Here is a 72,089-nt window from a genome sequence, read left to right as displayed (position 1 = left end):
CTGTCGAAATCTTGAATCCAAATTATTTCGTGATAACATTTCTTTCAATTCCTTACAGTAGGCACTAGAAGTACGTTCTGCAAAAAGGTTTAACTTAAAACTAATACGTTCCTTTATCTTCGAAGTTTCTAATGAACATTTCGGTCTACTAAACGAATATTTCTTTACACCTTACTTTCCCCACACCCAGTTTTCCGTACACCAAAATTTCCGTGCACCGAATTTTCTTACACCAAGTTTTCGTACACCGAATTTTCCTGCTCTCGTTGCCAGAGTACCTTAGGATTCTGAAACACGTATTTTTGGATAGTGCACATAGCCTATTAGTTCCTAAGTGAAGTCTTGACCCGACTACTGTAGGTCCCATAGTTTTGGAGCTATGGACCTTTAAAGTTCATTTTTGAATCAAAAGGTCCAATATATCTCAGGCAAAAATTTTCTTGTAGGCCTTATGTCTCGAAAACTACATATAGTGTAGCCAAACCAAAACTAACAATTTTCTCAGTATGATGTGCTTATTAAGTAAAAAAAAAAAAAAAAAAAAAAAAAAAAAAAAAAAAAAAAAAAAAAAACGAAAACTCGATTTAGTGGCCGTTCAAAAATTTTATGGCCCCTGATTTAAAAAATTCAATATATTTCATTCAATCAAACATTTTCTTGTACGCCCCATATTTTGAGAACTACATATAGTGTAGCCAGTGGCGTATTTACGATTTTGTTTCGGGAGGGGCTTTGTTAACTTTCGGGGGGGGCTTTGCTTGGAAATGTGAAAAGTCTGCAAGATATTTAATTTACTTTACTATACTAAGTAAGATTTCGGGGGGGGATTAAGCCCGGAAGCCACCCCTCTAAATACGCCACTGAGTGTAGCCAAACTAAAATTAACAATTTACTCAGCATAATGTGCTAATTCTGTATATATATATATATATATATATATATATATATATATATATATATAAGAAAAAAAATTAGGTGCCGTTCAAAAATTTTGTGGCCCCTGATTCAAAAAATTCAATATATTCATTCAATCAAAGATTTTCTTGTACGCCCCATATTTTGAGAACTACAAATAGTGTATCCCAACCAAAAACAAACAATTTACTCAGTATAATGTGCTTATTCCGTTAAAAAAAAATCAATTTAGGAGCCGTTCAAAAATTTTGTGGCCCATTTCTTTTGTGGTTCATTCCTAAAGTTCTTGGACAGGATCGCAATCTTTTGAGCCATTTTTTGGATCATTCCTAAAATTCTTGTTTCACATTTTCAGCAGCCTATAACTCCGAAGGGAGACATCATAATATTATTCTGAAATCACAATAAATGCATTCTTAATTTTGGCCTCCAAAGGCTCAGTACTTTGTAGACAACCTGATATGGCTACTAAATTCTTTCAATCTCTTTATGAAAAATTATTCCAAGAACCAAAACAGTTTTCAGGAGATCATAGATTACATACCTGTAAAAGGTTAACGAGTTATGTAGTGGTATCCGTCTTTATATTATCCTCCGAACAGCAGTGGCTCTCGAGGGAACTCATCTCAATTTAAAATATATATATATATACGAGGGCTATCCAGAAAGTAGATTACGTTTTGGAATAAAAAATCAACAAAGTATAGGAAACAAATTTTATTATATACAGATGAAAGCCACACACAAATACTACTTTTCGACATAGTCACCATTCAAATTAAGGCATTTATCGTAGCGATGTACGAGCTTGGAAATTCCTTCGTCGAAAAATTCGACCGCCTGCGACTTCAACCACTTCGTTACCTCTTCTTGCAGCTGTTCGTCGTCATCAAAACGCTGCATAGCCAGCCACTTCTTCATTGCTGGGAATAGGTGGAAGTCGCTCGGTGCCAGGTCGGGACTGTACGGCGGATGAGGAAACAACTCCCACTGAAAAGATTCAAGAACTTCACGCGTGACATTTGCCGTGTGGGGCCGGGCGTTGTCGTGAATCAACAAGATCTTAGAGCTCAACATTCCTCTGCGCTTGTTTTGAATTGCTCTTCTGAGGTTTTGCAGAGTTTGGCAATACCTTTGAGCGTTTATTGTAGTGCCTCTTTCCAGGAAGTCCACCAAAATCACACCTTTTCTGTCCCAAAAAACAGTCGCCATCATCTTCCTTGCCGACATTGTTTGCATGCATTTCTTGGGTTTTTGGGGAGAACCTGTGTGCCCCCACTGCATTGATTGCAATTTCGCTTCACAGTTCACGTGTTTCACCCATGTTTCGTCACCAGTAACGATGCGATCGAGTAAAGAGTCACCATCCTTATTGTAGGCGTCCAAAAAGTGCAACGCTGCAGCCATTCGCTGATTTTTGTGGTCCTCTGTCAAGATTTTTGGAATCCATCTTGCACAAAACTTGTGGTAACCAAGCTTTTCGCTGATGATTTCGTGCAACAAACTTCGCGAAATTTGTGGAAAACTCAAAGAAAGTTCCGTTATTGTGAACTTTCGATTTTCACGGACTTTAACATCGACTTTTTCGACAAGTTCGGCAGTCACTTTGCTGGGTCTCCCACTTCGATCTTCGTCGTGAACATTGGTTCGGCCATTTTTAAATCTTATGACCCACTGTCGCACTCCACCTTCAGTGATAATGTTGTCCCCATACACTTCACACAGCTGCCGATAGATTTCTATCGGTTTACAGTTTTTTGCTGTCAGAAACCTTATTACTGCACGCACCTCGCAGCTCGCGGGATTTTCAATTAACGCAGACATTTCAAACCGTCACAGTATCTTAACGGAGCACAGCACGAACCTCTCACTAGCACGGCTAGATGCCGACTGAGCTGCGCAACGCTCTGACCCCAAGATGGCCGCGCTAGCCCCGCCCCTAGCGGACACAGACGAAAACGTAATCTACTTTCTGGATAGCCCTCGTATATATATATATATATATATATATATATATATATATATATATATATATATATATATATATATATACTTTTACTGCTTCTATCTAAGGGAAGAAAACATACCTACAAGAATTAGAACGGCTTTTCCTGCTAACCTAGTGGCTACTGTATGTGACATTGGTGCGTGTGATCCCGGCTTTGATTCCTGATGGGAAAACATTGAAAAAATTAAAGGCAATACGGTGATTCTGATTTCACCTTAAACTGTAAAGTCACATTCTGTATTGCCTTCCTAAAAAGGGGCGCTGAAGTCAACAAAGAATTAGAACATTAAATAATTTTTCCCTTAATTTGAAGTGATAAAACGTTTAATTTTAATCGTTATGCTTTCCCTTAATAGCCGCCACTGCATACCAGAATCCAAAAGTATGGTTAAATACAATCATTTAATATCGACGTTAAGGTGCCATAAGTGGTTATCGGTAGCTATTCCAACAATAAAATAATTTACTTTGAAGCTACTATTAAATAATTAATTACTTATATGTAAAACAGTATAGAGACTAAGGGTAGATAAGCGCCAGAAAATCTATGCGTTTGATATATAATTATGCTATTGGCGTAAACTACCGCAATGAATATTGTATTGTCTACTTTAATTTCCCGCGAATTATCGCCCGGAAGAAGTAATATCCATTTCATTATAGTCGGCTGTATGCGCGATACATACATCCTACTAAATGAAATTATGCGGGAAATTCTAATGCGTGTCCTAGTTAATGATTAGGAAAACTCATGATTCTAACAGCAAAGGAATTCATTGCAATCAGTTATGTTTACTACTGCATATTGTTCTCAAAGTAAGCTCTTTATTCAAATGTTAAGAAGCTTTCTGCCGAAAAGAAGTCTTGCAGGTGTTTATAAAACACACACACATACATACATACATAAACCAGTTCGTGAATGAAGTGTTGGAAAACTGTACATCCGTGGAATTATCATTAGAAGCATAAAAACAAGGAAAGGAAGAAAAGAAAGGTTCTGTTTACCCTACATGTTCTCTCTGTATAGAAACAATAAAACAGCTGCAATTAAAACTACGCAGTGATTGGGTTTAAGTTGTAGAAGTCGATATTGCTAATACCAAGAATATGGGAGAATATGCCTTAGGAAATAACATACCATGTAAAGGACAAAGTAATGCACAACGAAATGGCATTATTGATTTTAGTCTTTATGTCTGTCGATCCACACTATATGATATCATAAGCTAGAGCAACAGTGTTCAAACGAGAATATATGAGTGCATCTTAAATGGTACATAAAACATACCGTATGTTCAGCAAGTCCATTTTTCTTTCTAGTTTCTTATTAGCGTATCATATTATATTAATTGGTAATATTAGTAATATTAATGTTATTATTATTACCGTTTGTTAATTTTGATATTGATGTAACTGATACTGACATTGTTATTATTGTTATTATTGCTGTAGTTATTATTATTCCATTGTTGGTGCTGAATTGATTAGTTCTCCTCACTCAATCATTCTACGAGCTAAAATGGCAGACGAAAGTTCGTTTTCTGTTGTGAAGAGAGGTTAGTCACGACGAGTGTGAGGGTTCATGTACGTCTTCACACAGGAGAGACAATTACCATATTACGAGAACAGTTTCGCACCACGTAGAGGTCCATCAAGTTTGGACTATCTCCCCTCTAACTCGATATATATTTGTACAGTTTCTTAGTAAAACTAGACTTGTTTAGCAGAAGAATGATTGGTGCATCAGAAACATTTGACTTTTCACTTCATATGTATTCTTTCTTTTCTCACAAAACATTCTAGTGTCTTGTAGTATTGGACCTCCAAACTTTGGCCCAATCCCAACCAAAACTTCTGTATGCGAGCCTGTAGGAAAACACTTTAGGAAACGGTTTAACCCATTTGGTGCCATAATTTTTCTAGTGCATATTTTTGATTGAGTGCTACATATTTTCTCTTACATAGGACACATATACAAAAGAAAAATAGGTTTTGATTGTATGTACCGGGGTACGCCCGGTACAGCCCGTCATATATGTAGGACATTGGCCTTTTGGGTTGACAATTCTAAAAATGATAAACACAGTTATATCTTATTTTTACTAAGTTTTATTAAACAACGTTTGCAAGATTGCATACCCGTAAAATGTGTCTTAGTACCTTTACACAGCACTGTTACACTAACGATGGTAATTATCAAAGCACGGAACAGCACACAAGCCAACCTGGCATTTCTGACATGATGTTATCGGCTTTTTTGGACATCCTTGACATCTTTGCTTTCCTTTCTCATTTCGTATTAGAGTATGTTTGCTAGCTTTCCGTGCTTCTGAACACTTTCTGTACAGTACTTCTAGCCCCGGACGAAGTCTTGTCGATGCAGACTGTGAGAGCAATGCCATTGTAACCCTTCTGTGAAATTCTAGAAGATCCAAATTACCTAAGTCCAAGATCTGATAAAGGTTTCCATCCAGCAACTAAATCAGTTTCAACAATATTCGTAAATAAGTTCCAATACCACTTCTTGCCTTTGATCTTGATTGAGTATAAGCTCATCAATTTGTCAAATAAATCTACATCATTCTTGAATTTGTTATATAAAGCAATACATGAAGGCACTTTGATGTTTTCTTTACGCCCTTTGTTATTTTGTGTTACTGTTTCCACACAATCAACGGATTCACAATTCGTTACAACAGTCACAGCCTTGTTATTATTCCATTTAACCGTACTGACTTCTGAGTTACGATCAAACCATGTGTCCACAAATCCTCTTTCCTTTTTTGTTAGTTCTTTTGACGGCTTCAAAGGACATTTTCCGGTTCTATTTTCCCTGACTGATCCAGTCATGAAAATGTTTTTCTGTCTCAGATTGGAAGCAAGATTGTATGACGATAAGAAGTTGTCCATATATACCGAATGGCATTCTGGGTTTTCCACAACGGACAGGAAAGATTCCACAACATAATCGGATAATCTGGCATTCCCTTGAGATCCAGGTTGGTAGGAAATTATATGCAGTGGGTAACCATTGTGTGTGGCTAACATCCATAATTTGTACCCAACTTTCACCGTCTTACTCTTCATATACATTTTCAAACTATCTCTACCATAATATTACCATTCTCTCATCTATAGTTAGTTCATGGACAAATACCACAAACTGCTGAATAGCATCATTTATTAGATTATACAAGGGTCTGACTTGGAAGTAACGGTCAGATTTGTCTATAACGTCATTATTGTTGAAGTGAATGAACTTTTTTTGTCTGAATGTGTTGCGCGACATAGTTTGCACAATTACTGGAAAATTGCAGTCAGCTGATGTCTGCCAATACATCGACTGACGTGGAACAAAAACTTAACCACTATACAACAAAATTCCTTTAAAAAAAATGCCTGGTGTCATTTTCACATACGGAAAAGTCTGTATTATGTTGAGCAGCATATCGGTTTGTCTCAGTAACGATGTGTGCAATAATCTTTTCAATGAAAAGTTCAAATATCTGAATTAGCGTTCGGTTTGTTAATTCTGTTTTCAAATTTTCCGTAAATAAATGGCAAATCCGTTTCAAAGTTATGTGTACATAGAGTTTCGTTGCTATATTACCCGGAAATTGAAATTCCTTAAAACCAGAAGGCTAAATGGCCGATGTCCTATATATAGGACACTAAAGAATCATGGTATTTTTATCACATTATTTTATTTTCTAAGTTTAAACAACTAATGTATCAAAAAGAATTATATTTTAATAATATAAAACAAATGCTTACCTTTGATTTCTCGGCCTTTTACATTTTCTGTTCCGAAGACAAGAGAAACGTTCATCAACAATCCAAATTCCAGATACTTAACGATACCAGAATTCCCTCCAAAATGTACAAATCTTCCACAGACGAAGAACAAAGAAAGCATGTACTTGTCTGAGCATGCAAATAACCGAACAACATTCGATTGATTAATCAGTGTTGCAAACCGATATATTTTGTCACTGTCCTATATATAGGACATTGGCGTCAAATGGGTTAATAATCCTCTACCAACAAAGAGAACAATGATTTCCTGCCTTCGGTATGATTATATCTTCGGTCTTGGAAAAAAAAATGACCCAAAGGACTTGAAGATGAGTTCAATGATGTATCTACGTAATATGGAGGAAGGAGTACATACGAATTCCTTCGACAACTAACCGTAAGTTCATTACTAAATCATTTCAAGAAGAAACTAACTAGTAAGGTATAGGGTATATGGACTTCCCAGACATACTGTAGAAAAAAGCTACTTTGCAGATACAAAGTTGGATAGAAAAGAGTTTCTAAGACCAAAGGAGAATGATTTTATTTCCATTTTCGTATGGAAAACCCGCAGTCTTCTCCCAGTGAAAATACATGTTTGTTCATGTCTCACATTAAGCCCGCATATCCGCTCTCATATTACCTAGGTGCTCAAATAGGTACATTGAACTATAACAAATCAATCAACCAATCAAAAGTCCATTTTCTTTGCGATTTGGTCACATCACGAAAAATCCGAGAAGGACTCTTTTCTTATGACTTTCTCGAAGAAACTCCTGAACATCGTATTTGGATCACTGCTGTTGATGGAATAAAAGAAAAGGGTAGGTTAATCTTGAAATTAAATTCATTTCTATATTGATGTATTTCCGAAGTCACTCGTGTCATTCTCAGTTGGAAAATAACGTTAGTAACTCTGTTTTGATTCATTTTAAATATTAAATGGTAAGATTAAAATTTCGAATAAATGAATCAAGAGGAGTATTATTCATACCCTCTCTGTTAACTATAATATTGAACCTGCTTTTTCTTCTGCACTCAATTTATGTTCAGCCTTCAAGTTCGACGAGTCTCCAAGAGTAAATTGTGCCGAATGCTACTTGCATCTAATTTTCTGTCACTGAGTAAAGAGCAAACTTATATGAAAAAGGTCTAGTGAAATCCTTGCTCTAGCCACTAGAACTACGATACATCTATTGATTGAGGATACCAATATTTACTTCTTTCAAACTCGATTTCTTTTTGAGCACAAGTTCTTACGAAGTGAGTTGCATTCTTTAAGTATCTCTTTGGTTAAAACATTTTATATTTGACATATCAGAAAATGATACATCCAGGGTCGAATCCAGGATTTTCTGAGGGGATGCACTAATAACTACCAGTACATTTGAATTGAATTAGAATTTTTTAAAATGCCTTTAGGCGTCTGTGGTGTGAATGAGGAAATGCTCTGGAAATGCTAATTGTCTGTTCTCGGTTAATTCTTTTCTTTCAACTTTTAGAAAATTGACTTAAACTATCGATTTTGCAAAACTTCCCTTTGTTTTAAGCCCAAACGGAAAAATGACAGCAGAAATATTCGGAAAGTGTTCCTATTTTCACTGCTAGCTTCTCACTTTATGTAATGTATATTTAGAACGAAAGAGGGTGTACGTTCAGCTTTGCACCCCCCCCCCTAAATCCGACCCTGGATACATCCATTTCTGATGCAGCTGCAACAAAGTTTGAAACTTCTCTTTAAAATAATACATGTCTTTAACACTAATTCTGTAAACTTTCACTTAATTTATTATTTTTTTGTTTTTAAATTTTCACTTAATATCACTATCCTGTTCCATGCCCTTCAATTTACAAACAAAAAATAATAATAATAATCGGAATAACACTCTTTTCGAAAATTGAGCTTTCGTTTCTCTCTGAGAGGAATAACCTAATTTGTCAATATACATGGTAAGTTGTAAGTCCCAGGACACCTTTCTTTCTCCGATAGGAAGGAGGTGTTGGCATAGTGTGAGTTCGTAATTGTACATCTGGGTATGGGGCCCTATATTTTGATAGTTCCTTATGCATGTCCGCCATCTTAAAATATTTCACACTGGAACAAGTTCATTTAAAAACTGTTGCTATTTCGAAATAGCACAAATTGTTTATAATTTAATTTAGCATCTAATACAGAAACTGGATAGAAGGATTTCTTGTTTTAATAGTGTGAGCACCAAACTTTTTCAGATTATTTGGACTTACCAGAAAAATGGATGTACACCACATCCTTTTTTTAATGACTAACAAATGAATTGACCAATTACAATAGAAAAATTGTTCTCACTCCCTCCACTGAAAGAAAACTGCGGGATTCGTTCCAGTGTTGTCAACGCCAGTGGTTTACCGCTAAATCTGGAGGTTTGACACAGCATCTAGCATTGAAAATTAGTTGACGTTAAGCTTTTTGAAAGCAAGAGACATTTCAATTGCACATGTTTCCAGGCATCTCTTCCTCCGTCTAGAATTACTCGGGCGAGTTTAGTACCGATGTTTACCAATTGAGTATTAAAGAAATTACAACTTTGTTGTCATGTGTGGTAGTTGTCAATGCCACATGTTCTCCTTTTCTTTGTTCTTTCACTACGAACGTGTCACTCGCTATTTGTTCATTAATACCTTGTCTTTTGTTTTTTTTTCGTTATGATTTTTGTTCATGTTTTGGTTTTCATCGTATTTGTTTAAAATGAGAAAAAATACTAAAAGCAAGATGTTTACAGATATTTAGAAAAAATTGGTTAACTGGCCCAAATTTGGAGGACTGAGTGCAGGATTCAGACGATTAGAAGATTAAAGAAATGTTACACTAATTTCCATTTACCTATTAAGATATTACGAAGTATCGGTACAGTAATAAGAGAATTAACTTCAAGCTGAAGAAGTCAGCTTGAACGATAAGTGAACATCGATATTGCATTTATACAAACTACTTTTGATTTTTTAATATAATTTGTTAAATATATGAGGGCTCAGGCGGACATAATGGTAAGCGCAACTTCCGGTTAAATTGAGCTATTAGGTGGAATGTGTTGGGATTGAACCATAGAACTGTCTGTAGGCAGTTTAATAATTTCGTAAATATGCCTGCAGATAGCAAGGGAAGCTTGTTTGGTATGTGTCATTGTATTGAATTGCATGGGAATATTGAACCTTCTTTCCCATTGTATTCAAAAGATAGAAAATGTGACATATGAGGAAGGATCAATAAGTCTTCGGCCTAGAGAAGAAAGAAAAGAGACACGATCTTCATTGTTGTTTTTTTTCTCAACGTAGTCTCCTTGGACCTCAATCACTTCGCCAATTTATGTTCCATTTGCATTGCCCTTCAAAAATTACTTTTGTCGAGACTGTCAAAATACTCCTCTACAACACGCATGGCATCGTTATCACTGTCAATCTTCTCCCCCGCAGTTGCTCCTTCAAATTCGAAAATAGATATAAATCACTTGGAGCCAGGTCTAGTGAACAGGGTGGGTGCTCGATCAATTCGAAGCCAGCATCATGAAAGGCTGCCATTGCAACTGTTGACTTGTGGACTGTAGCATTGTCCTGATGGGAGAGCACTTTGGCTGACAACTTTCCTCTTCGTTTCTTCTTGATTGTTCGCGCAAACTTCGGCTCAAGTTGGTGTAATACTCACTCGTGACGGTCTTCTCACGTGGCAAGTAGTCAATGAATAAAATTCTTTTAGCATCCCAGTTGATTGATGCCATTATCTTCTCGGTGCTTTGTACGACGCCGAATTTACGGGTGCATGGGGAACCATGGTGTTTCCACTTCATAGATTGTTTCGTCTCCGGACCCAAGTCTCATCCATGATTACAAATTGCATGTAAAACTTTCCTGGATTACGTTTTATCCTGACTAAAAGTTCTTGGTAACAAACCATTCATTGCCTCTTCTGATCTATGGACAGCATTCTTGGCACCCGTCGAGAAGATAATTTTTTCAAGCGTAGAACATCAACCAATACTGACTGCACTGTACCATATGATATGTTAGTCTCCTCTACCATTTTGCATATAGTTACTCTTCAATCAGTCATGGATCTTGTTTACGTTTTCTTCATTCGTTACTGTGCATGGGCGACCGGCACGTGGGGTGTCCATACATGACTCTCTGCCAAGCTTGAATTCGTGACACCATCTCTTTACAGTTGAATATATGGGGTATAATAATGGAACGTACTCACCAATTTGTGGATTTGCTTTGTGTTTAGTTGTTTTTTCAATAGGAACTTTATCACTGCACGGTGCTCAATAGGCTCCATTTTCAGCAAATGTCACAAAATGATTCATTCCCATACCTGTAATTAGAAAAGAAAATGAGTTAGATACTTGAGATTTTACTTGTAAACCTATTAAAGACTACAACCCAACATATTAAATTTCCGAGGCTGGATCTTATTTCTAAGGGCATTCGGCCGAAGACTTATTGATCTTCACTCGTACCATTGTTTCGTCGAACCGCTCACATAGAGACTATAATTGTGGAACTTTCTTAGCAATAACGAGAGTCTGACGATATTAACCAAATCGTTTTCATTTTCTGGTGGGATTCTAACGGTTTTAATCACGAATCTTGGGGGATTTTGAGTGATCTTGTTGGCAACGCTGACTCATTCCGAAGTTACTGAAAATGTGTAGATGTATATACATATGCTTATTTTGAATGCACGTAAATTTCAGCTATAGACATTTTTGTTGGGCCTACCAGTAAACAAATTCTTGGTTAACTTAAATGCTTTTAAAACAAAATTCCAAATTTAATTATTAGGTGAATGAAAAATTTGTTCAGAATGGTTGAATCATAATATTAGAGTATACAATGATGAATTGCTTAATCTATCTTCTAAATAAATGAAAATGAAAGTGGCTATGTTTGCGACTTAATAACTCTTGAACCACCCAACCGATCTCGATCAAATTTTCAACATAGATGAGGTTCGAACCTGGGATGGTTTTTATCATTTCACTTAGACGGCACAACTTAAGAAAGGGGGAGGAGGAGATATTAAAAATGATCGAAAATGATCGATATTAGCATCGAATCCGTAATTTTCGGGTTCGCAGAGACAAACAGTGACATTGCCGTTTAAATCCAAATTCAGCCCACAATATAATGTTTAATTTTTATTTATATACATTACTCATTATTTTCTAATTTTTCATTATATTTTCTTTGTTTCTATCGATTTAAGAGCGGTTCAGTGATAGGAAAAAAGTGACTGACTAACAGAACACATTAATTTTTCTTATTTTAATCCAGGGAAGCGGCTAGTATATTATAAGAAAAGAAAGTTTCAATACAATGAGCTAAAATAAATGAAAACAAAAGTCTATCATTTAAACCAGATAAGAATACCCTCTGATTTATTTTTTTTTAAACGCTATTTTGAAAGGCGTGAATCTCTTTGTATCTTAGCAGTTTAAAAACTGTTTTAATTCGATTTATGATTGATGAGTATTCATGAAACGTTCTGTTCACTTTTTGACAATGGTAGAGTTCTCATTTAGGTCTATTCATATACATAGCAACAGTCATTCTATACCAACTCACACAATGAGGAACGAATGGAACTGTGTATGGACTAGAGTTAGATAGCAAAATGTCCCCTAGATAATCAAGTGAAGTTTCCAAAAGCATAATAATTCATTGTACGCTATGTTTTTTTTTTCTTTCTTTCTTCATAAGCACCGTAGTATTGGAATCCGATTCCAAACCACGAACTTGCTTCTTTCAATAACAGGTTTTTGAAATTGAGCACAAATCAGTTTATCGCTTTAATGCAGTATTTTGTTGAGGTCAGTCTGTATTAACGGCATAATCTTATTATTCACTTATTCATCTCGATATTACATTAGCTTCTTTTCTTGTGTAGGTTATATTTACTTTCCTGGTTTAGTTCTAAAGTACTTCTACCGGTGAATCATAATCTTCTTATAATTGATATTACAGTACTTATTTGAAACCATGTTTGCTCTTTAATGTTTATTTAGCATGAATTTTATTCTCAGTGTTTGGTGCATGATGAAAGGGCTTTCAATCATCTTTTGGTCGTTTTTAGTTTGTGATACATTGGTAACAAGAACACAATCTTTCGTCTTGTATTGTAGGGTTATCTCTGGATGTAATGATCAATGTGCCTTAATTCATATTTTATAACATATGGGCAGTATTAAACTAAGGTTAATGTTGACATATGTTGAAGCTTGTTCAGGCTGTCCTCATAAACTTTTTTTTTTTTTTTTACTTAAGCTTCTTTGACGGTGCATAGAAACCCTAGACGTCCCGATTTAGGCGCGAAAATCCTGGATTTACGCAATTCCCCTCCTCCCCGGCAAATTACTCAAACCTCCAAATGGTCCGGATTTTCTCGAAAACATAAGTTAATATAATTTGTGCTATATTTATATTTAAAAAAACACTTTCATTGATCATTAATACTAAACTAAAAATGTCGGTCTTTAGTCTGAAAATCTAGTAACTCTAACCGTGCACTAAACGGATATAAGCTAAATTTCATTTAATACTAGTATCAAAAATATACTTCAGTAGATGTACAAGTCACAGGTAATCAGATTTTTAAAAACAATTTACATATAATACTGAAAATCGTTTTATTTAATACATTCGAAGTACGTTGCTTAAATAGAATTTCGTCACTGGCGTCAACCAATGAGCGCGCGACACGCAATTGCCAAACTTCCAGTCTGGTAAGATATTTACTTTCGGTGGACGAATATTGCGACGTATTGATAAGATTCTCCTTTTGCTAGAAACATACAACAAGTCGGCTGAATCAAGATCCCACGTCATAGCGTTTGATAACATTGCTGTAAGCAAATTCGTCGACGTGAAAGTGACGTCCAAGGTCAAACGTCAATTCGGTTGGCGCCCTCAATATCATTGCAGAAATTTAGCGCTTGAATAGTAACGTCTCTGGTGTGCAAGATGCGTCGCTTGAATTGTAATTACGTCAGTAGTATAGTGAATACAATATTTGAGTAAGAAAAGATGTTCCTTGTATAGAGAATGATTCTAAAATAGCTAAATATAAAATATACAAATCTCATACAATTGTAAGGTTTCTTTCCGTTTTATACAATATATTGTACACTCATGTCCAAAATTATTCTCGCATGTATATAAAGATGTTGTTGTAGCAATATAATTTGGTAACGAATTCGCCCGGTATTGCCTACAATGTTAGTATGTGTATTATCGACAAAGACATGAATGTGGCAAATTTCATGCCAAAAGAGTAGTAAATAAAATCAATAAAACGAAAATAAAATTTTCTTGTCCATTTAGCAACATTTTGTTTTACTCATTCTAATTTTCGTATTTATAATTCTTTTCCTATGAATTTCACCACAAATACATATATATTTACCGATTATATACATAGTATCAGTATTAAAAGTACCCTGCAAAATCAATATCAAATTATATTCTTACAAGAAGGCAGTTATAGATATGCGACAATTATTTTGGACATGAGTGTACATAATTACTTTCCATACTTTCACGTTTCGCTCTATACAACTCGGAAAATGCTCTTTACTTTTTTTATATAGGCCTATATACTTGCACTAAACTTACAGAGACCCGTATCAAATGAGCTAATGAGGGTTTTTTGACTATCAAATGATATTTTATTTGTTTGATTCCTACCTGATTACAAAGTCCAAAAATAATATTTTTTAAAAAAATCGTTACCTCAACCATGGGCGGCGATTCGGAGACAGTTCCCCCCCCCCACTTTTTCGAAGTGACCAATTAATGTATATAGTTTCATTTGGAAATGTAAAGTTTTTGTATCTTATAACTGGTTCATAGAAAAAATGGTGCTATATAATATTTGCCTTGCGTGAGCTGTGGAGTTAAGAAAGCTACAAGAATTGGGTTTTAATTGCCACGCAAAATTGTCCAAAAATTAACCGATTGAAGTGCAACAATTCCAGCGTACTTTAATTTCTTCTTACAAGGGCTCGATATATTAAATATTTGAGTTTTACGTCCCACGATTATGCCGGTTAAAGGAGACGGTGATGATGAGTAATGAAGGAAATGGTGGAATAAAGAAAGTGGGAGGAAACGGGAGAACCCCGAGAAAACCCACGCACACGGTGTTTGTCCACCACAAGGTTCACTTGGCGGGGGAGGGGACCGAACCCGGAACCCCAAGCATCAGATGTGAATGCTCTACCACTGAGCCACCGCGCCCCCGGCTCGATATATTAGTCAAACGGTTTGAAACTAATTGAGAGAACATTTCGGGAAAAAAAAACTTTCACAAGTTATTTTTTAATTGCACAGAAGTCGACAGTTGCTAAAATGTCTTTTCTGCTTTCTAATAATAAGGAATATTGATTAAAAAGAGGGTAATAAGAGATAACTTCTACCTTTTCCATTGTTTTGCAGTGTAATATACGAGTAAGTGGTGTATTTATGGATGTATGAGTGTATACACAATTAAATTTACTGAATTTAACACAATTCTAGGTTTTAGGATTATTTTGTATAACTGGAGTGTGGAGTGATTCTAAGTATTGTTGTTTTGATGTGTTCCAAGAAAGTGAAAACTGTACATAATGACAACGAAAATGTTTCGCGAAGCTATAAAAGTAAATATTTCTCTAAATGTCGTAGCATATGCTTGTAGTGTTTACTGTCCTTCTAAGAGTAATAACGTACATTTAATGACATGTGTGGAATTAAAAATGTAACTTGTTCATTAATCTCCAGGTTCAATATAACTTTTGCAAAACAAATCTCATTATGCATTACTATGATTAATATTATCCTTTCCATTTATCTGTTTTACAAATTTGTTATTAAATAATCTGATCATACAATTTTCCAAGCAGAATTTTAAGATGTTCTTGAGCAAGGAATCAAATCTCTTCTTACACTTTCGTAGGGCTAGTACCTACTTGCATTGCTCTTGTCAATTTACTAATAAAATATGAAATACGATGTACGCTATTTTAACTGAAAAAGATAGTATCCTATTAATTATACAAGCTTTTGTCAAACAAAGTGTTAGAAACAACCAGGGAAGCTAACATTGATATACAAATATTCAGATCATGTCTTGCCCTCTCACTTTTAACGTCCAATCGCCGCCACTGTTCTCAACCCTGATAGCACATATTTTTGTTTGACAGCATCCACTGATTCTTGCGTTTGTAGGTGTAGAGACTTATATTACTCATAAATTGTGAACACTAGGTTGATGAAATAAAAGTGATTTTATTCAAGAAAGAACAGCATATCTTATGACCAGTGCATAAGTAATGGCGTTTGTATGCAAAACAATCCAAATTCACGTAAACAACTGACATCGAAATTGATAAATTTACAATGTTCGAAGGCATATCACCTCAAGAAGAAATATAATCTGAGGCCTAATTGCTTGAGTGTGTGTGTCCCGACCGATTTCGATCAACACAGATGAAGTTCGGACCCGGGATGTTTTTTTATTATTTCACTTTGACGTTGCAATTTAGGGGAGGGGAAGGGGAGATATTTAAAAATGATCGAAAATGACCGATATTAGTACTGAATCCACAGTTTTTGGGGTCGCTGGGATAAACAGTGATACTTATGATGTTTAAAAATCCAGATTCAGTCCTTTGTGTCCAAAATGAAAAGTATTCTCCCCGTGCGAAGAACGGGCATTTTGTTAGAGCACTATATAAAAACACAAAATATAAACAGCGAGGGCTGCATTCTTTACAAGTTACAATGTTTTAAAATCGGAAAAGTTTTACATCATGTATTTTTTTTGGGGGGGGGGGACAAATTTTGAAAACCTGAAATTTTAACAGATAAATACACTGTGTTATCCTGCTGTGCTAATATCATGTTCGAGATTTATCCATAAATCAAGCTACAGAACATTACAATTTCACAAAAGTATTAGAAAATATATATTATGTTTATCAGCAATAAATGATAATATGATATCGACTAATATGACGTACTACTTCTAAACGTACTTGTGTTAAGTGAAATAGCTGACATGAAATAAATGTTAAATGAACCTGAATACTTTGAAATTGTGGCTAATTAGAAAATTGTTCTTGGTCCCTTTCGGTTTGAATTAAAGTTCCACTTTATTAACAACTCAGGCCTATTTAATCACTATTTCATAACACACTTTGTATGTAGAATATAACAGATAAACACACGATTTGGTTCAAACAAAATTACTGCTGTATATTATACTAGTGTCCATTACACGCTTCGCTGGGTTGAAATAAAAAAAAATACTTATATATTCCCTTACAACGCTCCCTGATATCGGTCATTTTCGATTATTTTATATATCACTCACACCTCTCCCATGAAGCGGAGCATGGTATCAGAAGTGTCGCGATTCATCTCAGCGACCCCAAAAACTATGGATTCGATCCTAATATTGGTCATTTTTTAAAATAATTTTTACGTATCTCCCCCTCCCCCCAAGTTGAGGGGCTAAATTTGAATGTAAACGGGATCGGAAGTGTCACTTCTCACGTCAGTGACACCGAAAACTATAGATTCAACACTAATATCGGTCATTCACTTTCAAATACCTCCTCCCTCCCCTACATTGCACTGTCAAAGTGAAATGATGAAAACCATCCCACGTCCGAACATCTTCTATGTTGAAAGTTTGATCGAGATCGGTTGGATGGTTCAAGAGTTATTAAGTAACATAGTCACTTTCATTTTTATATATATATGTTGATTTTTGTCTACCTCCCCTCCTCCGCTACCCCTAAGTTATACTGTCAAAGGAAATTATAAAAACCATCCCAGGCCCGAACCTCGTATATGTTGAAAATTTATTGAGATCGGTCAGGTGGTTCACGAGATTAAGAGTCACAAACATGGTGACTTTCAATTTTGTTAGATTTTACATAAAGAGGTATTTGATTTAAATATAATATTTAAGATTAAAAAAAAAACAAGTCTTATAGCGACTGCTGTTTATGTGTAATTTATTTCCTGTTGATTGATTTGTATTACGTCCTTACAGGCCCGTATCCACGAGGGGGCAAGAGGGGGCCGGCCCCCCCCTAAATTTTGGCTGGTCCCCATAAAATTTCACTGTAGGCTTGCAAATTAACTATAATATGGTGATGAAGTGTAATATGATTGGGTCGGCCCCCCCTAACTTCTACCGGACCCCCCCTAAGTTTTGGGCTGGCTACGGGCCTGTGTCCTTATCTGTTTTTCTCACTTTGAAAGATTAATGTTTTCCAAAAGTAGGCTACCTTTTAACTTCCTACTTTTACATTTCAGTTCGTGTTTTGTTTTTCCACGGATGCAGTTCTTTTCTGTTAAAATTACTCACAGTATGAGTATTCTTTTTTTTATGAGTTGGCCTCCACTTCTGAGAGGTTTGGTCTGTATACTCTGAAAAAGCTCCGGTAAACGTGATAAGTGAAGAAACTGAAGTAGTGTTTCTTCCAGACGTGTTTTTTTTGGGGGGACACTGCCTCTCCCCCGGAACTCTGAGAGTGGCCCCCGGAGGAGACCATAATAATACTTCTATAATGTAAGAATAAATAGAATAGTACCAGCAGTGCCCCCCGGAATACTAAGTATGCCTCCGGAACATTGTTTTTGAAAGAAACACTGAACAGAAGCATCTACCTATCAAATTTTACAATAATATGTTCGCATAACAATTTAATTCTACACTTACGATTTTTTTTTTTTTTAAATGTTCACGTTACGGAGACAAACTACTGAAAATGGTACGAAAGCTAGCCATTTTTCTTTTCCCTGTGTTTCGTAAGTGAAAAGAGATGTAAGTGAAATGTAACTCACCACCAAAATAGATATTATTCTACACTCGAAAATATGAATCGGAAGAATTTTCAGTGTTGCCATCCATAAAAATTGCAGTGTGGCCAGAATATGAATTACCCAAAGTCTAGGTTAAGGCAGTGACCAGAAAAATAAACTCACCGGTAATTGATGACATCATGTTGTCTGGGTTCCTTGTTAGTTATTTTTTAAATAGCATTTGTAACTCTTTAAATTCTTTTAAAAAAATAGTGTCTGCTAGTTATCCGAAAGAGATAGGCAAAATATATCAATTGATAGATTTTATATTGAGCACAAGATTACATAAATTCTCATCTACATTTTTATTTAGAAAATGTACAAATGCGAAGTGTTACGATAATAAAAAATGTCATTCGTGGCCAACAATATTAGACTCAATAACATGGCATCTACATTAGAGTGAAACTGATTCTAAAATTTATCGCTCAAGTTTTTCGTTATTGCCTCTTTAAGGAGATTAAATAGGAATATTGCGAAAATTCGAAATTCTATTTCTAATAATGTGTCCCCATGAATTCAAATTGTATAAGTCATTGCCCCGGGCAAGGTTGATAACAACTATAGCAAGGTACTGACAATAACTATATGTGAAAGGGGTCGCTTCAAGTATAACTAACCGATCAGAGGGTGATGTGGGACGATCTCCAGTGAATTTTCTGATGGAAGTGGCAATAAGAAATGTGTGCTTCTGAAATGAGATTTAACCGTTTTTTTTTTGTTTTTTTTTTGTCTATCTTAGTTGAGTTGAGTTGATTTTGAGTTTAATGTCCCTTTCAGCAGCGAGGATATATGAGACGGGCTTACGGAATCCGAACCACATGAGCTCCCGCCGGGAATCGAACCCGGGTCTCCCACGTCAAAGGCGTGTATGCTAACCGCTTAGCCACGAAAGAGCTCGTCCTATATCTTAGGTTGTAGATAGATCTTAAACATGATATTTGCACAGGGGTGCTATATAATATCAATATATAGTATTTCCATGTTCGAAGTTGGAAACCCTATCACCCTCTGAAATCATCACTGACTCAAAATATGAAATAAACAGTTTTTGCATCATGAGCCAGAAAACTCAATTCTACTGTTAAAAATCTGTTACCTTCATTTTTTAAAAAAATGAAACGATGTTCAGACCGTGCACTCCTTCAAAAAAAAACTTTTGTTTTTGTGCGTAGTATGTTTCTGACGCAAATACAAATACAATTATTTACATAAGAAACGCACATATTTATTACTCAGTTTTTTTCTTTTTTCCTATTGTTACAGTAGCGATAAGAGAGCTTTTAAACTCGACTTCGCACAGAAAACATATAAAGGCAAATAACCTCTGTTGCCCTTTAGCATTTCAATTCACACAGCGTTTGGAATCTATTGAGGAAAAGATTTTGTGGCAGCTCTTTACAGGTAATACGATTCTCAGTGTACTGTTTATTACGGGCATTTAATTAAAAACAGCATTCAGCTACTACGAGTAGGGTTAATTTGTTTAATGAATTTCAGCAGTGTAAAACTAAGTGAAACAAAAATTTTCATTCTACATCCAATACATATGTATGTTTAGTACAATAATGAGGCCGTAGTTTATATATATATAGTCTATGGGGGCAGGTGGGACTATAGCCCCACCTGTGTACTCTAAAGGAATAAGCAAGTTCTTGAAAATGAAATTTGGCATTAATTCGAAAATTTTGTGCAGTCATTTAGGTTTGGGGACAACTCCTTCGGAGAAATAGAAATTTGCAGGTTGCAAACCGCACCACAGTGAAGAATCCAAAATATCGCAAATTTCTAATAAGGTAATGGGAAACGTACCATATTGACAATTTCTTTAGGATATAGTTTGTTTATGCTAGAGGGGCCGATTTCAACCTATGATATACACAAATCTCTTCTGCAAATAATAGTTACAAACTAGAATGGTGACCTCGTTTGTGTATAAATTACATTGTAAAAAATCGCAAATCGTGACACTTTCTTTGAGACTAATTTTCGATTGCCGAAATTGTTGCGGTGTTTTACGTTTACAGCAGGAAACTGATTCTAAGCAGGAAACTGAAAGGAAACTGGTTTACTATGGTGTACAATCATTGCTTCAGCGCCTTCACTCGAATCCTGTTTGGCTGAAATTAAATTATATAATTAATGACTATTAATCGATAAAATTGTTAAAGGATAAAAATAATTATAGAACTGACGAAATTAAGATTTGGTCCTAATAGCCTTATTAAAGACAGATTCGGTACCTTCACTGATTTCATTAATGTCAATGAAAAGATGGTTTAAATAAAACGAGAACAGTCACAATTCTAGTTTGTAAGTATTGTTTGTAAATGACATTAGAGTGCATCATACTTTGGATCGGTCCTCTAGAATGAACATAAAATACCTTTAAAAGATCGGCAATGAAGATCAGTCTCCTAGAAAGTGACGCATTCTGCAGCAGTTCATGCATTGCCATTTGTTAGCAAACGAGAACGATCACCATTCTACGTTGCAGTTATTATTTGCAGAAGACGTTAGTGTACACCGTAGGCTACTTTGCAATCAGTTCCTTGTTATGAACATAAGGTACCTAAAGAATTTCGGCAATGACTGGTGGTTTCCCATATACTCCATCTTAAAATTTGCAATGTTTTTGCTGTCTTCACTGTGATGCGTTTTGCAACTCGGGAATTCCTTTTTTTTTTTTTTCGAAGGAGTTGTCCCTAAACCCAACTGACTGCACCAAATTTTATTATTAATTACAAATCTCATTTTTCGCCTAAAACCGTTACAGGCTCCTTTACAGAACAAAATTATACTTATGCCATTTAATCGTTGTTTACCATTGACATTTCGTCACTGTACTATAGTCCAACTAGTACAAATCCTGGATTCGTATCTGTAAGTGCTCTATAAATGTAGAGCAGTGGCGTATCGACAAGGGGATTGTAAGAACGTCCCCCATTTAGTCTTTTACATACAAATACTGATAGGCTTCTATGCAATACGGCATAGGATAAGCGCAGAAATGAAAAAAATTACATTTATATCATTGATGCCTCCTGTGACATGTCTACTAGTAGAGTAGTCATGTAGTGCGAAGGTAAGTGTCTTCGAAAGTGAATCGATTCTGGGAAGGCTACATTGTAGAACTTTCCAATGTACACATCAATTATTTCAGCATATATGGTCTGTATAAAAAGTAATGAGACCATTTTTTTTTTTATGTAATTGTACGTCGCAGCGAGCTCGCTCCAGGTGGGTTCAATGTAGGGGAAGTAAGCTTCAAAACGCACCTAGTGCCAGTCGTCTACGAGCTTCCGTGCGATTCGTATCATGTTTTAAATGGATCCCTGCCAAGGCTGGTAGCCAGCCCAAAAATGTATGGGGGGCCCGGTAAAAGTTAGGGGGGCCCGATCCAACTATATTATATTTCGACACCATATTATAGTTCATTAGCAGGCCTTCTGTGAAAATTTTAGGGGCCAGTAAAAATTTAGGTGGACCGTCCCCCTAGACAGCCCTTGGATACGGGCCTGTCCCTGCCTACAGTCTCGGTCGAAGCTTAAAAATGCAACACTCTATCAGACAGTACTACGCCGTTGAATTCTGTGTGGGATTCGGAAAATCAGCTATGGAGACATTGGCCATGACCCAGCAGGTGTTCAGGTGTGAAAGTCTTTAAAAATTTGCCGTTTTGAGATGGCATAAGTGATTTAAAGACCGTCGAGAGAGTGAGGAAGACGATCCCTGCGCAGGACGCCCGTCCACGAGGAAAACCGAGGATAATGTGTAATAGCGTGAGTTTGATGTCTTGAACTTGGATTGGCTGTTAACTGTTCGAATTATCCCAGACGGAGTAGAAATTGATAAAATGACTATGCACACCATCATTACAGAGGATTTACAGATGAGAAAAATCTGTCCCAAGCTCGTCCAGAAAGTTTTGATAGACGACCAAAGGCAAAACCGTGTGTTTCTTTGTAAATTTTGCAGTAGGCTCAAACAGATCCTCGCTTTGAACAATGTGATAACTGGAGACAAAATGTGGATATTTGAATACGATCATCCAGAGACGAAACGACAAAGTGTTGAATGATACACAGCAGCAGCCTCGCCAAAAATACTCAAATGAGCAGGTTGAAGACCAGAGTCATGTCTTCTGTGAAGCCAAAGGTATGATCCACCACGACTTTGTACCTAAGGAATAGACTGTCATGGTTGCTCTCTACGTGGAAGTGCTTAAAATATTGAAGGGAGGTCAACCGAGTGAGGCCAGACTACATCTCAGCGCAGAAATGAAAAAATTACATTTATATCATTGATGCCTCCTGTGACATGTCTACTAGTAGAGTAGTCATGTAGTGCGAAGGTAAGTGTCTTCGAAAGTGAAAGTTGCATTATGATAATGCACCAAGCCACACCTGCTTCGTGGTCAAGGACTACCTGGCTCGGAACAGCATCGCAAGTCTTCTCTAGCTCCCCTGCAGTCCCGATCTAGCCCCGGTGGACATTTTCCTGTTCTCCGAGTGAAGACAGCCCTCAAAGAACACTGCCATATGATCGCGGCAGAGGTCAAAGCGGCTTTGACGCGCTGCTTGAAGAAAATTCTGGAAAAGAACAAGCGTGGAAAACTCGGCGGCAGAAATGTGTCGATGCCCAATGGTCCTATTTTAAAGCATTTTAATGATTTGTAGTGATATCTTCCATACATTTCCCTCCTCCCCCGCCCGAATTTGGTCTCATTACTTTTTATGCAAACCCTGCTGATAAACAGTACCACGAACACAAATTTGCTGCTCCTCTCCATTGGATCATTAATGTGGATACATCTGACCGAGTGTGGAAATACTCGAGCAGTTACGTGTATAGCAGTGTTAATATACACGTAACTGAAAATTACGCGTGTTATAGCACTGAAAATTATACACGCGGTCTTATTGTTGAGACTGGAATTTATTACTTGGAAGGATTAAAGATACATCGTGTTCCTATGAAAATCAATGGTATGTATTATCTAGAACATGTTTTAATGGATATTTAAAACAAAAAAAATCTTCACAGTATATAGAGAGGACACCAACCGCTTGGAATTGCAGCAAGAGAAAGCATCTTATCCCACAGCTAAATCATCACACACGGGTAGAAGATTGGAACTGAATTCGGGACTTTTCATTTGCATCCCAGTGAAGAGTCCCAATACCAGTCCATTTTTTTACTGTGCCTTCCAATTCACATGAGTACACGTTTTTCAACCATATCAAAAACTTAAAACCAACGGAATAGCACTAGAAAGGTATAACAACCACGAGAAATCCCACCAGATAAGAAACTGAGCAGAAAACAGGCACATTCCTCACACGGAATGGGCTCTAGTTTATTGGGATTTATTTTAAGTACACTACAAATAGTGTTAATATAATTGTAAGAATTGTCTAGTAAATTACTCCTAAAAATCGAGAAGTCGACAGATCGAATAACTGTGACGCAAAGATTCACTTATCTGACATTTTTCTTCCGAACAGTTTTTCTTTGAAGGATTTAAATTTAATTACCGTGTAACGTGGGTTCCTGTCACCACGGCATGGCGCTTCCTCAGATTGCAGATCGAGGAGAAGGCCTCTAGATATAGAAGTTAGCTGTGAATATACTGAATAAGCAGTTTCGGACAGACGACTGCGACTGGTTTTCCAGCTTGGGGGTTTGGGAAAGGCTAACAACCTCATCCGGTAAAAAAAAAAAAAAAAAGAAAAAAGAAAAAAGAAAGAAAGAAAGAAAAAAGCACTTGTTCAGAAATATTCACAAAAGCCTCGGACAAGGACTGATAACTTGGCACGACCTCAGCAAAAGAAAATGGACATGAGACTTGGAACATGGAATATTAGAAGTATTTATAGGGCAGGCGCGTTAAAATCCGTAACGAGTGAGTTAGAAAAATACAGGATGGACCTAGTAGGAGTTCAAGAAGTTAGGTAGGAAGGAAATGGATCTGTGAATTCCGGAAATGTTACGTTCTTTTACGGGGAAGGAAATAAAAATCACCACTTAGGAACAGGATTTTTCGTTCACAAACGAATATTACTAGCAATTAAACGGGTTGAATTTGTTACTGACAGACTTTCTTTTATTACTCTTAAGGGACGGTGGTGTGATATTGTTTTAAATGTACAGTACATGCCCCAACTGAAGATAAGGATGACGATATATAAAATAAAAAGACAGTTTTTACGAAGAAGTAGAACGGATATTTGACCAACTCCCGCGATACCATATGAAAATTCTATTAGGGGATTTCAATGCGAAGGTAGGACGAGAGGATATTTTCAAACCGATTATAGGGAACGAAAGTCTACATAAGGAAAGTAATGACAACGGTGTTAGACTCGTGAACTTCGCAACATCCAAAAACCTAATCGTGAAGAGTACAAAATTCCCACATCGCGACGTTCATACCCTTGGACATCACCAGACGGAAAAACACATAATCAAATTGATCATGGTTTAGTAGATAGAAGAAGGCAATCTAGCATAATTGATCTCCGATCGTTTAGAGGGGCTGATTGTGACACTGATCACTACCTAGTAGCAGCGATAATACGAGAGAGATTATCGTTGAACAAATGTAATATTCAATGTCCCTAAACGGAGAGATTTAATTTAAAGAAATTAGAAGAGAGCCAGGTATCTAAGAGAGGAATACCAGATTGAAGTTTCGAATAGATTCTCGGCTTTAGAAGATTCGTTGTGCAATAGTGTTCAGGATACCCGGATTGAAATTAGAGATAGCATTAAAAGTTCAGCAATAGAAAAATTGGGACACGCGGAAATACGTAACAACAAACCATGGTTCGACCAGAAATGCATTAAACTAGCAGAGAAGAGAAAACAGGCAAAATTACACTGGCTACAAATCTGAATGAAATAACTACACAAAATTTCGCAGATATCAGGCGGGAAACTTCCAAAACTTTTAGAACAAAGAAACGCGATTTTTTGAAAGCTTAAATTAAGGAACTTGAAGATAATAGTAAAAATAAAAACATTTGGGACATGTTTAAGGGGATCAACGAATTTAAGAAAGGCTATCAACCTCTGCTTATATATTAAAGAAAGCTGACGGTACAGTTCTCATTAATACGGATTGCATCTTAAATAGATGGAAAGATTTCTTTGATGATTTGCTTAACACGCAACCAAAAACTAATGTGCGTGGAGAAAAGGAGATATACACCGCAGAGCCGTATATTCCAGAACCCAACCGAATAGAAGTAGAAACAGCTATAAAAAAATTAAAGAAACACAAATCTCCGGATGTATATGAAATTCCAGCTGAGTTAATTTTAGCTGGAGACGAAAAATTGTGGAACAAGATACACAAACTCATTCTCCTTATCTGGAACAAGGAAGAATTGCCACAAGAGTAGAAAGAATCAATCATTGTTTCAATTCACAAGAAAGGCGACAAAACTGACTGTAATAATTATCGAGCCATTTCTCTTCTGTCAACATCCTATAAAATCCTTTCAAATATTCTATTAGCAAGATTGACCCCATACGCAGATGAAATTATTGGAGGTTATCAGTGCGGATTTAGACGAAATCGATCAACTATCGACCAAATATTTACCATTCGCCAAATACTCAAAAAAAAGTAGGAATATAATACCCCGGTACATTAACTATTTATTGATTTTAGAAAGGCGTACGACTCGGTTAGGAGAGAAATATTATACAACGTTCTTACAGAACTTGGAATACCGAAAAAGCTAATTAGATTAATTAAGATATGTTTAAATGAATCCAAAGTAAAGTGCGGGTAGGAAAATTTTCGTCCACGAGCTTTCACGTCGAAAATCGCCTGAAACAAGGAGATGCGTTGCCATTATTATTCAATTTTCTCCTGGAATACGCTAACAGGAAAATCAAGATAGCAATCAGGGCCTAAAGTTGAACGGTATTCACCAGGTTATAGCATATGCTGATTATGTAAATTTAATAGGGGGTGATAGGAGAAATGCAGAAAAAGAAAGAAATGCAGAGATCTTATTAAACGCTTGCAGTGACATGGGTTTAGAAGTAAATGCAGAGAAATCTAAATACATGGAAGTGCGTCGGGACCGTAATACGGCAAATTATGGATGCGTTAAAATATTAAATAGTACTTTTTATAAAGTGGATAGTTTCAAATATCTAGGATCAATATTAGTAGACGAAAATTATATTCACGAAGGAATTAATTGTCGACTAAAAGCAGAGAATTCGTGTTACTATTCGGTTCAAAATCTCTTGTTGTCGCGAATTATGTCGAGGAATTTGAAGCTTAAAATACACAAAACGATAATCATGCATGTTGTTCTGTATGGGTGCGAAACATGGTCGCTTACTCTGAGAGAAGAACATAGACTGGAAGTATTTGAGAACAAGATCCTGAGACGAATATTCGGACTCAAGAGGAACGGGAATGGGGAATGGCGGAAACTTAATAACGAGGAACCACATAATTTATACGGTTTACCCAACATTGTTAGGGTCGTCAAGTCTAGGAGGCTTAGGTGGGCAGGTCATGTTGCTAGAATGGAAGAAAGTAGAAACGCTATCAAAGTCTTGACTGGAAGACCAATCGGAAAACGACCATTAGGAAGACCTAGGCGCAGATGGGAGAACAATATTAAAATTGATCTCGCAGAGATTGGAATACAAAGTAGAAACTGGATCCAATTGGCTAAGGATAGAAATCAATGGACAGCTTTTGTGAACGCGGCATTGAACCTTCTTGTTCCATAGGCCATAGAGTTAGTTAGTTAATTACCAGATCGTGCAGTTAACTTCGCACATTGAACATATTGACACTTTCTTAAAAGCACGACTTCCTTTTATGCTGCACAGTATCAGAATAAACAGAGGTCACGCTAAGGTCAACTTTTCCTTTCTTTGTGTCAGGCGAGAAGATTGTTAAGAGGAACTCCTCGCCTTGCCTATATTAGCAACTAGGGATAAAAGTGGATCTGACAAGTTAGAGGGACGCATTACGTCACGCCACTCCAATGCCTATCTTTGCCCATTGTAATATTTTAGGAAGTGGAGGGACGTCATAGATGTTTTTGACAGTGCAGTAACTGCGTCCCCCGCGTTCCCTCTCAATTTTACTCCTGTTAGTAACTATAATATCTTGCCTATTTTAATATCTCTTGATATGGTGGTTTGAACTGTTCCGATTTGTCCACTTTGTCGAAAAGAGAACAGTCGGGATCGGTAGGAAGACTGCAGATATCATGCTATCAGTTCACTACAAGAAAAATACCCTGGATTCACACCAGAAGTGACATTAGATTTTCTTATTAACAACGAGACTAAAACCGTCTAGCAAATAAGCATTTAAAATCGCTAGCTTTAGTGAGAGCTTCACTAAATTAGCAACACTGGTGCCTTTGGAACTCTAGAACTCTGTCTATCTTTTCGTAAAGTACCCACAGTGTCTGGCCTCTGGAACTCGAGCGAAAGTGAGTCCAAGCTGGTTTTAGGCTCATTAATTTTACTGAGCACAAGCTCCACTGATACTTACATGCAGGGGCGTCATTTCAGACTTTGCTTGGGGGGGGCAAGAGCACCATCGACATAAGACTTTCACGTTTTGTACTAGTATATTAGTAGGCAATCTATTAAAGTATATGTATTCCTCAAACTCTTGGGGGGGGGCAATTGCCCCTCCTGCCCCCCTAAATGACGCCCCTGCTTACATGGAAAGGATATCAAGGTATGAGAGGAAAGCGTGTATTGGTATACAAGTGTTTTCTTCATATCTATTCCGTCTATCAATACAAAACTTGACATACGCATTTCCTATCCCCTATACTATTATTTGAGATACATTTGGATTATGTGCTTTTACCCGGGGCCTCTCCAGAGGGGTCCAAAGTAGATAGGAGGGATTTCAGGAAGGAATTTTTCCGACATTCTCCCAATTTTCCCTGTTCGAGTATGTTATGAGCTCCAATGCATAGCACATCTGGAAAGTTTGTTTCATGCTGAAGAGAATGAACTATAAACCATGACTTTCCAATGAACAGTGTTGATGTAATAGCTATTTCACTACGAGTCTACGATTTTCTATATACTGGCAGGATTAATGGGCCCAGGGACTTATTCCATTGTCCATGGCACCTAATTGTTTTGTTATGTTTATCGAAAGGACTAAGTTTGAGTTGGATGTCCGGATGACAGGTTCATTGTCCGTTCCTTGTTAGCTTGAAACCGCGCGAACAAAAGTTTAGAACAGCGAGCACGAGCTCTTAGTGAGCAGGGTTTATGAAGTTAATGAACAGAAATCTCATTGAGAATAACGAGCTCAACTCGAGGGAAGGTTAGTTTGAGTTCGCTTGAGCCTCATTGAGATTGCTAAGCACAAGCCCCATTTAGGATAGCGAGAAGCTATATTAGTGAGAGGAAACCCAATGACGTTAATAGGCATCTCATTGCAGATAGTGAGCTTGAGCTTCAGTAAATGTCAGGCTGAGTTGGCTTGAATCTCATTCAGATTACTGAGCACGAGCTGCATTAAGGATAGCGATTCCAAGCTATTAGTGAGAACGAATCCAAGAACGTTCATGAGCAGGAGTCTCATTGAGGATAACAAATGTGAGTTCGAGCGAATGAAAGTCTGAGTTGGCTTGAATCCCATTAAGATTATTAAGCCCAAGCCTCATTGCGGATAACGAACCCGAGTTTTTAGTTAGCGTAAACTCAATGATGTTAATGAAGGGAGGATACGAGCTCGAACGAATGTGAATCTGGGTTGGCTTGAGCCTTATTCAAATTACTAAGCACGAGTTGCATTGAAATGAAATGAAATTAAATCTTTAAATTTTACGTCCCATGGTTATGCCGACTAGGCTAAAGGAGGCGGTAATGATGAGAAATGAATGAAATGTTGGAATGAAGAAAGTGGGAGGAAACGGGAAAACTCCGAGAAAACCCACGCATATGGTATTTGTCCATGACAAACCTAACTTGGTGCGAAATGGAATTGAACCAAGGACCCCATGCATCAGAGGCAAACGCTCTATCTCTGAGCCACCGCGGCCCCGACGAGTTGCATTGAGGATAGCGATTCCGAACTATCAGTGAGAGCGAGCCCAATAACATTAATGAGCAGGAGTCTCATTGAGAATAGCAAGCTTGAGTTCGAGCGAATGTAAGTCTAAGTTAGCTTGAATCCCATTAAGATTATTGAGTACAAGCCTCATTGCGGATAACGAGCCCAAGTTATTAATTACCGTTAACCCAATGAGATTAATGAGCAAAAAGGATAGGGAGCTCGAGCGAATGTTAGTCTGAATCGGTCTGAGCCTTACTCAGATTATTGAGCACAAGCTGCATTGAGGATAGCAAGCCTGATATTAGTGAGCGCGAACCCAATGAGGTTAATGAGCAGAAAGGATATCGAGCTCGAGCGAATGTGAGTCTGAGTTCTCTCGAGCCTTATTGAGATTAATGAGTACGACTTCCATTAAAGATAATTAGCCTGAGCCAGCACAATTCACACTGAGGATAGTTAGCCTGAGTCCACGTGAGCTCCATTCAGGGTAGCGAGCCTGAGCTCTTAATGAATCCGAACCCAATAAGATTAATGAGCAGGAGTCTCATTGAGAATAACGAACTCGAGCTTGAGCGAGTGAGAGTTTGGAACTAGTGTGAGCCTCATTTAGAGTAGAAAACGTGAGCCTATTGAGAATAGTCTGAGCCCACGCGAGCCCCTATTGTAAAATGCCTATGCGCAACGCTGCGGTTCGATTCCCATATGAAATAGTGAATGTATAGGGGAGACCGGGGCTGGTTGACGAACTGCATATAACTCCTTCATTAATTAACATAATGAGCTGTTGCTGCTGTCATAAATGAGCGACCTATGGATGCAGCTGCCACCTTCATATGATTTGTAACTTGTGGATTATGGCAACTATTAGATAAAGAGTGTTTTTGCCAGTCTGAAGTATTTTTTTCAGTTCTCCGTTACAACATTACAGAATCGTCACTACTTGGAGTACAGAGGTAAGTAATATAGCATTAGTTAGATCTTAACTTTGTTTTTATGGATATTCAAACAATTAAACGAAAATATCAAACAATTGCTGAGTAATTACGACTTTGTTGCACAACATAGGCTTGGGGTTAGGTGGCGTATAGCATTTGGGGTTGGTTGGCAAGTGAGCCAAACAACCCCGTGTGGAATTTTATTTCATTTTACTTTTATTATTACATTGTTTTTTCATTGCTATGTTGTTTACAGCTCTACCAATCTTTTATTTCAATATTATAGAATAGCATGCACGTATTGGATTATTGTCAAAATTTAGAAATCGAGATAAGACTGTATGTCGGACTCTAAATTTTCTGAATAGGCCGAATTCTCAGGATCAAGAATATTTTGTATGTGCTCTGTCGTTACAAAAATAGAGGCCTAGCTATTGCTTTTCCTTTCTTTGTAGAAAGTAGGAAATAAACTACATTTCTCGATAATTCAGCTAAAACATATATTAGTTTCTCTTAGCTACTTTGTGAACAACGGGAAATAAACTACCTTTCTTGATAGTTCAGTTATTTTAATTACATTTTGAAATAATATGAAGAATTAACCTACACCAAATCATATTAAAACTGATGTAGTTTTATAATCTTGTAGCTTTCAATGTCATGACAACCAAGCTAGAATGAAAGAAAGAAGTTTTCATATTTCATAATGTTGATTCTTTTAAATGTTGTGAATAAAAGTCACTTCAAAGTTCAAATAGCCTACTTAATTGCAATATATACACTAGGTGATCAAAAGTATCCGGACACTCTCTAAAACCTTGTGCTGCCACCTACTGCCAGTAGTCATTAGACATCGTGAGAAAGCAGAATGGGGTGCTCCGCGGAACTCACGGACTTTGAACGTGGTCAGGTGATTGGGTGTCACTTGTGTCAGAAGTCTGTACACGATATTTCCATAATCCTAAACATTCCTAGGTCCATGTGTGTGATGTGGTAGTGAAGTGGAAACGTGAAGGGGTACGTACAGCACAAAAGCGTTCAGGCCGACCTCGTCTGTTTACTGACAGAGACCGCCGACAGTTGGAGAGGGTCATAAAGTGTAATAGGCAGACATCTATCCAGACCATCACACAGGAATTCCAAACTGCATCAAGATTCACTCCAAGTACTGTGACAATTAGGCGTGAGGTGAGAAAACTTGGATTTCATGGCGGAGCGGCTGCTCATAAGCGACACATCACGCAGGTAAATGTCAAACGATGCCTCGCTTGCTGTAAGGAGCGTAAACATTGGATGACTGAACAGTGGAAAAACGTTGTGTGGAGTGACGAATCACGGTACACAATGAGGCGATCCGATGGCAAGGTGTGGGTATGGCGAATGCCCGGTGAACGTCATCTGTCAGCGTGTGTAGTGCCAACAGTAAAATTCGGAGGTGGTGGTGTTATGGTGTGGTCGTGTTTTTTTTTGGAGGGGGTTTGCACCCCTTGTTGTTTTGCATGGCACTCTTACAGCGCAGGCTTATATTGATGTTTTAAGCACCTTCTTGCTTCCCACTGTTGAAGAGCAATTCGGGAATGGAGATTGCACCTTTCAACACGATCGAGCACCTGTTAATACTGCACGGCCTGTGGCGGAGTGGTTACACGACCATAATTTCCCTGTAATGAAGTGGCCTGCACAGAGTCCTAACTTGAATCCTATAGAACATCGTTAGGATGTTTTGGAACGCCGACTTCGTGCCAGGCCTCACCGACCTACATCGATACCTCTCCTCAGTTCAGCACTCCGTGAAGAATGGGCTACCATTCTCCAAGAAACTTTCCAGCACCTGATTGAAAGTATGCCTGCGAGAGTGGAAGGTGTCATCAAGGCTAAGGGTGGGCCAACACCAAATTGAATTCCAGCAGTACCGATGGAGGGCGCCACCAACTTGTAAGTCATTTTCAACCAAGTGTCCGGATACTTTTGATCACATAGTGTATAATAGAATTTAGAAAAATAACGTTTATTTGTAATAAATTCAATTTTTGTTTGTGTTTTGCTATAATTAAAAGGTATGCCAACTAGCCCCACAATATCAGGCAAATAAACCCTTACTAGGGGTCGGTCGGCATACTCCATTTTAAAAGAAAGAAAATTTTATTTCTCGAAAACTGCAAGCAACAAAACAAAAACAAAAATTGAATTTATTAGAGGAAACATTGATCTGTCCGTACACATCCATTACATTACAATACAGTGCACCATCTGTTCATAAAAAAAAAGAAAAATAAATAAATAAAGAATTAAAATTTCGCCAACCAGCCCCGGTCTCCCCTAATGAGAAATCAAAGATTATTGGAAGTTACGGACTCGTAGTTTCAAGGAAGAATCGAATAACGTAGACCACAGGTAAATGGGTAGTATTGAGGACGAGCACATATCTTTGTGTCGTTACTGCACGAGTAGATAACATTTGCGGTTCCTGTTTGCTTTCTGTGTGTTTACGGATCGAGTTTGTTACAATTATATGTAATAAACACAACAATTTGCATTTGACACGCTTTAATGGCCTAATCTTTTCAAGGACAGCTTTCAGATAACATAATGACTAATGGTATTCAAGTTACAACGAAGGAACATGTAGACTAGTGAGCAAATATAAGGTCAACAGGGTCGGGGTATTTCCCTGTTTGTATTATCAGTATCTACTTCGGTAATTAAAACAATTTTTGGTAATTTGCGCACATAAATTTTATGTTTTAATGATATAATCTACCGGACCGTGCATATATCTCTTAGCATTTGTATACGTAAACGAGCTGGCTTTTTTAATGCGTATATATTTCATCAATATAATGTCTCTGTTACCTACTACAACTAGCAAAATCAAGTAAAGCCTTACTTTCAAGTGTTCCACTACAACGTACGCAGTAAATATAATCCCGTAAGCATTGACTATAAAGTGTGTGTGCCTTTTTTAAAAAATGCTGGTATGAACCGCAACTGCAGTACGAAATATAACCATGAAGTTGAGCTAATGTTGACAAATGGTTGGGCAATTAAAACGGATGGCAGTCCCAAAAACGTTGAATCAGTGGTGCCTTAGTGGACCATTTTTCTCAACGAAAATATACAAAATACTGTACGATAGGTCAACATTGGTCCTGTCATACAAATTACGAAGCCCTTATTTTGCTCAAAATACAAGTTTCTATTTTGATATTTCTCTTTTCATATAGTGAAAGTAGGCAATTTTGCTAACCAGTAATGTTAAAGATTCCCAACCAAAGATTAGCCCATTTTCTGTTGACAAACTCATTTTGCTCCGACAATTTTTGCTACTACGAAAGTATCCATTTTCCTGGATAGTCTATAGAACTTACCTTAAATAGTGGTATCAATAGCTTTGTTATTTTAGTGCTCATTTGTCTTTTGTTTCTCTGGCAGCCAAAACATCAAGACAGGGGGAGATAGACACTCCCGTTTGTAATATTTTTTCAACTCTTCTCTACATCTATATTTCAATAACATATTGAGCTTTTCGTCGTTTTTCAGCAACGTAACTGTTTCTGATCTACAGAATACATCACTCTGCAAGAAACATCTGATGATCAACCTTCTTTCAGAAAACCAAAAGTAACGCTGTCGTCCACGAATATTTAATAGTTTTTCGGTCATTTTTAACAATTTCGGATTGAATTGTATAAATTATATCCGTCTAGCGACCTTAAAGAGGTAAAGAGAAAAGTGAAAATTGCTTGTACTAGGCTGCTTCTGATTTTTATTAAGGTAGATGAAGGGTGCAAAATCTTCCACGTCTCTGACAGAAAAAAAAGAAATGTGGACAACTCTACGTCTCTGGCGTAACAATATTCTAAGTTTAGTTCATAGCAGGTATTACGGTATTCAATTTATTTGTTTAGAAGCTCCAATTCAAGAAATTCTGCAATATTATTAGTATACAACGAAAAACTGTCCAACAATGAGACATATATCAATCGATGGATCTCATTGAGGTGAATAAAGTAAATTATCACATACTTAATTCGAGAAAACCGACAAAAACTAATTTTATTCTGTTAGAACCAACTATTAACGTATTTACGTATGTGTAAAAAATTCACTGTTAAGTAGCAGATTGCATCTACTGTAGCTTGTCTTCTAACTGTGACGTTCATAATCATAACAGTAACACACGTATTATTAACAGTAAGACGCATACTCCTAAAAGTGAGACATATACTCCTAGTAGTGAGACGCATACTCCTAAAAGTGACACACATACTTCTAATAGTGAGACACATCCTACTTCTAATAGTGAGACACATCCTACTCCTAATAGTGAGACACTCCTAATAGTGAGACATATCTAGGTATATTCGTAACAGTGAGACACATACTCCTAATAGTGAGACATACTCCTAACAGAGACACATTCTCCTAACAGTGAGACACATACTACTAATACTGAGACATATACACCTAATAATGACACATACTCCTAATAGTGAGACATACTCCTAACAGTGAGACACATACTCCTAATAGTGAGACATACTCCTAACAGTGAGACACATTCTCCTAACAGTGAGACACATACTACTAATAGTGAGACATATACACCTAATAATGACACACACACTCCTAGTGGAAACGCGCACATAACTAACAGTGAGACACATACACTTAACAGTGACATATACACTCCTAACTAGAGATGCAAAAAAGCCGGCTTTTTTGAATCGATGGTTTCTTTCACATAAAAAGCCGGCTTTTTTGGGAAAAAAACGAGAATTTTGGAAATTTTGGCTTTTTTCATTTTCATGATTTTTCTATCTAAATAGCTTTCTTATAGTATATTCTATACTTAGATAAGAATTCCATGACCTAAATGCCATATTTCGCTCTAAAATTCACCATCAAGATGGATGGAGCACATGTTTTACGAATTAAAGCTAACATGAAGAATGTAGTATTTGAGGGCAATTTTAGAGGCTATTTAACTTTATTTTAACTTTTGAGTTATCGATATTTTTTCTTCTCGATATCATTTCAGTTTGTCGTCTGTTTCATTTCTAAGAGCTTAGTACTCTAGCTTCTAACGCAGAAGTTAAACTTACGTTTTTCTATATATCCGTCAAAGCGTACGTTTTTCAATATATCCGTCTAACCGTACTTCCACATTTCTGTTATACTGTAGCTGTGCAACGATTTAGCAATAATTTTCCGGATAAAACCTTGAATACTAATTTATACAAATAATCAGTAGCGGATTTACAAACGTACTTTGGGACGGGTTACTCTGATTGTTTCATTTTCTAAAATCTCCTAATTTTATTTGGGAGGAGCTTGAAGTTTATGAGTACAGGCATAACTAATACTGTATTTCGTTTCGTTTATATATTTAGCGATAATCTTCCGGATACAACCTTGAAGATCATTTTATACTGAGAATCAGTGGCGGATTTAGAAGAGTATTTTGGGAGGGTTTTTTTCTTACTAATGTTTAGTTTTTCTAAGCATTCGTAATTTTTATTTGACGGCAGCTTAAAGTTTATGAGTAAAGGCATAACTAATAGATATTTCGTTTGTTTTAGACATTCCGTAATTTTGGAGAACAGGCTTCAGTCCGAAAGACCACCCCTCTAACCCTCGCAAAACCGTCACTGCTGGTAATTAGTAATAATAACGATTTAAAAACAATAAGAAATGAAGTCAGCCAACTCACAGTACACGCACTATTTCTACTTCATAGATGGAATGAAGAAAAGTTTTGTCAGAATGGTCGAATGCTGAGTTAAATTCCGAACTTCTCGATAGAAGCGCAAAAGCTCCAGTCAATCATGTTTGTTGTGCAGTTGTATTTATCTTAACTTAAATATATTCCGTAGTCCTTTTTTGTGTGTGTGTTGGTGGGGTGGGGAGAGTTCCATAATGATATGAAGGGTGTGAGCCAAGAACATGGTAACTAACAAATTTTCAATTGCTGAGTTACGCAGCATCAGATAGGCAGCAACGCATACCGCTTCGTTTAATCCCTTATGTATAGACTTATGTGAAAAATCAGCTTTCCGACTTTCAAAATCGATTGTGCAGCAGAAAATTTCTAATTTCTTAAAATAGTAAAATTATGGGTTACCATATTCTTATCTCACACCCTTCATGTTCAATCCCTCTTGTTAAAAATACAGAAAACTTGAGGACTGAATAAACCGTGATGGTGCTTATATAAAACTGTAGAATTTCAAGAATATACAAAACCAAAAGCTCTAGGTGTGCAGCCTTTAAGTGTATCATATAAATCTAAGTATTTTTCTTATGTTTTATTTTAATTTTATTTTGTTCCAAAAAGAGGGTATGGAATATTTTGAAGTAAAAATACTACATAGAATTTTGCTACTTATTTGAGTATTTTTTTAAAAGAAGTATTTACTTTTAGGGTTGGCTGGTTTACACCAGCTGTTTTTCTTCTTTTTTAAAAAATAAACAACTGGTTTAAACCGAAAAAAAATAAAAGGTACGAAAAATGCGAATCGTGTGAACTTCATGGTGACGTTTCCATACATCAAACCATCTGCATTAGTTTTATTTCCTTTTCACCTTTTAATCAAGGTGTCCCATGTTCAATTCTCGGTCGAACCACAACCCTTCTTTCATACGTAAACAAAGTAGCGGTTCGGATGTCACTTTAAGCGAAAGTCTTCTCCTTGATAACCTCGTTATTACGTTAGGATGTTAAGCCTGAACATACGAAACGAAACTAAATTGTATATTTCTGCATGCCTGAATGCCTGTTGTTTTATAAAGAAGCCAAGGTTGCTTAAATATACTGATATAAATTGACAAAATTTATCGATTGCCTACGTAGCTTCCAACATTAGCTTGGGTTGTACTTTCAATGATATGTACGCACTAAATTTGTAATTTAATACCTCAGTTTTAGCGTACTGATTATGATACGTTGACCTTTAAATTTTACATGCAAAGCAATAACAGGATTTTTTCCGTTATTGTTTTACATTTAGAGTAATGGCGGGATTTTCCCGATGGCTAGGGCGGGAGTTTCTCAATTTAAGAAATTTATTGACCGGACTTCTTTAAGCTTATGTGACCTCTTCCAGCATAACCCCGTTGTTGCATAATAACACCAAGGCGAAACAAACTTATTTCTGTCAATACGTAATATAAATACATAAAGCAAAATATCTAAACCCAAAAAAACTGGTTTAAACCAAAAAAGCCTAGTTTAAACTCCCCCCAAAAAACGGGTTTTTGGCATTTTCAAAAACAACCATGGCTCTTGCCAACCCTGCTTACTTTTGTATGTAGGAGGTTAAAAAAAATCATATTATATACATTGGTTAATCCTTTGGAATTCATAATGTAAATATGTTGAGAAGTAAAACTGTTTGAAATATCTTTTCGAAATTCATGGTTTATTTTCGAGGTTTTATATTATTATCGGCATCAACCACTAATTAAATGACTTTTTGTGTTGTAGAGAAGCGAAACAAAATTGGTTTATCAATTTAAAGCAGAATTTTCAAAAAAGCCCAAAATTTCCCAAGCAAAAAAGCGAAGCAGAAAAAACCGAGTTTTTTTTCAAAAAGGACGTTTTTTTTCCGAGCCCTTACATCTCTACTCCAAACGGCAACGCTCATACAACTAATAGTAAGATACATACACCTAATAGTGATATTCACACTCCTAGAGATAACGTGCATATACTAAAAGTGTAAGAGTGAGACACATACATCTAACGGTGATGTACACACTCCTAGAGGTAACGCGCATAGACTAACCAGTGACACACATGCACCTAGTAGTGACACACACACACACACACACCTCTAGTGGCAACGTGCACACACCTAACAGTGACATACACATTACTAGAGGTAATGTATACACTAACAATGAGACACATACTCCTAGAGGTAACGCTCACACATACACTTGAAAGTGGCATACATACTTTTAGAGGTAACGCTCATACAACTAACAGTGAGACATATACACCCAATAGTGATTACACACTTCTAGCGGTAATGCGCATACAATTAACTGCGACATTCATACATCTAACAATGAGACAGATACACATAACAGTGGTACACATATACCTAACAGTGAGACACATTCTCTTAACAGTAACGCACATACATGAAACAGTGATATACACACTCCTAGAGGTAACGTTCACACATACACTTGAAAGTGGCATACACACTCGTAGAAGTAACACTCATACAACTAACAGTGAGACATATACACCCAATAGTGATTACACACTTCTAGCGGTAATGCGCATACAATTAACTGCGACATTCATACATCTAACAATGAGACAGATACACATAACAGTGGTACACATATACATAACAGTGAGACACATTCTCTTAACAGTAATGCTCATATATGAAACAGTGAGATACATACTCCTAATAGAGATACACATGAATCCAACAGTGAGACGTACTCCCTAACAATGACGCATATGCACCTAACAGTAAACACATACTCATAACAGTGACTCACATACTATTAAAATCTAGAGCAGTGGTTCCCAACCTTGTTTACCTGGCACTTCCTTTCGTAAACCCTGCATGTTTCACACCATCTGCTTTCCAAACAAACACAAAGTGTCAAACATGTAGCATCTGCGAAGTTTGCTGAAGCTAAATCGTGAAAGATCATTATGTGTAGTGCTGTATTCTTGATTTCTCAGTTTAATTTGGTCGATACATGCGCTCCCTTGCTCGTTCTTCACACCTAACCAGGAGACGCGTCACTCAGGTTGTAAAACGTATAGACCATAAATTAAAATAAAGCAACATAGGGCATTCTTGTTAGTGAACATTATATGAGAAAGTGTATACACACATGCGAATATTCGGGGAGGAAGTTCATTGCAAGATCAAAAGGCAATGCTGCATAATGTCTCTGCAGAGTGGAGATATGCGACGCCAGGTATCTACTATAAATGTAAATTAAATTAAAGTACCTGGAAATTGACTATTTAACAAAATAGGTAATACACGTGTAGATATTGTTCTGTACACATACACATCTCAGAGAAATTAATCAGAACAAAAATATTCCCAGTAGTAATTTCATTAAAATGCTTGTGCATACTTGCTAATAAAAACTTTGTTTTAAAAAACACAACATTAACCGAGTTAAAATAAAAGCGCTAAAAGCTAGAAAATAAAAGCAGAAATTAGAAAGAGCAGAAATTAGTAATAATAATAATAATAAAGCGCTTAAAACTAGAAAATATTTCATTACTATCACCTAGCAAAAATAATTTTTTAAAATATTTGCCAAGTGGAACAAAATAATTCCTATTACCTAGAAAAAATAAATTAGTTTGAATGGTAATTTTATAATGGTTTTTATTTTCCTTTTTAGTGTTTTTGAATGAGTTTTTTCTTTAAGTTTCTTTTTTTCAGTTTTCATTATCCCCAGTAGTTTACTTAGATATCTAAAAGTAGTACACTAATTATATATTATATTATAAAATATTATACAGGGTGCGGCACGTAAAACCGGCCCGTAAAGTGAACACATAAAATGAAATGTAATGTATGGAATATGACTACTCACCTTCACAGTAGCCTTCACAGCAGGTGCTGAAAGTGTCCTCCGCCCACTTCAACACACATGTGAGCACGATTGAGGAGATTCATATATACCCTTGTCAGTTCTTGTGTTGTAATGCTATTGGTGACATCCTGGATCCTGGTCTTGAGTTCTTCAATTGTGTGTGGATTTGTTTCGTATACTCTTCCCATAAGTAAAAGTCACACGTGGACAAGTCTGGTGACCGAGGAGGCCACAAGCCTTTGCAGATTGTCCTCTCTGGTGTAAACATCTCATGCACAAGGGACAATGATGCAGCTGATGTGTGGCATGTTGCACCGTCCTGCTGAAAGTAACAGAACTGACGCTCCTCTTCGGTCAAGTGTGTATAAAACTCCTCCAGGATTCCCATATACACGTCACTGTTCACTGCCGTCTCAAAGAATATGGGCCCAATAACGCGTGTGGCGGAAATGGCACACCAAACACCAATCTTCTCATCATGCAAGGGTACCTGGTGGATTGCGTGTGGATTTTCTGTCGACCAATACCGGTTGTTTTGGGAATTTACGTACCCAGACAGGTGGAACCACGCCTCGTCACTCATGATGCGCATTAGTGGATCCAAGAAACCACTGGCAACATTGCTCAACAGCCATGAACAGAAATGCACCCTCTTCTGCAGGTCAGACATTGTTCAGTTCTTGCACAACACTTATCCGGTACGGTTTTAACTTCAGTCCCCTTAAAACACGTCTGCAACTTCTCTCACTCGCATGAACCTGTTGACTCAATCTCCTGGTTGACTTTCGAGGACTTCTTGTCATTATCTCCTCCGCCTGCATCTTTAATTCAGGTGTGCAGACAGATGGTCGTCTGTTCCTGGGAGCATTTTGAACCGATCCTGTAAGCCGCCATTTTTCAATCAATTCCTGAATGGTGCTTTTTGCTGGCACAGAACGTCCTGGAAATTTCTCCCGAAACAAATTCTTTGTTTTCACAAAAGATCCAGTGAGAATGAACCCTTCAACAATGGCAACACGCTCGGGTATCGAATACGGCATTATCACACACTGACACTCACCCGGCTTAACACAACGAGGCCTTTTTCTCAACTGGTTTCGACAAGTTTCACTGGCTGCGGCTGCACGTGACTGCTGCAGTGACGTAAGTCGACCCGACCTCGACACGCCATCTCTTGGTAAGAAGGTAGATTATTTAAGTGTTGCCAAAAACACAATATACCAGAATATTACGACGGGCCGGTTTTACGTGCCGCACCCTGTATATATCGGATGTCCGAAAAAGAATGTACCCTTTTCTGAAAAATTATTCATATACTAAAAGCACGGGTCATATATCAAAGTTCTTTTTTTTTACCTAACTTACAAAGATACAATATGGGCACCTTTCGTGACACGGCATATATACGGTACCGCGTGAGGTATTTAAAACTGTTTTTAATACGGAAAACTACAAATCGGATTTTTAAAAAAGTTGTAGCAAAAGATGTTCATCTCGAAGGGGGACATACAACGATATCACACTCGACCCCCTGCGCCACCCACCGGGGAAGGGAGGGCTCAATTTTGAAATCTTAAATAGGAACCTCCATTTTTTTTAAATCGCAGATTAGGATTCTCCGGGGAAAAATACGTGACTTTTGTAGTGAACATTTTTTCGTTCCATTATAGATGGCGCTGTAATCGACAAAAATCAAAATGGATTACTAACAGTTGAAAAATGATGCATTTAAAACTTTTTTTTTGGGGGGGGAATATCTGGAAAACTACAAATGGGATTTTAAAAACTTGTAAGAAACAGTTGTTTGTCTCGAAAAGGAACAAACAACGATACCACACTCAACCCCCTGCCCCACTTCCCGGGGGCGGAAGGGAGTCAACTTTGGAATCTTAAATAGGAACCTCCATTTTTTGAAAATACGTAACTTTTGTATTGAACACTTTGTTTGTTGCGTCACTAGATGGCGCTGTAATCGTCAAAAATCAAAACTGTTACGAACAGCTGAAAAGTATCTTAAGAAATACATATCAGATTAGGAAAATTAAAGTAGATAGTTTTGATATTTTCGCGAATGCTATCAAATGACAGCATAGTTGATCCCTCCAGAGCCATCTCAGAAGGTTAGAAAGGGAGTTATTATAATTTATAATGAGAAATTGTGTTTTACAGCAAAAGCACTTGATTCTTCAGAACATCATACATTACTTTGTCCACATTTTTGGTGTAATTTCTGTCACAGATGTAGGTAAAATGGACAGCAGTTGGAAACATTCATGGTTTGTTTTATGAGTGATTTAAAATGTAGTTTTAGCGTTCCCCAAGAACAACGACTTGGATGTAGTAATAGTTTGTTCCCTTCAGAATGCTTTTTTAATGTGAGTACCCTTATCTCTCACCTTCGGGGTGCTTGTTTCAGGTGAGTCCCCTTGCCTTTCACACATCTCCATTGCTTACTGAAAAAAATGTTCGAAATGGCGCTCGTTTTCTGCAATACACATTGCAAGTATTACACCTACAACGAAAGTCTAACCACGGACTGCGACGCATAGTAGCAGTCCTCACTTCATAGACGGTAATTTGAATGATAAAGGAAGTATCGCGGAAAATAGTAATAAATTTTCTTATCATTTGTTACAATGTTTACCCATTTTGATTTTTGTCGATTACACCACCATCTATCACAGAACGAAAAAATGTCAATTACAAAAGTTACGTATTTTTACCCGGGAATCCGAATCTGTAATAGGAAATGGGGCTTCCTATTTAATATTTCAAAGTTAATTCCCTCCCACACCGGTGGGCGGGGCAGGAAGTCGAGTATGGTATCGCTGGATGTCCCTCTTCGAGACGAACAACTTTTGTTACATTTTTTTCAAATCCGATTTGTAGTTTTCAAAATATTTCCAAAAACAGTTTTAATGCCTCATTTTTCAACTGTTAGTAACCCATTTTGATATTTGTCGATTACAGCGCCATCTATCAAGCAACGAAAAAATGTTCACTATATTTTTTTTTACCGGAGAATCTAACTTCCGTTACAACTTTTTTAAGATCCAATTTGTAGTTTTCCAGATATTTCCAAAAAAACGGTTTTAAACGTTTCAGTTGGTATAGTCGATAGTCCATTTCCTCCCATACTCAAATCAACATGTCTCTTGTAATGGTAGCAAAGACTTCTGTTATCAGCTCTCGTAGCACCGTCAGATCTCGAGGCAATGATGGGACAAAGATGCGATCTTTGACAAACCCCCATAAGAAGGAGCCGCATGCGGTGTCATGTCTGGAGATCTCGGAGTCCATCTCAACAACTCTTCATTATCATGACCAGTGTGACATATTCAACGCTGTGGAAGAGTTTCATTCAGATACCCTCTCACGTCATTATGGAACTGGGATACATCTCTATCCTGTTGGAAAATGTAATCTTGTGGGTCCTCTTCAAGTTGTGGTATCAAAAATATCTGTAGCATGTCAAGATACGAGTGTCCCATCACAGTTCTTTCTGCGAAGAAAATGACCCATAAGGCTTCGTTCTGCACATGGGAGCAAAGAATTTCATACACTTATGTAATATTCTAGGCTGTTGAGCGAGGCAATGCTAACCCATGGCGAGCTTTCCCAACTGACATCGTGGGGCCGCGTTGGAAGAATTGTCGAACTGTATCCCACTGTCTCCTCCGAATGCGAAGAACGGCCGGTGCTTTTCCCTTTGCATAGTCGATCTGTCTCCATAAGTTGTGTATGCCAACGCTTAAGAGGCCTCATCACTGCGAAATTAAAATACCGCTAATTTTACAGTAATTATGTGATATCTTCAAATAGATAAAAGATAATCGAAAAGTGGAACAAGATCTCCCTAGACAATGTTATTTTGAGTGAGATACCGTTATCAAGACTCGTTTATCTGCTTTCAATTTCCAGCCATTTAGAAAATCGACATTTATTTTCGCGTTTCTAAATAACTGCATACGGCAAGCTACTAGGTGACTCGTGATAATGGTACCTCATGCAAAATAACATTGTCTAGGGAGGTCTTGATCCACTTTTCGATTATCTTTTACCTATTTGAAGATATCACATAATAATTGTAAAATTAGCGGTATTTTAATTTCGCAGTGATAGGGACTCTTAATGGAATTTTTGTCATGTGGATCGACCCCAAGCTGTTGCCGACAGTTATATTGAACGGACGTTGTCCTTGCGTATTCCACAGAACAAAACATCTTCTGTTGTGTGGACGTTATCTTGAAAAAACTGTGATCTTGGCAAATGCGGATATTTCAATCACAACTTGGAGTATCTAATAGCAATTCTTGTCATTGAGACATCTCTCCACACTCTGGGCACATAGAAATTAGTTTACGGTTTACGGAGTTATACGTGAACATGCAAACGGTATTAACACTATCATATGTTAAGGAGTTTCATAGTGTAATTACAACGACTTTCATTAAATCATGATGAAATTTTTATGAAATTTGCGAGAAAGTATACTCTTTGAACCTACAAGATTTCCTTTCTCTTCTCAACCGTAGATTCATGGGCGACATGGAAATTTTAAAACTTTTCTCTCCCTTGAGAGAGCAGTTCTATACTTTGATAAGGTCTCATCTTCGTAACTGCATCTAGATATTCTATCCTTGGTCTTCTTCTTTCTGGTTTCTTTCTGCCTTGCCCTCTATCAGCACGGTGATCCAATCGGAGTGTCGAATAAGATGGCCAAGCACGCTGTTTCTTCTTTCTCCTATTATCTTCTGATCAGTCGTCCTTCATTAGCTTCCTTTAGTACGTAGAGTGCTGCGCCAACACCACATTTCCAAGTGCTTGCAGCTTGAATATTTCAGCTTTTCTCAATGTCCACGTTGTAGGGTGGTAGAGTGGCTCAGTGGTAGAGCGTTCACCTCCGGTGGTTGGGGTCCCCGGTTCGATCGCAACACGCGTTGTGTGGACTTTGTGGTGGACAAACACCGCGCTCGTGGGTTTTCTCGGGGTTCTCCCATTTCCTCCCGCTTTCTTCATTTCACCATTTCATTCATTTCTCATCATCACCGTCTCCTTTAGCCTAATCGCCATAACCGTGGGACGTAAAACTCAAAGATTTCATTTCATTTTTTCAATGTCCACGTCTCTGAACCGTAAAGCACCACGCTTCATACAAGGGTCTTAATAAATCGTTTTTATGTTAGCAGTCCTCTTTTCCTATTGAATGCTTGTTTAGTCTGAACTATTTTTGAACTTACATCTTATTCACTTGTTCTGTCCGAGGATGTTAAATATCCTAATAAATCAGATAATGAATCAAATAAGATAATAAATAATAAAAAAATAAGATAATGAAAGTAAGATAATAAAAATCAAAGGATAAGGATGATAATAAATCAAAGTCGGTAGTAAATCTATGTTGAAGGTATGCGTGAACATGCACACAATGAAGTCAGTTAATTGCGATACTGACATGTCCGTTGTTGAAGGTTTTTCATCGTATAGTTCCAAAAGCTATCATCAGATCCTAGTAACCACCGCGAAAACATACTCTTTCAAATTAAGAAAAAAAAATCATAAAAATCGGTGCACCCATGACGAAGTTATCCGTGGTCACACACACCTAATTATGATATGAAATACTGTCAGCTACCGAAGAGTTATATAGTCTTATCAAAGTCCGAAGATTATTATCTATATATTAAAATGCTAAGTTTATATGTTTGTGGTCAAGAAAAGTTTATATGTTTGTGGTCAATTCTTTTAACAGTGATATCTCGGAAACCACAAGCTTTAGAAAGATGCCGTTTTCACTGATCAATTGCAAATTTTGTGTAGATTGTTCAGTTTTAATTGAATATTTTTTTAAATGGTCGTTATTAATTCATTACATTTTTAGAGGTGCATTGGAAATATTAAAATTTTAAAAAGTAAAGCATCATATTCTACGAGTTAGGCATTCCAATACCACACATTTGTATACGGGGTTACTATAGCTCGCTGGCGTTTGTTTCATCGTCACATGATAATGAAAAACGAAGGATAACCATTTCTCCAGTCTAAAGATGAACATTTATTATTTGGAATGAACACCATGTATCACTGACAATATAGTTAATTGTGTCTGTAGTGTATTTGCTTATTACATACTGTATACAAGAAGAAAGAAAACACTGATTATAGATGACTTAGAAACTCCAACCAGAAGTAGGCTTAAATCTTGCAAACGGTGCAAGATATTGAAAAAAAAATAATGAAAAATTCTCCCCTTTAAGTACCAATTGCCGACTTTTATCAAGACGTTCTTCACTTGTGTCTATAAAGAGACATGGACAGATGTGAGAATTGACAAGGATATTCATGTTCATACGTGAATGATGCGTTATGTAGAAACCGCAGGTTCAGCTAGTTATATCCTTATAAAGTTTACATGGAACCATCAGGAAAGTATATGCTCTTTCAAACAAACAATCAAAAATTATTAAAATCAGTGGAACTATGTTTATAAACAGGTAGAATTGAGAACCTCTATTTTTAAGTCGGTTGAAAAGAACAGTTGTCAAAGCAGTAAAAAAATCAAACAGTGTAGTAATATTTATTCGCACAAAAGATTTTCAAAGCAAACCGCTCATTTGAAGTTTTTCAAAGGTCAATTAGCTTACACTTGTATACTTATCTTTTATTGTTGGGATTATTAATATCATGAAAAGGAGACACTTAACAATCTGCATCGTGAAAAGCGCACACAAACAATATAAAATTAACATTGCACAGCTAATAAAAATCAGCAGCAACAACGAGATGTGAAAACATCAAGGTATTAGACTTTCAGGATTGAAAGATGTCCAAATATTTCTATTAAAGAGTACATTGCACTAAAAAAAAAATGTCTTCTGTTCGTCCGTCTTCTGTCTGTTGATAGGTATCGGAACAAAACTGTAAGATATATTAAGAAGCAGTTTTTGACAGTCGATTCAGCGTCCCAAGAATAAATTCCGTCACCTTGATTAACTTGTCATTCAAGCCGAAAAATGGTTGCAATAAGTCATTTTCGGTTTCAATATTTATCGCTATAAAAGAGAAATGGTAATAGAATAGGGATATGTATATGTTCAGGGTCTCAAGAGAATACCATCACCATCTCTACCACTCTACCATCATTTCTACCACTCTCGGTTTGAATACAGGGTTAATAGATGAGATAGAGCGTAGTTTTGTGTTCGCTGAATCGGTTTACAAAAGCTCACTTTTCAATATAACATCATTTTTGCTCTTATACCTGTCAACAGACCGACAGGCAGACGGACGGACATAGCTGTTCTAAAAGACCTCCGACACTTGTGCATAGCATAGTGTGGAAGTCTAAAAGCAAGTGTGTTGGGATATCGTGAACATTCAGCCAAGTGCAGGCCCGTATCCAGGGGGCTCTAGGGGGCCGCCCCCCTAAATTTTCGCTGGCCCCCTAAAATTTTCACGGTAGGCTTGCAAATGAACTATAATACGATGATATACTATAGTATGGTTGGATCGGGCCCCCCCTAACTTCAGCCGGGCCCTCCCTACATTTTTGGGCTGGCTACCGGCCTGGTCAAGTGTATCGTCAGTCAAAAAAGATTGGGAACCAGAGTTGAGGAAGACAATAAAGAATGGTTTGTGCCAGATTTACGTGTAAGCTAAACAAGCTATAGCTTAGGGCCCTACTTGCTTGGGGGCCCAAAAAATTTAAAGAAAAAACTGATTGTGATGTAATTTCCAAATAACAAGAAAAAGCAAATAAGATAAAATGCACATACAATAATGGTGTTTTGTAATCCAGCTCCGCTTACAATGGAGCCCCCGTTTCCCAGCCCTGTTTGTGATTTGCCCTGGTTTCCATTTAGATATTCATTAGGTCCATAAATTAGCATATAGCATACATTCAAACCTTAAAAACCACGACATTTTGTCACTGAAAAAGGAAGCTTGACATATAAAGGGATCCTAAAGCTTGACGTATATGGGGCCCCTTTCAATAGCTTAGGGTCCCATCAAACCTAAATCCGGCACTGAGAGTGGTGATAATGAAAAAAACAGTGAAAGAACAAACATATCCATGCCCTGAGCTGGCAATCCTAAAATTGTGTGCTCTATCAATTCCAAAGGTACTTATTATTTTTAAAACCATTTACTTTTATTCTTTTTTATTGTAAATCTTTATAACAACATTTTCCTGCGAGACTTTATAGTTTCTGATTAGAAACTTTGATTTTTTTCTTTTGTTTCTCATTTGTTCAGTGTTTACAGTAATTATATACATATATATAAGAAAAAAGCTATAGATGACGTTCTTCAGAGGACTGTGTAAGAAACAAGAAAAATTTCACAAATACGAGTAGTTTCTACTTTAATATAAGTCAATATATTTCTCTGATTACTGACGTCTACACTGAAATAAATGAAGAAAAAAATGTCAACAGTACACCAAGTTCTACAACTTTTTTTCTTTTTTTTTTTTTTAACTGATAAGCTTCAAGGTTACTCCTCTAGTCTCACTCATGACAATGGCAATAATACTTTGCGTTGCATTCAGGAGGAAAGCAGAACGCAGTGTTTCAGTGACACCGCAATCAACAAATTACAGTGCTGTTCATTTACTGTACTTGTATTTTTTTTTCTTTTTTAAAGCAAATCTGCGCGTTCATTCAAACCAGTATGAAGGCTAGATGAGTGTAAATGTGTGTCAATACCCATGCGTTGATCGTAGTAAGTGCTTTTCTACATTGGAATGTTCTATTTTTAAAATACAAATTCTCTATAGGATTCAATAGATGAAATATTTTTAATTTAAATCCATCCGTTTTAGTTTTAAATCTGAAGTGAGTTTAATATTTTATCCTATCTTCCTGTTTGATCTGAAATAGAACAGTCTGCAATATCAGTTAGTGTTATACAGTGCTTCCAGAATATTTTAGTTTGTAACAAATAAAAAAGTAAGTTGTTAGATTTAATTTTAGTTTTGTGTTTCGATTGAAATGGTTGACTATCATGTTTACCGTTGAGTGCACATCTAATTACCGAGAATAGAACAGACAAGTATGATCGTTGGACGTTAAATTCAGTGTTTCAGTGTTAGGTCCCACGTTTATGCGGGCTAGTCTAAAGGAGACGGTGATGATAAGTAATGAATACAATGGTGGAATAAGTAATAGCTATAGGAGAAAACGGAAGAACCCGAGAAAACTTACGAACACGGTGTTTGTCCACCACAAAGCCCATTTTGGCGCGAGCTGGGATCGAGGCAAGAACACCACGCACCGGAGGTGAACGCTCTACCACTAAGCCACCGTGTTCCCAACGTTAAATTCAAATACAGTAGATATGACTTATATTGTATATGTTATTAGGGCACAAATCAGAATTGACAGGAACTATTTCTGTCCGGTAGAAGGTTAAAATTGTACGATGCCTTATTGGATACACACATTATCTTTTGAATGTTTGTATATAGGCAAGCATTCTCCAAGTTTTCTTTTATGTTTATTTGATTTTATTTGAAAAATGAAATTATCAAAGGAGAAAAACTTTTTACTTAGTGTATCTCTGAAGGGTGCTGATCATCGTCACGTGCGTATACATCAAGATACAATGCACTACTAACAAAAGTAACATGATTTGCCGGTTGATATGGCTTACCAGCAGGCCCGTAGCCAGCCGGTAGAAGTTAGGGGGCCCGACGCAATCATATTATACTTCATCACCATATTATAGTTCATTTGCAAGACTACCGTGAAACTTTTAGGGGGACCAGCCAAAGTTTAGGGGGGCCGGCCCCCCTAGCCTTCCGTGGATATGGGCCCACCTACCAGTCTTAAATAAGACGTTAGCAGAGATGCCCCCAGAATTTTCCCAACAGGTGGGGAGCTAAAGGCCGATATACAATTCACGTGAAACAATTCTTTAACGCGCATTCCATGACTTCCAGTAAAAATATTAAATACTGTAGTGTGTAAATAAATAAATCTAATATTTTGACATGTATTTCGAAAATCCAGGAGAAAATTGTCCCACCCTGGCGGACGGCCCTGAAAATTGTGTTAGTGATTGCAAGATATGTCTGCCTTGGGTTCAAGTCCTGCTAATATCATGAATGGCATGCCAACGTGTCTTCGTTACAGTCAACAAACTTTTTTTTTTTTTTTTTTTTGACAGCATGTTTTTGCATCTGTCTTACAATAACCCTTACACGTTCGTATGACCAGTTGAGCCTGAGTAATAAACATGTCCTATAATAGCAATACCAATGTCTCATAATAGCTCCCAGGTAATAGAATTCAGTAGATGTCCCAATTCACTATATTACGATATTTTTCGGGCCGTGATGGCTCAGTGATAGAGCGTTAATTTCTGGTGCATGGTTCGATCCCAGCCGCGCCAAGTGAGCTGTGTGCGTGGGTTTTCTCGGGGTTTTCCCGTTTCCTCCCACTTTCTTCATTCCACTATTTCACTCATTTCTCATAATCACAGTCTCCTTTAGCCTAGCCGGCATAAACGTGGGACGTAAAACTTAAAGATTTCATTTCATTACGTTACTTCTGTGACCTTCCTAGCACTAATAGTACAGAAGTTACGGCAAAAGTTAAATTTTTTGTCTCAAAATAGCCCCACTTGACCCAACTTCTTGTCTGTTACTCGAGTTTCGTAGTAGTTGCGCTACTACTGCCTTTTAGTGAGTTGTACAGTAGTTGGTAATGCCACTTCGTTATCACTATAAAAGATTTGAAAAAAAATTGAAATCTTTGAGTTTTACGTCCCACGGTTATGCCGATTAGGCTAAAGGAGATGGTGATAATGAGAGATGAGTGAAATGGTGGAATGAAGAAAGTGGGAGGAAACGGGAGAACCCCGAGAAAACCCACGAGCACGATGTTTGTCCACCACAAAGTTATAAAAGATTTGAAAGTAATATACATCATTTCCATGACACATGATTGCAGGGACTTCTTGATTGCTATATTTGAAAAAAACTAATTAGTAAAAGAGGTCCTTTACGTAATAACATGTTTGGCACCATGAGATGTGCTTAATTCATTATTTGATTTTGATTTAATTTGATTTTAGCGTCCCTTTCAGCAGCGAGGCTATATGAGACGTGAACTTACAGCTAAACGTGGAATACGAACCACATGAGCTCTCAACCGTAAATTCAGTATTGAATAGTAGTCGAGTGATCCTAGCTTTAGAGGAATTCGATTCTACGAACTGGATTGCTCGTTCAGAAACAGATGAAATGAAAAACTGTTATCTTAAAATTTTTTGAAAATAAGAAATTCCAGCAGAAACTGAGAGATTTTGAATGAAGAAAGCAAAGATTGAATAGGTTTTTATTGAAAATTTAGACGCAGACGATACTGTGTTTTTTGAAATTTGCCATGAGGATTCTGTGTATGTTTCATGGGATTGCAGTCATAGAAAGAGGATACTTTGTAAACAAGAAGTGTTTTGCTGAATCCCCATGAAAAAATCTCTTATAGCTCGACGATATTTTCATGCAAGCGTCTCTCAATATGGTGTAGTTAATAAAAAAAACAGTTGTGTCCTCAAGTGTGATAATGGTTGTAAGGCTATGACGCTCGAAACGAAAGGAAAGTTTGGGAACTACAAAAAATAAAGAAGAGGAGGGATGAGATAAAAATACGTAGGAAATTAGGGTCCTGGAAGAAAAGAAAAGCAAATAATTGAAGAATAAGCTGAATACTCGAAGATAAACTTGTTTATTTCTTACTTTGAGAGAAAATTATTTAAGCTCGAAAGAAATTACATCAACATTAGATTTTCATCATTTTAATGAAGATATGATACATTCAAAAGAAATTGCGTCAATAGTGTTAGATTTTTATCGGTTTATAAGTTGTTAAGTTTTTCTTTTTTTATCTGTTTAAGTGTTGTATTTGGTAATATGAGTGTGGAAGAGAAAGTTACTATAATATTATATTAAAAAGAAAAGTAACAGGTATTGTGATCATCGTTGATGGATTTCCTGGATACTTCATATTGGAATAAGGTAACTTCTTCCTTGTTCAGTATTGCCTTTTCAGATATAAGGAGTGATGTGTGTGTGAAGTATATACACATATGTAAATTAAATGTACTATATGTGATAGAACTATCGAATTTTTCAGTGATTTTTATAGGTCACGAAATTTGATAACAAATCCAGAAGAAGTTACAGAATAGTAGACTAACGAATTGGAAAATCTAAATCTTTTTTTTTTTTCATTGTCCATCACAACCACTAATTTCGTAATCGTTTTCTTTAGCCTAAAGAACAGAACCGAAGGATGTAAATGTCAAAAAACCTAAAAAGTATATTTTATTTGTATTGTCGTGTCCATTGGCGAGAATACGAGAGCTAAACAGGCTCAAACGGAAAGGGTCGCTCAGAGATCACCCGACCTAATCCCATTAGACTTCTGCTTATAGGGCTGGTTAAAGGGGGATCCAGTTCTATCATATATATATATATATATATTTTTTCTGAAAATATAGGTGGAAGTATTTTAAATCACTTATCATCTTTTCGGGTGGAGAATAATATCTCTTCAATGCTACACAGACGTAGTGGCTTGTAGTATTGGATCTCCCCCAAAGCTTAGATCTCCCCCCTCCCCAATATAAATGCCTGGATGCGTGCCTGGTGTGTTCTCACAGAAAACCTAAGAGCTGGATACCCTTTTATTATACTGTGTAATTGTGATGGAAAAATCTACGAAAAAATAACATGTACACACTGTAATACAATATTACAACACGAACGCTGGTCGTTATTCAAACCCGTATCTAAAAAATGTACAAATTGAACGCTGACACTACTAAACGTGTGTATATAAATGAAACTATATTTGTATATTTTGCATATCACCGGAATAAAGTTACATGGAATAAAGTTATAACTATTTAGTTTCAATGTTTTTTTAAAAATAAAATATGTAAATCATATTGAAATAACCAGAAGAACATAATCATCAATAATATTACTAATTGATTCAATTTACATTTAGCATTCAATAATTCATTTCTTACTTTATGATATCGTTTTCTTATCACTATACAATTTCAATAAATTCCTAAGTAATGTCAGATTATTCAACCTGATTGTATCGAAAGGTGATGTGATTGACGTGTATTTCATTATAATTGAATGATTTTCCCTTTGTTTTTGCTCTTCGAAATATTAAACAATGCTTAACAATAGCATTTGATGTAATTTTAATAATGTTTATCAATTACATATCAGTTTCTCTTTTCATATGTCATTTCTGAAGATAACATTGCAAAAAAAAAAGTAATAGTAAATTATAAGAACGATAAAATGGTTATTGACCTTAAACTTGATATATATCTTTTTTAACACAGCATATTTGATAATATTGTATTCTTAAATACTCAATAATCTTAAACCCAAATTGTTTAAAGAATGGTACGTTGGAAGTTCTTATTTATTTATTCATTCATTCATTTATTTATTTATTTTGCTATATTCTTTTCTTCTTCATCATCTTCAGTAATCACCACAGGGTATAAGTTAATGCATAATTAAAGGTACGGGACTACCACACTAACTTTTGTAACTCAGCTTCGGATAGGTTATCCGATTCAAATTAACATCTAAATTAAACTAATCCTTTATGAATTTCAATTTTCATTAATTTCAATATTCAACATTCAATATTCATCCTTCCGAGAAAAATTTGCCAGCTAGTGCAGAGACGCCAAATTGTCTGAGGGGCTTCGTTCTGCTTTGCAAAGCTTTCGTTGGCCCCTTTAAATTTAAGCTTATTTTACAGTACACAAATATGTTTAAATTTGCGTTGATCTACTAAACCAAACTACTACCTCTAGAAATTTTATGATTGTTTGATTGGTTAGTTAGTATGTTGTGCCCCGTTCAGCATCGAGGATATAAGAAACGTGTACTCACTACAGCTTAACATGGGATCCAAACTACATAAGTTTCCATCGGAATCAATACCGAGTCTTCCGCGCGAAAAAGCGGTATGCTAACTATATAGTTACGAGGGAGTTCTAGAACTTTTACTGGCTATGCAAATATGTTATTAACTATAATATTACATTTAGAAAAAGAAAGAAGCTAATTTGAATTCGTATTAAAATCCTTATTGATAGAAAGACGATACAACTCGTACTTTTTAAACTTTAAGCCATGTATTTCATTCAGAGACAACGCTACAACAGACTAGGATGAGCTCTCTAAAAACGTCTTGAAGTCCCTTTGTAGACCTACTCTTTAGGTCGTTCCAAGTACGGGTCGTTCCGCGAATGAGACAAAACCAAGACTCAACAGAGATAGCCGAGATGAGAACGAGACAGACGTTTTTACAGTATTTCGATACGAGACCAAGCCCAGTCTCGAAAACCTACGTCTCGTCCTGAATATTAATAGAAGTTACTGAAATTACGCTTTATACTCAAAATTCGTTGCATATTACGTTGTGTTATATAGTGAAAATATCGCTCTTGGGTGGTCGGAGTGATACGCGTATACACACGAGAAAAGAGGTGAATACCACTAATGATCACTACTAGTCATATCGAAAATACTTTTAAAAGCACATCATTTTGAGTTACGATTCAATATATTTTATTCTCTTTCCAGTCATTTTAAATAACTTAGTGGACAAATTGTAGCAAAACTTAATTTTGTAAAGCATACATAAGATTTCAACACTCCGACTTTATTTTTCCATACAGTTAGGACTTCTCCTGGGAAAGACAGGTTTAAAATGTTATTGTTGTTTTACTGGAACTGCATGTGTAAGTAATGATACATACCAATTTATTCTGACACTGAGGATAAAATGTTAAAATTAGCTAAGAGCAGAAGCAGGTATTTCATAACAGGAGAGGTAAAATTAAGGAAAGGGAAAAACCATCAAATTAAACCAGGGAATTCATTAGAGCTATGAAGATGAAAACTAATGTAAACTGGTTGGATCAGAATTTAGTGTACCTTTCAGCACAGAAACTATTTGAGACGTGAACGTACGGTTTAAGTTGGAGACCGAATCATCGCAATGCTTTCAAAATTTTTTAATGCCCTCCCATCGGGAATCGAACCTAGAACCCCGTGCTAAAAAGTCGTGTGCGCTAGCCAGAAGATCATAAAGTATTGGAATTGCTTGATTAAAGTTTTATTGCTCTTTTCGGTACCGAGGACATTAAATACAAAATCTATTGCTTAAAATGGGATCTGAATCATTATTCGGGTTTCACACAAGTCTTGATACGCCCAATGGGAACTGAGCCCGTGAACACATGTAGTCTAAAGAAAGCATGTCCGTTATACAGCTACGAAGAATTATTCAGCCTACAATAGTTTTATAGTAACCAATAAATTTAAAAAATAAATAGAGAAAATGTTAGGCTGTAATATGATATAACTTATTCGTTTTAACTTCACGCAATTAATTTCGAGACTTTCAAGAAAGGACCGAGACGACGAGATCGAAACAAGCATTGATCGAGACAAAATAAAGACTGATACGATTATTTTTACTCGAGACGATATGCAGGCTATTATTGTCGACCGAAAAAAGCCGAAAGACTGTATTAAGTTTGGTCTTGTCACGATACCATCGTCAATAATGTATAGGAAATGTGTTTATACATGTAAGTGTAATTCCTCGATGTAGCCTAAGCCTATATTTTCAATATTAAAAGAATGAATCATACTCACTGAATGAAATTGTATACATATTAGTATAAGTGCAGCCAATTATTTGATTCGTTTCGAATTGTCTCAGGTGTTTCAATATATAGTCATGTCTCTTATGAAATACTTTCAATGTATAAATGATTGATTTTACCCTGACTGACTCATAATTGCAGTGTAAGGCGTAACATATGTGTGATTCGAGCTGAGTGTTAAAATAAACTCTTATAAACTCGGTGATGCAAAGTTTATTAAATTCAATCAAACAAAACTAAACACATTGCTAACGTTTGTTATGTTAAACGCTGGTGTCTTCCAGCAATATACAATAAAAACTTTCATAATAATAGTAATAATAACAACAGTTCTGTCTGCAAGAATTTTTAGTCCAACTGGGTTTTCAATCTAAACCTATTAGCCCAGTGATGATTTCAGATTTCCCTTGGGGAAGGACTTCGAATAAACGGTTGCTGAAAGTAGTACTGTGGAAATACTGATAACCCAGGTCGAAGACTAATGGAGCTAGAAGAGATGTCCCGGGGAAAATTTCGCGATGGGTCACCCCCTGAAATCATCACTGTATTGCCCCTTTAGTATATGTTAGCCTCAATATGTTAGCCTAGCGCCGTCAATGTTTTTGATGCGAATAAATTTATAATGCTCAGCATGTGACTTGGTCCTATAATCCAATTCTCTTGAAGGCAAGATAGTGTGTTGAGGAATGGCTTATAACCTACCATGAGGGTTGATCTTATATAATGGTACTTGTATCCACCTACTGTGTCATATTCAAGCTCCGGACGTGTTTTGGACCCCATGTTAATAGTAGGTCCTGTCCTTCATAACTCATGTTCTTTAAGGATGTAAAAGAACTCAACATAATTCCACGTGTAAAAGAATATTTTGACTTGAATGCACGCGAATCAAACATTTGTATGTCACTGAATCCAGTTTCGTTTTATTGGAAAAGATAAGTATAAATCTACCCTCTATATTTGAAGACTTTTAAAAAAAGACTACCCTTTGGCTATCTGTAGCATCTGTCCCCACACCTCGGTATTTGCTCGGCCTGCGATCTCGCATCTCTTACGTGTCAGCCTTTCTATCAAGAGTGAATTTCGTGCGTTTGTTCTTAATATTTACAGAATTTGCAAGCTGGGGCTTTGCCCCTAGACCACTGCTTTGCTAGGCCTACGGCCTCGCATCTCTTAAACCCACAATTCTGCCGAATTTCAAGTTTCTTTTCGTGGTTCAATACGTAAAAAATAAGATCTTGTATCCCAAAAAAACGCCCATTTACATAACATGGGGATTTTTAGTTTTCCCTTTAGACCCCTGAAAATTAAAAATATTCTCTTTTGGCAATTTTCCTGAGGGTTACTCGTAGTGATGTGAGGTGGAAAATTTTAAAAAGTTAAAGATCGTTTAAAGAATTGAAAATTGTCATGGCTCAAACAATTTTCAGTACTATGTAGGAACAAGTGAAACAATTTTTCATGAATCGAAATATTTTCTGTCTTCTATGGAAAAATTGAAAAACTTTTTATAAGTCGGAAAATTTTCATCATTTTGAAGTAAAAAGTAAAACAACTTTTTTGTGAATCGCAAAGTTTTATTGCTCTGTAGAAACAAGTGAAAGGAATTTTCATAGATCGGAAAATTTTCATTACGATGTAGAAACAAGTGGAAAAAACTTTTCATAAGCAGAACAATTTTGGATATTATATATAGTGATGTTAGGTGGAAAATTTTGCACTCTATTTAACTCCACATTGAGCTACAAAATTGAATTTCTGTAGAGGAAAGTTAGTAACAAATTATAATTTTCCAATTAGTTTTCGGGAACCTGAAAATTTTCTAATATTTCAAGTTGGGAAGTAAAAATTTACAAAGTGTTCCTCTCTCTCTCTTTCCCTCTGCGAGCTCCTTCGTTGCTAAGCGGTTATCATACGCACCTTTGGCATGGGAGACCTGGCTTCGATTCCCGGCGGGAGCTCACGTAGTTCGGATTCCACGTTAATCAGTTGATTCCATCTCATATAGCTTCGTTGCTGAAAGGGTTGTTAAACTCAAAATCAACTCAACTCAATTCAACTCTCTCTCTTCCTCTTTCTCTCTCTCTCTCTCTCTCTCTCTCTCTCTTTCTGTGTGTATGTGTAAAGTGCAGAGAACATATGTCGAGTTCGTAGAGTACAAATATCCCATTCTATTATTTAAAATTTAAATTTATTAAAAGTGATGTATATTTTCCGATTCATAAAAACATACTCCACTTATTCTTACATGGTTGTTTAGCCGTAAAATATATTTGTAATAAATATTGTCTAAGAAAAAGATTCATGAAGTGAAAATCTAACAATTCTTCATTTCTTTAAAAATGCTACAAAAATTTCAATATGTTCTTCCCTCAGAATCCACCTTTGATCTCACAAAATTATATTTCGTCAGTTTAATACGCGTAAAACGAAGTTTTCTCATAGCTTTACTACTTTTCTAGATTTACATACTGCAACATTTATAAATAAGTAGAGATAATATAAAGTACCTACTGTAAATCTCTGACTACCCAAAATTCGAGTTTAAGTAACTTATGAAAACAAATACTGATCATTTTCTAGAAATAAACATTTATTCATTCATACATTCATTCAGAAGAGAAAGTGAAATATAACTAATAAGGAAGCTGATTTGTGTAGTTGTTCTTCCAATAAAATAATAAAAGAAACGTAAAAAGCTGCACTATTAGCGCTGCGTTCTAAACGCAACAAGTAATTTCATTTTAATTTACAAAATAAAAAAAAAAAAACAAATTTCTTTCTTATATACCTATGTACCTGTTTTATCGAATCGTCATTATTTCCAATACATTTTTATACATAATAATGGTAGTTTTACAATACAAATATCTGCTCTAAGATGTTGATTATGCAAAATTCCAATATTGAAATTATACCTATGATTTACGAGTGTTAAACGCAATAAAATCAAAGGCATTTTTTCTTATTTTCTGTTACAAAAATAATCTTCATAAGGAACTTTTATGTACTTCATTACATAGGCATGTGAAGAAATAGTGGAATTTTCTGTTTTTGAAATAATTGATAAATTCACAAAGGTTTCTTTTTGATTTCTTGTTACATTTTAAATATTTGAATGGGATATTTGTTCTCTACGAGCTCAATGTATGTTCTGTGCACTTTACATATATATGTATATATATATACAGACACAAACACAAACACACACGCACACACGCACAGACACAGAGAGAGAGAGAGAGAGAGAGAGAGAGAAACACTGTAAATTTTTACTCCCCAACTTGAAATATTAGAACATTTTCTGGTTCCCGAAAACTAATTGGAAAATTATAATTTGTTGCTGTCTAATTTTCCTCGACAGAAATTGAATTTTGTAGCTCAATTTGGAGTTAAATAGAGTACAAAATTTTTCACCTAATATCACTATACATAATATCCAAAATTGTCCGGCTAATGAAAAGTTTTTCCACTTGTTTCTACATCACAATGAAAATTTTCGGACCTATGAAAATTCCTTTCACTTGTTTCTACAGAGCAATAAAACTTACCGATTCATAAAAAGTTGTTTTACTTTTTGCTTCAAAATGATGAAAATTTTCCGACTTATAAAAAGTTTTTCAATTTTTCCATATTTCGAGTCATGAAAATTTTCAGATTCTTTAAACGATCTTTCAATTTTTAAAATTTCTATACATGAATTCAATCTATTTTATGATTACTGAGGAATTGTTACTTGATCACTGCTATATATTTAGAACGGAAAATTTTCGGGGAAAATGTAGAAGAAAATTTTCTACCTCACATCACGGCTAAACAACGATATAGGAACAAATGGAGTATGTTTTTATGAATCGGAAAATGTTCATTACTGGTTACTCCCGGAAGGATACAATTATGCCAAATTTCATCATTGTAGCCCTACAGGAAGTGCCTAAACATTTTGGAGTGTAGAAGATGTCCCATATAAATAACATAAGAAAGATTTTTCAGTTCCCCATAAAACCATTCTAAATTTGGAGACTTTTATTTTTAGTTATTTAGTCAGGTAACGCTAACGAAAACGTACAAGCATACCGAATTTCAAGTTTTAATTCCAATTCCAAATACCTAAAATATGAGATTATAAGTAAAAAAAAAAAAGTCCATTTAAATAACATGGGAATTTCTTCATCCTCCCTTTAGACCTCAAAAAAATTAAAAATATTCACTATTGGCAATTTTCCTCTGGGATTCATGTAGTTCCGGAAAGCTACAATCATGTCAAATTTCAACTTTCTACGTCAACTGGAAGTACCTCTTTATTTTATGTCAGTTCATATAGTTTTATATATAGTTAGGATATTATTATTTAACATATTTTAATACTTGAAGATAATAAAAATGTATTATGTATTTACCACTGAGGCACATGGGATACGTACAATCATGTCCAAAATTATTGTCGCATGTCTATAAATATGTTGTAGGAATATAATTTGATAACAAATTCACCCGGAATTTCTTATAATTTAATATGTGTATAATCGGCAAAGACATGTATGTGGCAAATTTCATGTCAAAAGAGCAGTAAATAAGAACAATAAAACGAAAATATAACTTTCTTGTCCATTTAGCAACATTTTCTTTTACTCATTCTAATTTTCGTATTTATAATTCTTTTCCTATGAAATTTACCACAAATATACATTTACCGATTATACACATAATATGAGTGTTAAAAGTACCCTGCAAAATCATTATCAAATTATATTCTTACGAGAAGACAGTTATAGATATGCGACAATCATTTTGGACACGAATGTACGTGGACACAAACAATAATGATTAAGGTAAACATATTTAACTTACTCAATTTCAATAAACACCAAATTTCAATTAATGACATGAAAAGCTTCATGACAGTATCTTTAGCTTTGATTTAAACATATACTGTTAAAATGTCATCAAAGAGCGTGGTGCTTGTTTGAAAGTAATTGAAGAATTTCTCAACTTGGCGAAATCAATGAACAAGAAGGAAAATATGCAATCTACGTAGGGCTGAACTCACTTGTCAGCGCTTTCTATATCTTCCCTTGACGTTTTATTGCTAAATTTAAAAAAAAAAAGGAAGTTTTCTTCGAAATCTTTATTTTTCTTACCTCCAGTGAGCAAAATTATAGTTTTCTGCTCGTGTGTAATGAGTGACCTACGATGCACACGCACATGCATATCTTGAAGTGACTTGTGTAAAAAAAAAGAAAGAAAAAAGAAAAGAAAAAGAAAAAAGAAAGAAAAAAGTTTGAAAATTGATTTGGAGCGAAATACGTTTCTATAATAACTTCTTTATCATGAATGACTATTAAGTGTGATTGTGTGCTTAGCTAGAAGAAAATGGGAATCTGTTGTAGGTTGAAAGAAAATGCTCATATATTATGATAAATGCTGTTAAATGGTTTTAGTAGAAAAGGCTTATTTAATGCCAGTTATTGAGGATGTGAAAAATGTTAATATCTTTATGGATATGTGTACACCAAGGTATGCTCATATTTTCAATAGCGTGCATTGCATATTTCTTAATTATGTCGATTTAAATGTGCCCTTCAAGTTTTGATGTATGTTCATGAGTCTGTAATCTTAGTGAAAATTATTTCATAACTTTATAAATGTTTTGAAATCGAGAATTACCGATCAAAAGTAGTCTTTAATACAAATTGGAGTTGCTTCCCGTTGATGAGCTCACCGATCCAATGTTGGGTTCATTATGATTTTTGGTTGAAAATGGGACTATGGTTGCAAAAAGTGACCAGAAAAAATCAGACAATGAACGTAGAAAGAATACGCTAGAAGCAAAATAAAAATCTCTATTAGATAATGAAGAACTGATTCATGTACGTACAGAAGGTAAATAGAATAATTAATGTTCAATTCTTCGTTCTCGCTACATTGTCAGGAACAGTTAGTAATCAGTTGCCATCAGAAGTGATGGCATTAAATGTTATTAACCCGTCTGTTCACTCAATATTTTTGAAAAAAAAATCTAAAGAATAGTAACTGAAATATTATTAACCCAGTTCTTAATCTTTTCAGTTCTCAGTTTTCCAGTAATCTGTGATTCTTTTTAATGAAAAATGATTTATACTATACTGTAAGTTTTTTAATGGAAAATTTGTTTGTGAAATGTGAACAAAGTTACCTGTCGTTTTTAAGAAAACCATATGAAAAAAACTCAACTCCAAGGGCCAACTATCCCTTTTGATTTTTTTAAATGAGAAATATTTTAATCATATTGTAGGTTTCTTAATGGAACGTTTATTTGTGAAATATGAACTAATTTGTCTGATTCATTTTTGAGAAAATCGCCCTTGAAAACTCACTCAAAAGTCAAAAAGGCACGTACGCTATTTACATAGTCACGAGGGAGCTCATACGTCATTTCTTGAGAAAAATCACAAGTTGTAATTAAATTTGGGGAAAGGGGATTCTTTGGGTGAAGTTTTCTGAAAACGACGTACAATTTCGTTCGTATTTTAGAAGAAAGTGTTTCATTAACAACAGCAGCGTAGCATTATTTAGTTTAAGTAATTGGATCAACAAAGTTCAGTGTGGAGGCGACTTTTATTAGAAATACTATTAAAACTGTTAATAGTAGTTTACAACCAGAAACGTTATTAAAAGAAATGTCAACAAGATGGGTCTGCGGTGGCTCAGTGATAGAGTCCTCGCCTATGGTGCGTCGAGTCTCTAGGTTGATGCCAGCTCCCTCCAAGTCGGCTTTGTGGTGGACAAACATTATGTGCATGGATTATCTCGGGATTTTTCCATTGCCTTTCTTTTCTTCATTCCACCATTAACATCCATCTCATCATCACCGTCTTCCTTAACCTAAATGCATAATCGTAGTACGTTAAACTCAAATATAAATAAATAAGTAAAATGTTTTAAAGCAGTCTTTATGTTTAGTACAATCATTCAAATATGCATTTGATGTTGGTTTATTTTAAAGATGTATCTCCTTATAAAAATGACTGTTTTATGTCAATTATGAGAACACTGTAATGTGCTACGACCATTAATAACAGGTCACTTGGCATGTAAGAACTTTCCATACACTCAAGTCTTACATCGTCTCTTCATCTTACATTAAAACATTTTCCTTCATATTATATATCGATTGTAATCTTATTCTTTCCTTCCTCTTTTACACGTAGATCGTACTTTTTATCATATCCCTAAGAATACAATTATTAAACATTTACAAATATCGTAATAAATTATAGGTAGGCTTATAATTTAATTGCTCTTGCGTCATTGCCATATAATATAAGTTTTCTTTATGCAGTTAAATAATTTAGTCCATATATCTAATGAAGATATATGCCCACCGCTTATGGTTTCAAGAAAGCTACACAATGTGAAGATTTAGAAATGTAGCACTGATTGCGGTATTTAGTTTCGAATGAAAAACATCAATTTTGATGACAAGATCGTGCTTTCTGCTATCTTCCTGTTGTTGTTTTGCTCATATTATAGTGTTTTGTTGTTAATAGAAGTTATTGCTAATTCAAAGCAGAAGTCTTACTTAAAACATCCTATGATTTTTGACACAAGTTATTTTTCAAAAAATTTGAAAGCCCTTATTTTTCAACAACATTAATTGACATGTGTATGCAGAAAATATTTACTACATTATAAAACAACATAAATATTTTTAATATATTGTAAAGTGTTTTGGAAGCCTGCCCCTAACAGTGTCAAAATTGTCAAAATTGTTAAAATTGAGATTATGTTATCTAACCAACTTATGGAGCAACATCACAGCACATTGAAAAGGTGTATGCCGGTCTCATTCCTGCATTTTATTTTTAAAAAATCAGAATATAGCACATGTTCGTGTACATCCCTTTAGAGTCCTAACAGAATTATGTTATTATATATAAATATTTACGTAGTTGAACTATTTCTGCTTATTGTATTTTAGGGATAACTTTTATTTATTTTTACTCTTTTCGAAGCAAATTTGGACAAGCAATGAATAGACAAAATTAAGTAAAATCTTTTAGCTTTATGTCACACGCTTATGCCGTTCAGGATAAATAAAATTGACGATCAATGAAAATGAATGACTATGGAATAATTGCTAGAATTAGAATTCAGAATATGTTACCTCATTCTCACACTTTTGTTTAGACCATGCAATATCTACTTCAAATTTCCTTTTGTGTGTGAACTTTAAGAATTATAATTCGATATATTATCTGCAATATCTCTCACATCTGAATCCAACTGTCGCCAAATTTTATGCTTTAGATAGAAGTACTTTGGACAAACAGCGGCAAAGTTTTCTTGTCAAAATAATAGGTCTAGTGTAGGTGCTCACTTAAACTTGAGGACTTCGAAAACTTTTGAGTGGTAGTGTAAATCTGTTTCAATCAAGGACGTTATAAAAATAGAGGATCTACCTATACAACAAAGTCTTGAAGCCATACGTTACAGTTTCGCCATCCACACTCTGTCCACTCCAGTCAATAAAATCGCAATATTTTGAGCCAACATTCACGGCGGAAACGAAAGTTCAGACGATGGCGTAAACGAGAGTAGCCAATCAGATATGCCGATGGCCAGTTAATTTTTGGCTTCATTGGGTTAATATTATGAAGATAGGGTATACATATAGGAAGATCCTCTATTTTATAACATCCTTGGTTGGAATGTGTCACAATCGACAACAAGAGATTGGACCATTAGGATACATTATTGTCACGCCAACACCAGGACACCGCTCTCTGGTCTTCCTCTGCTTACTGTTTATAGGTGAAGCTGGCAACACAAGTGATGCATTAAGGAGCTGTACTGCTAATCGTTATTCTCTTCAATGTGATATCTCCGTTTCTTAGTGGCTTGTTTTTAAAGTTTAGTTAGTAATGTGAATGTAATAATTTTTTAATGTCATTCTCTATTTTTTGTGATATTTTAAATGGTTCAGTGATCAATATAGTAGCAAACTTACTACCATCGCACGGCTATAGTTTCTGATTTCCAACATCCTGATTCATTTCACAAAACTCCGAAAAAGTTTTACATTTTTGCAATTTTACTTCTTAACAATTAATGTCACTAATGACTCCGTACTCAGGAAAGGAAAAATCCAATCTTACTATAAATAATATAAAGATGTATTTCTTTTTCTTTGTTCAATTATCCATAGAACTAAATTATTTGTTTCCTTTATTTTTCAGGTAGAACATCTTCATATTTGGCATATACCAGTAGAAGGACTTGATAGACTGGAAAGAAAAATGAATGTACAAAGTATACATTGAACAAGCAAGGTTATTTTGCTGATGTTTTTGCGTAAGAAAACGAGAAGCGTGCTACAGTTGTAAAATTTTGACATTTTAGTGAAGCTTTTCATACTTTGTTCAATTGCACTTCAAGATCAGTTCAGAAATGTTAACAAAAGTTGACATTTTTGAGGATTAATATAGCATAAATATTTTTATATTAAATATTTTATATATAAATGTTATTGTATGTGTTTGTAAACTAGATAAAAATTCTATCTCAACAATGTCTGGCGTGGTATATGCTCACCGTGCCAGTCACATTGAAATACAAGCATTGGAAAGAGAATCTCAAAACAATTTTGAAGGGTATAACTCTAGTTGTCATATGAAGTTCAAAGATTGTTCTTCACCGTTGCATGAAGCTGCGAGGCAAGGGTGTAAAGAAATTCTCTCTCTTTTAATAAAAGCAGGCGCAGATCCAAATTTACCGAATAGTTCAAAGCAATCTGTGTTACATTGTGCAGCTGCGAATTCAGAATGTGTCCAATTGTTACTAGAGTGTGGCTCAAACATTAATGCTAAGGATTTTAAACTACGAACCCCATTACATTACGCTGTAGACACTGAGTCTGCCAGTTGTAAGTCGATCACCCTTTTAATCGAAGCAGGAGCGGATGTAAATTCTAACGATATCAACAACCAAACTCCACTCTTTTACGCGATTAGGAATAAATATCTCTTAAGTACTAACCATCTTCTGCATCACGGCGCCAAAACAGATATCGCAGACAAAAGAGGACGTTATCCTATTCATTATGCAGCTGAAATTGGGTGTGTGGGAATATTGTTTGAACTTCTTCAAGCAGGAGCTTCAATAGATGTAACAGACGATCAAAGAAGAACATCTTTACATTATGCTATTCTACCAGGAAGTTGTAGTGTTCTTGATATGTTGTTATCATTCGGAGCACATGTAAATGCAGTGGATTTAAGTGGGAAAACTCCATTACATGGTGCTGCTGCGAACTGTGAAAAATGTGTGGAAAGATTGCTCCAAGAGAACAAAATAGAAGTCAACTGCAGGGACTATGAAGGAAGGACGCCACTTTTTTATGCCGTTAGAAGTAATAATATTAAAATAATGAGAAGTTTACTGAAAGCAGGAGCAAATTTTCGTTACCATGATTATCAAGGACAAGAACCTCTACATCATGCAGCTATTTCTGGAAGCTACGAAGCTCTCACTGAATTACTGGAAAGAAATGCATTTGGAAAATGGTTCGACAATTGTGGGAAAACACCTCTACATTACGCAGCTGAAGAAGGACATGCTTCATGCTTAGCAGCAATGTTAAGAAAAGACTGTTCCGTAGTTGATAATAAAGACAGTGATGGAAATACAGCACTGCATTTAGCATCAAATAATAGGCATATAGAATGTATCGAAGTTCTTATCAGGTATGGTGCAGACGTAACACTAATGAATAAAGACGGTGTAACAGCTTTATACAATGGTAATTGTAATGGTGATCTATCCAAATTAGAACACTTTAACATTACATCATCTCGAAGTGCAAGTTCAAATTTTCTATCTGTAGAATCTGGTTCTTTCCTTGCAACAGTTAAGGCAGTAATTTGATGTTACTACCATGCAAGCTGCAAGGCCTAAATTGTGGATATAAAACTAAAATTATCTATAAAGACACTAAATGCTAACAAAGTACTAACAAAACTATCTCATTCTTATTTAAACGCAATCAATATAACAAATGTGCTTCCTCAAAATTTAACATTTTTCATATTTGTTATTATCCGTTTCTGAAAATGAGATGATAAAAGGGGAAGAAAGATTACGGTTTTTGTGGAAGTTTAGTGTTCCCTTTTAGCACAGAGGCTATTATAAAACATAAATCAACAGCTTGAGCTCAAACCACCATGGTGGTTATCCATCGGAAAAAGAATTCGGAATCACCAAAGGCGAAGATGATAACACTCTAATGATCTTGAACAAAACTTGAGAAAACATTGCTCGTGATATAAGACACAGCACTCGTTACAAGTCTTCGTTTGTTGGAGGATCGATTGGGCAGGAAATTATAGTCAGATCATTGATGCTAACTACAGTTAGGTTAATGTAGCCTATATTTAATAGCAATTGAATATGATATATATCTGACACTAACTCTACTGCGGGCCTTGAAAGATTATACTTTGTACAGAAAACACATCAGTGAATTCATAAATATGAATTAAACTGAAGTCTTGGTTATCCCTTAAGCATATTTAATAGCCCTAACCATCTTGCTTATTCGCATTTAAATTTATTGTTAATAACAACTCCCTGCATACAAAACAGGTAGTATGAAACTGAATAATTTGAGTAACATATATCCAACTTGAATTATTGCTTTGATATTCGTGACCAAATGACTAATGCAGTTGGTTCCGTAGTCAATTTCCCGTGGACTACTTGCCTCGGATAAAAACTGAGTAAGATTTGGATATCATTTTAAGCAGTAGATTTCTCATTTACGAAATAGACGTTGAAAAATATGTCAAATTCTAATCATCCAATCAACAGCATCTAATTTGAGATTAAACAATTCATACGCCGTAAAATCATTAGCAAAAGCATGAAATATTGACAGAAATTAGAATAACTGATGAAGAGTATCAGTGGCGGAGTTAGATGTTCTTGTGACTCCCCCTCACTCGCAACACCTAATAGATTATAATGCATATAACTTTCCTATGCACAGGGCCACTATCTAATAATGATTCTTCTTGTTCCCACATAGTTTCAACTCTGAGTTTATATCAGCGTCTCTCAGTATATGTCCAACAAAGTGAAGTGAAAATGTAGGTGCCACACCCATGTGTGTGCGTTGGTGAAATTTTCATGAACAAAGGAAATTCAATAACTAAAGGCAAGTTACAGTTTATTCAGATTCAACTCATATATCGTAAATGTTCACACGTGATGCATATCGTCGTTTTATAGTATACTTCACCCATTCTTCGATAAACATCTGTAATTTGAGGAAAATAAATTGGTCTTTGAAGCAAAAAAAAAAAAAAAAATACTACCTGAGACATCAGTATGAACTTGTCAGAAAAATGTATTAGTAATATGACGCAAACTATGTAAATAATAGAAAATATAGCAATGAATAGAAAGGATTCAAAAAAAAAAAAAAAAGTAAGCAAGTTGATTGCTTAGAGCTCCCTTGTAGCTATATGGTTAGCACAATTGTCTTTGGCACGAGAATCTTTGGTTCGATTGCCGGAAGGAGCTCATGTGCATCGAATCCCACGTTAACGTATAGGTCCAGATCTGATGTATCCCCGGTGCTGAAAGAGACACTAAACTCTTGTCCAACGAACCAACCTAGTTGATTGATTAACACAACCTAAAAAATAAAGTAAAACACATAATATTAAAAAAAAAGAAATCAATGCCGTGGACCAGAGGCAGATAAGAAATACTATCTCTTTTTTCTGTCCAGTACAATTGACACTAATGATATCATTCAAGCTGTTCAATGCTCAAAGTATTTAACGAAGATTTACGGGGAAAGATATAATATTCTCTTGCATGGAGTAAACGTTTAAATTAATATGAAATAAATTTGATTAACTACAACTTATTTTTTATGCGCTTATTTACTTATACTGTATGTATTATATAATTTTACTAGTAAAATAAGAACCACTGAATAACAGAATATTGTATTGAGAACTGTAAAATTTTTCCATTCTATGTTCTAAACATTATTTTCCTTCTGATCATTTTACGCTCATTATCTGATGTATCATTATAAGCTATCTTTTACACATGCTTAAATTACATAATTAAATACGTATGTTGTATTATGTTCTAAATCACATGTGTTAAATTAGACATGTTCTGTACAAATAGATTTGCGATTGGTAAAGAAAAAAGTGCATATTGACAGTTGTTCGAGTAAAATCTTACAATGCTTTATCGCTAAATTTATTTTTTTCTCCATATTTTAAAGGATTTTTTCCCCGTAGAAATATGTCGTTTTAACTTAGAAAATAAAAAGTTTTTTTTTCTAAGGAATCAAATGATGTGACGCTGTGACATTTAAGTTGCATTATCTTTTGTGAACAGTATGTATAATAATCATTGTAACAGCTAGTAGTGTATATTTTATTGCTCAACATAACTGAACTTCCTGTTTTGTAGATAAAATTATCCAATTAACCTATGAATGTATTTTTGTTCTCAGAATATGTGTTGGTAAAGTAACCATTAATATGTGCAATATTTGCATGTTCTTTCAATACAAAAGTGTGATAATTCTGCAACCAAAAATATATACGTATATACAGGCTATTATTTTTTCTATACAAATAATTTTATTTAATATTTTTCGTCATGTATATATATATATATTTATATGATCTTACATTGACAATATCAACAACATATAGAACAAAAGTTATTAAACTAATAAGTTATTAAATACATTATTCACATACATGTAATACATGTATTATTCACAACATATGTACAGTGTATTTGTACTAAATAAAATGCTATTATGAAAACATTTTGCGTTTTCTTAACATTCCCATTGTCGAAAGCTACATTTCAAGACATAATATACGAGATTAAGTTCCAAGGCAGCAAAGTAATTAGTTATATTATTATTAAAGTACCTACAAAACTCCTTCCTAATATTAGAGAGTAGAAATAAATGTTTCCATGTACTCTTTATCTTTTTCTATTCTTAGACTGTACTATACTTTCATCACTAAGATTGCGCACGAGACGAGATAAGATAGAATTTTCCTGACAAGGTCCGTGAAAGATGGAGTTTTCCTAATGGAAAAACGTATTTTCCAAGGCGAAATGGAGTTTTCCCCGATACGAGTTTTCCCCGTGTCGGAACTCTTCCAACAGAAACACTCTGAGACGAGATAGAACTCTCCCAATAGAAACAGATATACCTTTCAAGGCGAAATGGAGAATAGGAAAAAACATTTTTCAAGACGAGATGGAGCTCTCAAAATAGAAGTAGATACATTTTCGAGACGATATTGTTTTTTTTCAATAGAACCATATATTCAAGATAAGATGGAGCTCTCCGAATGGGAACAGATACCTTCTGAGACCCATCCAGGACCCGCCCCCTGCAGCAAATGAAGAATGTAATATAAAATGAAGTATTTAGAAAAAATGAACAATGCTAATACGTTAAAATATTTTTTTAAAAAATAAATTAATCATCCACTGTGATACTATGCTTTGCTTAATTGGATGCACAGTTTCGAATTTATTGCTATACTACATATTGTATAATGGTGTCAGTGTTTAATCTTATATTTTCTTCGGTTTTTTTTTTCTTTCTTTCATTTATATCCACAAAAACGCAAAGTCAGACAAATTAACTTTCATAAATGATTATTGCTTATCAATAATTGATAGGTACGGTTACATTTTGTACAACCTATTATTCTAAGTTCACGTACTGCGAAGACCAAAGCCTCAATAAGGCAGCATACCCAAAACATAATAACTATTTCCAATAATTATCGAAAATATTTTTTATTCTTGTTCATTTTAATCATATTTTATACACTATAATCAGAGTAATCCTTTTTTAATTTTTAAAAAAGTGTGTATGGAAAAATTTTAAACAATCTAGCACTAGATGTTGAAACCATCTGTCTAGCATTGGCGAGTAAGGTTAAATTTGCGAACACAATATTTTTTTCTAGAAATATATACTTTCTTCTTTATCATGTTGGCTATTGCTGGGTAGCCAGGTAGGCAAGTGCGCTCTTGTCAGTGGGATTAATTATTGAAAAGGCATCAGAATTAATGTTTATATTCGTGTATTTATATTATTTGTATGTATTTGCAAGGGTAGAGCTGGGAGGAAAGAGATTTTAATGCAACTTCGTTTGCTGTAAGATGATTGGTTGTTAGGACACTATGAGAGAACAGATTTTTGATTAGATGTCTCATTCAAAGATATATAGGTTGCTCAAGTAGTTTTATATTGAATCTGATGAGTAAAAGTAAGAGGGTTGGCATTCAAAGTTAAATAGAAGTACTGGGAATCCTCATCTCAATATATATAGGCTAATTGAGTTACTGAAGCAGGAGCAATCAGAAAATGAAGCTTTGATGGCTATGCTTTTAGTAGGACATATTGTAAGACACCAGAAATATAAGTGCAGACAATTAAACATTCGCCTGCGTACTTTGAAATGTAGACTGACAAGGAACCCTAGGTATCTATCAGAGCCCGATTTTCATGAAACTTTGTATATAGAGAGAGTACCTTGGGAAACTCATACAGCCAAAATTGTAACTGCAGTGTCTAAGACGTTGGGACACTAGGGCTCGAGAAAGATCAAATGGTCATTACATGGTAAGAAAATGCACATTTTTCTTTAAAACTGGTCATTGTAATGACACAAAATAAGTATACATGGATACGAGATGGTAAATATGATCTGTTAAAAGTTGTAAAAAGAATATCCGCCATGTTGAAAGAGACCATATTGAAACTGGTGCGATTGGTGTAAATGAGAAGAGAGTCGTGCGATGCATCAATTTGAACGTAAATGGACACAAAAATCTGTTGGTGAAGTCTGTTGTCGGATTACATTATTTCTGTGCTTCCTGTAGAGTGGTATAGGTACAAAATGAGCAAAGTGTATCTCATGACATTCGAGCAGATCGACTATGGAGCGCTATGAGTGGAATAAGTTTAACAGATGAAGTATAGTTTTAGCACTACGTGATTTGTGTCAGAGTCAACATTTAATTGGTATGGATGTACTGACATGATAGGTTCAACCTTCATAATAATGCCATGGTTGGCATTAACTTGTAACTATTTATTATAATT

General features: G+C 35.7%; 1 protein-coding gene across 1 annotated transcript; it reads left to right on the top strand.

The window, feature by feature from the left end:
* The first annotated feature begins 48,775 nt into the window (after window positions 1-48,775).
* On the top strand, window positions 48,776-69,662 carry LOC145692785 (uncharacterized). The gene is made up of 2 exons (XM_081768259.1): window positions 48,776-48,931; window positions 65,152-69,662. Exon 2 carries the CDS (start codon window positions 65,483-65,485, stop codon window positions 66,836-66,838), a length of 1,356 nt encoding a protein of 451 aa, XP_081624385.1. The 5' UTR covers window positions 48,776-48,931; window positions 65,152-65,482; the 3' UTR covers window positions 66,839-69,662.
* The last annotated feature ends 2,427 nt before the right edge of the window (window positions 69,663-72,089 follow it).

This window comes from Thermobia domestica, chromosome 1, assembly GCF_964235325.1.
Source record: "Thermobia domestica chromosome 1, izTheDome1.hap1.1, whole genome shotgun sequence".
Taxonomy (NCBI): domain Eukaryota; kingdom Metazoa; phylum Arthropoda; class Insecta; order Zygentoma; family Lepismatidae; genus Thermobia; species Thermobia domestica.
This window is presented reverse-complemented; position numbering and strand designations above follow the sequence as displayed.

What these genes read in the sequence shown, in the direction of transcription:
- LOC145692785 (XM_081768259.1), top strand. Translation starts at nt 65,483, where the DNA reads ATGTCTGGCGTGGTATATGCTCACCGTGCCAGTCACATTGAAATACAA.